Source organism: Pantherophis guttatus, chromosome 12 (assembly GCF_059756535.1).
Source record: "Pantherophis guttatus breed Tessera chromosome 12, ASM5975653v1, whole genome shotgun sequence".
NCBI classification, from domain to species: Eukaryota; Metazoa; Chordata; class Lepidosauria; order Squamata; family Colubridae; genus Pantherophis; species Pantherophis guttatus.
The window spans coordinates 22,835,732-22,905,509 of NC_142074.1; the positions used below are offsets into that span (position 1 = coordinate 22,835,732).

The 69,778-nt window shown below is 44.8% G+C and overlaps 4 protein-coding genes across 6 annotated transcripts in view; 2 read left to right on the forward strand and 2 right to left on the reverse strand.

Annotated features, from left to right (window-relative positions):
* Window positions 1-31,404: 31,404 nt before the first annotated feature.
* On the forward strand, window positions 31,405-35,873 carry LOC117677979 (protein EOLA1). 2 transcript variants are annotated; one of them, XM_087877549.1, is made up of 3 exons: window positions 31,405-31,478; window positions 32,755-33,043; window positions 35,513-35,873. In XM_087877549.1, exons 2-3 carry the CDS (start codon window positions 32,791-32,793, stop codon window positions 35,725-35,727), a joined length of 468 nt encoding a protein of 155 aa, XP_087733675.1. In that variant the 5' UTR covers window positions 31,405-31,478; window positions 32,755-32,790; the 3' UTR covers window positions 35,728-35,873. The 2 variants fall into 2 exon arrangements, with proteins under 2 accessions (XP_087733675.1, XP_060539981.2); XM_060683998.2 differs by having other exon boundaries at window positions 31,406-31,478; window positions 32,752-33,043.
* A 5,102-nt stretch (window positions 35,874-40,975) lies between these two features.
* On the reverse strand, window positions 40,976-45,957 carry LOC117677973 (heat shock transcription factor, Y-linked-like). The gene is made up of 2 exons (XM_034438609.3): window positions 44,244-45,957; window positions 40,976-41,865 (listed from the first exon to the last, which is right to left on the reverse strand). The coding sequence occupies exons 1-2, from the start codon at window positions 44,802-44,804 to the stop codon at window positions 41,086-41,088; spliced, it is 1,341 nt and encodes a 446-aa protein (XP_034294500.2). The 5' UTR covers window positions 44,805-45,957; the 3' UTR covers window positions 40,976-41,085.
* A 257-nt stretch (window positions 45,958-46,214) lies between these two features.
* TMEM185A (transmembrane protein 185A) lies at window positions 46,215-56,956 on the reverse strand. The gene is made up of 7 exons (XM_087877548.1): window positions 56,721-56,956; window positions 52,927-53,103; window positions 52,083-52,290; window positions 51,052-51,135; window positions 49,701-49,877; window positions 48,767-48,890; window positions 46,215-47,508 (listed from the first exon to the last, which is right to left on the reverse strand). The coding sequence occupies exons 1-7, from the start codon at window positions 56,756-56,758 to the stop codon at window positions 47,264-47,266; spliced, it is 1,053 nt and encodes a 350-aa protein (XP_087733674.1). The 5' UTR covers window positions 56,759-56,956; the 3' UTR covers window positions 46,215-47,263.
* Window positions 56,957-59,222: 2,266 nt separating this feature from the next.
* Window positions 59,223-69,778, forward strand: part of IDS (iduronate 2-sulfatase) — an 11,967-nt gene continuing 1,411 nt past the window's right edge. Inside the window, exons 1-7 of one of the 2 annotated variants that reach the window (XM_060683993.2) lie at window positions 59,223-59,390; window positions 62,171-62,352; window positions 63,769-63,946; window positions 64,062-64,150; window positions 65,773-65,973; window positions 66,991-67,161; window positions 68,591-68,717. In XM_060683993.2, coding sequence (XP_060539976.2) covers window positions 59,300-59,390; window positions 62,171-62,352; window positions 63,769-63,946; window positions 64,062-64,150; window positions 65,773-65,973; window positions 66,991-67,161; window positions 68,591-68,717 — 1,039 coding nt within the window. In that variant the 5' untranslated portion in view covers window positions 59,223-59,299. The remainder of the gene's footprint in view (window positions 59,391-62,170; window positions 62,353-63,768; window positions 63,947-64,061; window positions 64,151-65,772; window positions 65,974-66,990; window positions 67,162-68,590; window positions 68,718-69,778) is intronic. The other variant, XM_087877547.1, reaches the window with a different exon arrangement.

Genomic DNA, 69,778 nt, shown 5'->3' on the forward strand with positions numbered 1-69,778 from the left:
CTTCTCTTGGAGGTGTGCAATTTTCATTGCCTATCAGTTTGTCACGAGGTTCTGGATTGTCAGATCTGATTCCTATTTCATTTCAGATTCCAAAACTTTGATAAGCCAATTGGAATTCACACTGACAGACAACAGTATGTAAGTGTCTTTTTTCTTCTTTCTTTTTGTTCTTGCCAAAACATATTTTTGGGATTTCTTTTCTGGACTTGCATCCTGGTGCGTGTTGAGGAAGAAGAGAAGAGAAGAGAAGAGAAGAGAAGAGAAGAGAAGAGAAGAGAAGAGAAGAGAAGAGAAGAGAAGAGCAGAACATAGCATAGCATAGCATAGCATAGCATAGCATAGCATAGCATAGCATAGCATAGCATAGCATAGCATAGCATAGCATAGCATAGCATAGCATAGCATAGCATAGCATAGAATAGAATAGAATAGAATAGAATAGAATAGACATAGTTGGAAGGGACCGTGGAGGTCTTCTAGTCCAACCCCCTGCTTAGGCAGGAAACCCTACAACACTTCAGACAAATGGTTATCCAACATCTTCTTAAAAACTTCCAGTGTTGGAGCATTCACAACTTCTGGAGGCAAGTTATTTCACTGATTAATTGTTCTCACTGTCAGGAAATTTCTCCTTAGTTCTAAGTCTCTTCTCTCCTTGACTAGTTTCCACCCATTGCTTCTTGTCCTGCCCTCAGGTGCTTGACTCCCTCTTCTTTCTGGCAGCCCCTGAGATATTGGAAGACTGCTATCATGTCTCCCCTAGTCCTTCTCTTCATTAAACTAGACATACCCAGTTCCTGCAACCGTTCATTGTATGTTTTAGCCTCCAGTCCCCTAATCCTCTTTGTTGCTCTTCTCTGCACTTTTTCTAGAGTCTCCACATCTTTTTTTACATCGTGGCGACCAAAACTGGATGCAGGATTCCAAATGTGGCCTCACCAAGGCATTATAAAGTGGTATTAACACTTCATGTGATCTTGATTCTATCCCTCTGTTTATGCAGCCCAGAACTGTGTTATATACAATTATATACATATATTATATACAATGCACCAAGCAATTCATTCAAGCTCAATTCTTCTTTTGTTCAACTGTTGTTGTTTTTTTAAAAAAAAGGGGGGGGGACTAATACACAGCATATCCTTAAATCCAACCTGCAGATGTATCCAAACAGCCGAACTTCCCTCGGTTCTCTCAGTCCTTCACTTAAAAGAACAACCGATCACACTTATGGATTTACTAGCGGAACAAAGTTTCTTCAGCTAAGTGAATCCCTTAATAAACAGTTCTTCCACTGGTGACAGCCTTTAAAAGAAATGCTTAATCTTTCCTTCGCAAGTTCTGAAAATACCGCGTAGCAAGGGCAATTTTGCTGTTAGAACTCACTTGACAGAAATACACGCGCTGAAAAGACTTGCGTTTCCCAGTTCTATCCATTTCTAACTTCCTGCTCCTTGAGACGTTCAAAACTGTCTTTGATCAATAAGAAGAATCATCCTGTCTCGGGCACCGATAGGTGGTGAGGGAAAGGAGTTCCTCCCCTCCACTCCAGAAGATCTAAGGATTGATCTTGAAAGTCAGGCTCAGCCTACACCCATGAGGGCATCCAGATGTTGTACGACAGTGGATGCAATAGGTCAGAGGTCACCAACTGGTGGTCCGGGGACCACTGGTGGTCTGTGAGAAAATTTTGGTGGTCCGTAAAAAAACTATTTGCATTTTTTATATTGCACTAAATCAGGGGTCCTCAAACTACGGCCCCTGGGACGGATACGTGCAATGAACGTTTGTGTTGTTGCAGAGAGTCTCCCCCTTCGGGGTCTTTTTGTTCGGGTCGGAGGGGGGCAGAAATTCTGACTTGGGGTCTGCTTCGGCCTCCTGGTGTGGGGCTTTGGGAGAAGGCTGGAGGGAAGTGCCACTGGTGGCGAAGAGCCGGAGAGCCTCGTTCCAGTAGGACAGCATCATGGCCTGGAATTTGCTGACCATCTCAGCCCGCTGAGCCTCCAGGCGCCGGTACCTGGCCTTCCACTCCTGCAAGTCTTCCCTCTGCTTGGAAAGCCTATGCTCCTAGTCCTCAGTGAGGTGCTTCTGCTGAGCCTCCTTCTCAATCAGATCCAATTTGAACTGAGCCAGCTGTTTTGCCAACTCTTTCTCGTGGCGGCTGCTTAGCTCCAACAACAGCTTCCTGTTGGGGCCTTAAGGAGCCCGGGCGGGCAGGCGAGGAGTGACTGGGAGGGGAGGGGTGAGTAGAGGCTGGCGAGGTGCCCCTTGACATGAGTGACATCAAGTTGGCCATGCCCACCCAGTCACATGACTACCTAGCCACGCCCACTCAGCCAGTCATTAGGCAGATCATATTAGTGGTCCGTGGGATTTAAAATCCCTGAGGTCCGAAAGATTGGAGACCCCTGCAACTTCTGATGTCATGCGTGTGATGTTTAAGATGTCCTACTTTTACGCAGACTCCTGGCAGCCCATGCTATATGAACTTTATACAATTTTCGAGATCCAGTTGTACACTTCAGGTTGCGTGGCCCTCTGAGAACATAAACACTGAACCATGTCTCGGGTAGTTACAAGGGAGAAAAAAATTAAAATGCTATACTTAAGGTTAAACCTTGATTAAAATCTATCTGGTAAGGTTCCAAAGCCGTGATCAAACGCAGTCGAGATGTGGACCGGAAAATAAATTCCCCCACACACATTAAAAATGAATAAGAGCAGAGAAACAGGTAGCCATTTTAACCAAGGAGAAGTTCAAATATCCAAAGTGTCTTTTAGATTCTTTTTCTATAGGAGAGAATAATAAACTCCGAATAATGGAAGCATATTGTGCTGACAGATTCTGTTGATGAAACCCAACAAGATTTAATCTGGTGGCTAAATTAAGAAGCCATCCGTGGTTTAGTCAAACTTGGTAAAATAAAAATGCCTTTTCACGAGCGTTCCTTGAGACAAATTCTAAATACATTCATGTACACCACAGTCCATAAATCACAAAATTGCGTGTCCTCTGGAAACCTATGGATTTGGTATCATGCTCAATGTTTTGGGGAGCATCTCACGCTGAGAAAAGAGTAACCCACAAACACGAATAATTAACCTATTCTTTCAGCCCAAGGGGGAAAAAAAACGACGCTCGCAATTTCTTGATTTCTCAGCTAAGCATAAGCGAAATATACACATTATTGAGGATAATTTTACATTCCCTTCTGTTTTCTGGGCACGTTTTTTTTATTTTATTTTTGCTTTTTATTTTATTTTAAAAAAAACGACTTCTCCAAATGGTCCGGAGGACATTATAAACATTAGGAGGGGAAGGGAAAAAAAAATAAATGAAAAAGCTGACAGAGTGCAGCTATTTGCCATCCAACAGATGGCAAAAGCCCAGCAGTCAAGAGACTATTATGGTATGCCCACGGATGGGGGTAGGGTGGTGGTGGCAGAGAGTGAAAATTTCCTAATGTGAATTCACATGGGCATCCATACTGCGTCCGTATTTCAAGAGAAGGTGAGAAGTCCTCGCAAATCCTGGTTGCAGGGAGATGATTTTTGGAAGAATCGAAGCTTCCAATGGAGACGTTCGACGTTGAAATGAGTCAAAGCTTCAAATGGAGTCAAAAGAATTGATGAAGCCAAGCAGGTCTCGATCTCCAGAACTGGCTGATATTTTGAATTTCCTTGATGGAGGTCCTGTCTGCTCTCATGCATAGAAGGAGTACAAAAAAAAATAAAGATTTTTTTTAAAAAAAGGAAAATATTCTGTATAGGTTCTGTCAGAACCTATAAGAGCCTTGGTGGCGCAGCGGACTAAAGTGCTGTTAACTAGCACCAGCTGCCTGCAATTACTGCAAGTTTGAATCTCACCAGGCTCAAGGTTGACTCAGCCTTCCATCCTTCCGAGGTAGGTAAAATGAGGACCCGGATTGTGGGGGCAATAAGCTGACTTTGTATAAAAAAAAAAACACCGCTTAGGGGGGCCCCCGAAAGCCCTACTAAGCAGGTGTATACAAAAGTATGAAGGCTATTGCTTAACGCATTGTAAGCCGCCCTGAGTCTCCGGAGAAGAGCGGCATATAAATCGAACTAATAAAATAAAATAATAAATAAGCTAAAATCAGTAATTCGGAGAGCGAACTCCTCTCCCTCTAACACGGATAATGTTGCCTAGTTGGGCAATGAAAGGCCTGCAAGACGAACCACCAATCACAGAGAGAGTCTCCAAGTTCCCTACAATAAGAAAACCCTTCGTTTTGGAGTCGCCAGACTAATTTGCCTCTGGAATCAAAATGAGCTAATAGCGCTGTTGCCGATTGCGATGTAAAATTCATGAAAATAAGGGCGCTGCCCTTTGCCATTCATAATGAATAATGGGGCTGGCTTATTGTTATTATTATCAGATATTTTTTTCCAGCCACTTCCACTAGAGAGAGCTTTTAAAACGAGGTCAACAGCAATCCCTATATCTTTACATATGATCAGCTTGCAGGAAATACAGAGCAAAAGCATTTGCCGGGGCTCAGTAAACAACAGCCACAACGGATGAAAAATCATGCCGAATGTTAACGGCGACTCAGGCCAGATATGAATTGCCCAGATCAAACCGGTTAGAGAAGGGAGACAAGAACAGGGAGAAAAGATCCATGGTCCTCATTAACCATGCCGAAAAATCAATGTTGGCTAAGCAGAAGGATGACAACCTCCATATGTTTGTTTTTGCCGAGCTCCGAGTATTGGTCGTTGACAGATGCGGGGCAAGAAAAGAGAGCTGGCATCCGATAAACCGACATCACCTTTTAAAGCTGATGGCCCACCTCATTCATTAAATGACACCTACCAGGAACAGACAGAGGATTAAGCTGGAGACTCCCCTGAAAGGGCACTATCTGAGATTAAAAAGCCCTTTCGCTCATGTCTGTAGTAGCTCTGGTGTTTGGATGGACTGGGGAGATTTGATGGTGTATCCTCTGGGAAAGAGAGAGGGAGGGAAACCAGGAAGAAGGGCATACCAAGAGAGATTTTCAACTCTCCAAGAAGGAAGGAAGGAAGGAAGGAAGGAAGGAAGGAAGGAAGGAAGGAAGGAAGGAAGGAAGGGAGGGAGGGAGGGAGGGAGGGAGGGAGGGAAGGGAAGGGAAGGAGGGAGGGAAGGAGAGAAGGAAGAATGGAAGGGAGAGAGGGAGGGAAGAAGGAAGAAAGGAAGGAAGGAAGGAAGGGGAGCAAGGGAGGGAGGGAGGGAAGAATGAAAGGAAGGGATGGATGGAGGGAGGGAGGGAGGGAAGAATGGGAGGAAGGGAGGGAAGGAAGGAAGGAAGAATGGAAGGGAGGGAGGAATAGGAAGGAAAAGAAAAAGAAAGAAGGAAGAAAAGAAAGAAAGAAGGAAAGGAAAGAAGAAAAGAAAGAAAGAAGGGAGGGAGGGAGGGAAGGAGAGAGGGAAGAATGGAAGGGAGGGAGGGAAGAACGAAGGAAGGGGAACAAGGGAGAGAGGGAGGGAGGGAAGAATGAAAGGAAGGGATGGAGGGAGGGAGGGAAGGAAGAATGGAAGGGAGGGAGGGAAGGAGGGAGGGAGGAAAAGGAAGGAAAAGAAAAAGAAGGAAGAAAAGAAAGAAGGAAGGAAGAAGAAAGAAGAAAAGAAAGAAAGAAAGAAAGAAAAGGAAGGAAGGAAGGAAGGAAGGAAGGAAGGAAGGAAAGAAAGGAAGGAAGGAAGGAAGGAAAGAAGGAAGGAAGGAAGGAAGGAAGGAAGGAAGGAAGGAAGGAAGGAAGGAATTCAGATGTAAATGGGATCCTTTCCTCCATTTTAGCCGCTGCTAATATACTTGCTTTTTCCGTGGATATTGATTCTGCTGTTAAGTGCTGTCTGGCATTACCCTGCATTTTAGGGCAGCCAAAGATGTCGGCTTGCGTTTTGCCCTCAAGCGCACAGATATGGCTGAGAACAAATTACTTCCCGTCTTTATTATCCCATGTTTTGGAACAAGCAACACTTCATCCTTGCAGTGGCTCATAAACTCGATGAAAGCCAGAGCGAACGGGTTTGGGATGTTACGCAACCGCCTGTCGCTGAGGTCAAGAGCAGTTTGAACATAGGAATAATAGAATAACAGACTTGGAAGGGATCTTGTAGGACATCTAGTCCAACCCTCTGCCTATGCAGGAGATCCTACACCATTTCTGAGAGATGGAAATCCAATCTCTTCTTGAAAGCTTCCAGTGATGAAGCTCCCACAACTTCTGAAGGCAACTTCTGTTCCATCGGTTGATTGCTCTCACTGTCAGGAAATTTCTCCTTATTTCCAGGTTGAATCTCTCCTTGGTCAGTTTCCATCCATTATTCCTTGTCTGGCCTTGTCTAGCCAGAGATTGAAGTTCACACATCTTACTGTTGTCAAGATTGAGACACACTAAAGATATTTGAAGAGATGGGCAGACTTACCAAAGAAATTCAAGAAAAAGAAGACTCAGATTACTATTGGATTTGGCAAAAATGGTACGATTGGTTAGAGAAAAAGAAGACGAAATAAGGGAATACCACTCAAGGACACAAAAATGAGGAACCAAAATTAATATCATTACATAAATATCGTTATGTAATGAAGGATAGATAGATGGATAGATAGATAGATAAGATAGATAGATAGATAGATAGATAGATAGATAGATAGATAGATATACAAATTACCGATGTAGCTCCATTCACAAAGCTCAAGTTGCATGACTTGATTTTAGTGTACAGTTTGTTTATGTACAGTTTGTTTTTATGTGTGTATGTTTGTATATGTATGTTTGTTTATTGTTAATAATTTTTTTAAAAAAAAAGATATTTGAAGATATTCTATTATCTATTATCTAATTAGGGATTACTCTTGTGATGGTAGGAGAATCAGAATCAGAATAGAGTTGAGAGGGACCTTGGAGGTCTTCTAGTCCACCCCTTCTGCTTAAGCAGGAGACCCTACACCATTTCAGACAAGTGATTGTCCAGTCTCTTCTTTAAAAACCTCCAGTATTGGAGCACCTGCAACTTCTGAAGGCAACTTCTGTTCCACGGGTTAATTGTCTATCAAAGAGGACATGGAGGGAGAAGATCTTCCCTCGGCTTACTTCCAATGGTTGCCTATGTATAAATATACCTATCAAGATCAGAGGTGGGTTTCAGCAGGTTCTGGCCAGTTCTGGAGAACCGATAGCGGAAATTTTGAGTAGTTCGGAGAACCGGTAGTAAAAATTCTGACTGGCCTCACCCCCATCTATTCTCTGCCTCCCGAGTCCCAGCTGATCGGGAGGAAATGGGGATTTTGCAGCATCCTTCCCCCAGGAGTGGGGATGGAATGGAGATTTTACAGTATCCTTCCCCTGCCATGCCCACCAAGCCACGCCCACCAAGCCAAACCCACAGAACCAGTAGTAAAAACTTTTGAAACCCAGCACTGATCCAAGATCCCTAGTTGAAATCAATAGGTAGTCAGTTCCCTGGATTGCTTAAACTTCCAATCCCTTATGTATAAATTCCTACGTTTGACGTATGTTAGATCTTCCCAAAAAGACCTCGTGTCCGCCAAGCCCCTTCGACTGCAGGAAGCTCTCCATGGATCCTTCAATAACAGTCATTTCCCTGCGCTGTAGTTAACCTTTACGGTTCCTTCCGTGGGTTAGAAGGGCTGCCTACTTAACGCTAAAGAGACGGCAATATGTAATCAATTGCCTGAAGAGCGCACGCGGTGCTACTAGGCTTCCTTGCCCCTCGTAGCAGGGAACGTATCTGTCGGCTCTGCATGAGGTCAGGGTAGGCACACTGCGTGGTATCATTACCAGACCCCGGGGGAATTGTGATTTTTTTTTTTAAAAAAAAAGTGTGTTCTTTTCCTTGGTGTGAAAATAATATGCAATTATTTACTCTTCAAACCTGCAAAGCTGGAGTGGGAATACGTCCAGTGGTGAGAAGTAGCGCATCGGCTCGGCTTCCTAGCAGCTCTGTTTTGATCGTGGAGTTTGTGGGTGAACCCACAATGCATGCAATGGCCTGGGTTGGCAGGGAGAGAACATGATGTAGGCTTCCCAAGAGCATGAAGCAGACTCCTTGTCCCAACAAAAAAAACCTTTTTATTAAGTTACTGTGAATTCTTCTCATTTACATCCAGCAAAGTCTTTCAAGTATGAATTTACAGTCACTGACCTTATCTGGCTTGGATAAGCAACTGAACTTTCTTTTTTTTTCCCTTGAAGATGTTTCACTTCTCACCCAAGAAGCTTCTTCACTTCTGAAGTTCGTAAACGCGAGGATTGCTAACCAAGTGATTTTGTCCTAACTCTGAATAATTGCTAAATGAGGGAGACCTGGATAAGAAGCAACGGGTGGAAGCTAATCAAGGAGAGAAGCAACTTAGAACTAAGGATAAATTTTCTGACCGTGAGAACAATGAATCAGTGGAACAACTTGCCTCCAGAAGTTGTGAATGCTCCAACACTGGAAGTTTTTAAGAAGATGTTGGATAACCATTTGTCTGAAGTGGGGTAGGGTTTCCTGCCTAAGCAGGGGGTTGGACTAGAAGACCTCCCTTTAAACTTCCTAACAGTGTGGACAACCAGTGGAACAGCTTGCCTTCAGAAGTTGTGGATACTCCAACACTGGAAGTTTTTAAGAAGGGTTTCCTGCCTAAGCAGGGGGTTGGACTAGAAGACCTCCAAGGACCCTTCCAACTCTGTTATTCTATTCTATTTCTATGGAGTACCCAATGAAAGCATTATGGGCTTATTAAGAGAGCTCACTGTCTGTATAATAATTTGAGCCTGGTCATTCTTTTGTGCCTCAAGTGAGAACTCTGGAAAAACGGGTGAATATCCGGTGAATTAATTTATTTGCAAGGGAGACCTCTCTCCACACAGAAGAAGGGCTCTCTGGTGTTACTAATACGGGCGGCTAATTGCTCTGTACATGGCAGAGTCCGAGAATAATTGACTTCACTTGCTCAGCTATCCTGAGGGACGAAGAAGAATCTGTATGCTAAAACAAAGTGTCAGGGAAGGAAGGAAGGGAGGAAGGGAGGGAGGGAGGAAGGAAGGATGAAGGGAGGAGCAAAGAAGGATGGAAGGAAGGAAGGGAGGAAAGGAAGATGAAGGAAGGGATGAAGGAAGGAGCGAAGAAGGATGGAAGGAAGGTAGGAAAGGAAGATGAAGGAAGGAAGAAGGAAGGAAGGAAGGAGGAAAAGAAGGAAGGAGGGAGGGAAGGAGGGAAGGAAGAATGGAAGGAAGGAAGGAAGGGTGGATGGATGAATGGAAGGAAGGAAAGGAGGGAGGGAGGGAGGGAGAGAGGGAGGGAGGAAGGATGAAGGGAGGAGCAAAGAAGGATGAAAGGAAGGAAGGGAGGAAAGGAAAGGGAGGGAAGGGAGGAAGGAAAGAGGAAGGGAGGAAGGAAGGAGCGAAGAAGAATGGAAGGAAGGAAGGGAGGAAAGGAAGATGGAAGGAAGGAAGAAGGAAGAAAGGAAGAAGGAAGGAAGGAGGTAAGGATAGATGGATGGTTGGATGGATGGATGGAAGGAAGGAGGAAAGGAAGGAGGGAGGGAAGAAGGATGGAAGGAAGCGGGGAAGGAGGGAAGGATAGATGGATGGATGGATGGATGGATGGAAGGAAAGGAGGGAGGGAGGGAGGAAGGAAGGAAGGAAGGAAGGAAGGAAGGAAGGAAGGAAGGAGGGAAAGACGAATGATAAGGAAAAGAGAGAGGAAGAGGGATGGAGGAAGAAGAAGCTGCAGATCATGTTACTTCTAAGAATCTTCCAAAGCGAACAGGTTGCTGGGCTGAAAGTTTAACCCCCCCCTCCAATTTCCGATCTCTTCCCAAGATGCCTATCTACTATACCGACTCCACACCCCAACCCCCCCCTCTTAAACCCCCTCATGATCCCCCAGAAAATATTAACCGAGATGTTGGATGCTAAAAGAAGCTCTTTCCCCTTGCTGAACTTCCCCCCATGAAAATCAGCCCAGCTCGTTTGAGTCGCTCGAAAAGCCTCGGGAAAAAAAGAAAAAGAAAAAAAAAAAAAAGCAGGATTCTTATTAGCAAGTCATATGGAAATCCAGGCGCCCAGAAATGGATCCATTTATTCAACCTAATCAGCCAATTCCTGAGCCGCGTGTCTAGTTTTATAATAAATCTCATTATCTGCCGACGTGAAGAGTCTGGAGTTTATATTATATTGTGTGATGCGGTTCTTGCAGTCGGACGCTTTGAGCACTTACAGGAAATTGGGGGGGGGGGTTGATATTTACTATTCTAAATATGTACGTAACTGCCACACATCTGTATTTAGAAGGAATGCGAAAACTGAAAATGAATATGCTTAGCACCGGCGGCTCCAGCAAGCCACTGTAGGAAGTTAGCACCCACCCCTCTCCTAGAAAAATGAAATATTCTAGGAAATATTAAAAAGGCAGAATATTATACCTCCCTGGATGAGAAACATGTTTTTTTGAGGCAGGAAGCAGACTCATTCTGAATAGCCCCCACCCACCTCAATAGCCCACAGCAGATGTCAGCACTTAAGAGATAAAGAGATAGCTAGGACTATTCATAAGCAAATGCTCTCACCCAAGATCCATCGAAGATAGGATTAGCCCTCTACCCATCTAGCAACAGAACTCACCACATGGCAGAAGAAAGGGGAAAGGAGAGGAAGAAAGGGAAGGGAAACAAGAGTAGGAGAGAAGGTTAGAAAGGGAGGAAGAGGGGAGGAGTGGGGGAAAGGAAAGGGAAGGAGAGGAGGACAGAAGTAAGTGGAAAAAGAAGAGAAGAAGGGAAGGAAGAGAAAGAGGGGAGAAGGAGAGGAAGGGTTGTTGTGAAATAAGGAAGATATGGAATGGTAGAAGAGCAGCCCCGAGTACACTTTAAAATTTTAGGAGGAAGACTGAACAAATATGACAATCAAAAGGTAATATATATATGGTTAATAATGGCTAAGAGATTGTACATTTGTGTATGTTTATGAGAAATGAAAATTTAAAAAAAAAACGTTTTAAAAAAAGAAAACTCACCACATGGCACCTGGGGAGACTGCATCACCCAGCAAGACTCAACCAAGCCTGGGACCAAGACAACCTACCAAGTAACCCCTGCATGGCCCCATGGGAGTCTGACAACCAAACAGAGACCATCCCAACTGCTAAGGATGCTCCCCTGGTTTGCAAGAGACATCCAGATGTGTGACTGATTTCCCTCCATCCCCCCACCCCGAAAGTAAGAAGAAGATCCAGAGAAAGATTGAAGGTAAATGAGGTCCAGGCAGAAGAACATTGTGGCTTCAAAATCAAAGGGACCAGTTTGGACAAAACTCAGCAGCACTTTTTTCGTGTGGCTGTTGATAAAAACAGGATCGCCAAGATGATCGCTGATGTCTGATGATGGATGATGGGGGAGGGGGAGGAGGAGGAAGAGGAAGAAGAAAAAGGAGGAGGAGGAAGAAAAGGAGGAGGGGGAGGAGGAAGAGGAAGAAGAAAAAGGAGGAGGAGGAGGAAGAAAAGGAGGGGGAGGAGGAAGAAGAGGAAGAGGAAGAGGAAGAAGAAAAAGGAGGAGGGGGAAGAGGAGGGGAGGAGGAGGGGAGGAGGGGGAGGAGGGGAGGGGGAGGGAGGCAGAGGAATAGGAGGAGAAAGAGAGGGAGAAGAAGAAGGAGGAGGAGGAGGAGGAGGAGGAGGAGGAGGAGAGAGGAGGAGGAGGAAGAGGAGGAAGAGGAGGAGGAGAAAAGGAAGAGGAGGAAGAGGAAGAGAAGGAGGGGGAGGGAAGGAGGGGGAGGAGGAGGAAGAAGAAGGAGGGGGAGGAGGGGAGGGGGAGGAGGGAAGGGGAGGAGGAGAGGAGGAAGAAGAAGAAAGAAGAGGGGAGGGGGAGGAGGAGGAGGAGAAGAAGAGGAGGAGGAGGAGGAAGAGGAGGAGGAGGAAAGTAAGAAGCCGTATGTTAAAAAGAAAGGTGGGAAAACAGGGGTCAAAATCCCATCGCCTGCAGCCCACTGACTGACGGTGTCGGCCTCGATGCCATTCCAGTCTCATCTTCATCTCTTGGATGTTCTCGGAGCCGAGCAGATGCTAAGCTATCGTGTCACGCAGGCCGAGGCTGAGAAGGAGAGACAGCTGTGTCACCACACAATGTTCCTCACGATAATCGCCGAATACAAACACTCCACTCCTCAGCCCTTTGAGCTGAGCTGACAATGGCAACAATGACAGGATTCTTCTAATGCTTAAGAACCCCCAGCTGGATTCAAGAGTTTACCAACATAGAAGACGGATCGTTATCTGAATCCAAATGATTTGGAAGGGGAAATAGAATGGAATGGAATGGAATGGAATGGAATGGAATGGAATAGAATAGAATAGAATAGAATAGAATAGAATAGAATAGAATAGAATAGAATAGAATAGAATAGAATAGAATAGAATATGAATATGAATATGAATATGAATAAGAATGAGTAGAGTAGAGTGTAGAGTAGTGTAGAGTAGGGTAGGGTAGGGTAGGGTAGGGTAGGGTAGGGTAGGGTAGGATAGGATAGAATAGAATAGAATAGAATAGAATAGAATAGAATATGAATATGAATATGAATATGAATATGAATAAGAATGAGTAGAGTAGAGTGTAGAGTAGTGTAGAGTAGGGTAGGGTAGGGTAGGGTAGGGTAGGGTAGGATAGAATAGAATAGAATAGAATAGAATAGAATAGAGTAGAGTAGAGTAGAATAGAATAGAATAGAATAGAATAGAATAGAATAGAATAGAATAGAATAGAATAGAATAGAATAGAATAGAATAGAATAGAATAACAGAGTTGGAAGGGACCTTGGAGGTCATCTAGTCCAACCCCCTGCTTAGGCAGGAAACACTTCAGACAAATGGCTGTCCAACATCTTCTTAAAAACCTCCAGTGTTGGAGCATTTAGAACTTCTGGAGGCAAGTTGTTCCACTGACTGATTGTTCTCACTGTCAGGAAATTTCTCCTTAGTTCTAAATTGTTTCTCTCCTTGATGAGTTTCCACCCGTTGCTTCTTGTCCTGCCCTCAGATGAAAAGTAAAAGTAAAAAGAGACGCAAACTGAGATTGTTAGACTCAACAACGAGCCATTTGATCAACTATACGAGACTGGCTTTGATCTAACTGTTCTTACTGCCACCACATTCAGAAGAAAACAGACTTGAGGGTCTTCAGAGAAGCGGGAAGAGAAACCGGAGAGGTGATCCCATCAAAAAATAAGAGATCATCCTAGGAGTACAGGCCACTCTCAGTATCCCAGTTCAAATAACCAATGCTAGTTGAGAATTTGGGAGCTAACCACTGTTTTGGGTTCTCCATAGTTCCCTATGATTCTTCATTTTGGTTCTCTCATATAACAAGCGTATTTGCCCCGAATCTGGAAACTAGCAAATTGAATTTCATTATATACAGTACAATGATTAGAGGAACGGTAAGCCAGGATTACAGAGCAAGTAAGGGGACACGGTGGCTCAGTGCCTAAGATGCTGAGCTTGTCGATCGAAAGGTCGGCAGTTCAGCGGTTCGAATCCCTAGTGCCTCCGTGTAACGGGGTGAGCTCCCGTGACTTGTCCCAGCTTCTGCCAACCTAGCAGTTCGAAAGCAGGTAAAAAATGCAAGTAGAAAAATAGGGACCACCTTTGATGGGAAGGGAACAGCGTTCCGTGCGCCTTTGGCGTTGAGTCATGCCGGCCACATGACCACGGAGACGTCTTCGGACAGCGCTGGCTCTTCGGCTTTGAAATGGAGATGAGCACCGCCCCCTAGAGTCAGGAACGACTAGCACATACGTGCGAAGGGAACCTTTACCTTTTAAGTCAGGATGCAAACTAACTTGTAGGTCTTGCAAGCAAGTCCATGGCTGGTATTTTACACTTGTGGTCACTGAAAAGGAAGCTGTGTATTTCACATCCTTAGTTCACTTGTTCCCAGAAATGTGAGGATGGTGCCTAATGAGTAGAGCTGAACAAGCTTCTCGTGAACGTAGGAGAAGAAGCTGATCTGACATGCCAGAAAAGAGACCTTGAGGCTTAAATTCCGGTCAAAAAGATACAGCTAACAGAAGGGCGCCATCTAATGGTTTGAGGCTTTAACTGCAGGACTTGGAACCAAATCGAGTTGCTTTAAGACCCTGGTCCTAATGACCGGCAGACTAGAGATTTTCCTTTTGGCTTCCTGAAATGGGAAAAATCATCTCTAATCTTATTTGTGGTGATGATGATAATGATGATGATGCTATCCGTTCAGTCGTGTCCGACTCCTGGCAATTCTGTGGTCAAGGTCTCTCCACATCTGTCGATCTTCAATAGGATAGGATAGGATAGGATAGGATAGAGATAGATAGAGATAGAGATAGAGATAGAGATAGAGATAGAATTAATAGAAATAGAGTGTGGAGTAGAGTGGAGTGGAGTGGAGTGGAGTGGAATGGAGTGGAGTGGAATGGAATGGAATGGAATAGAATAGAATAGAATAGAATAGAATAGAATAGAATAGAATAGAATAGAATAGAATAGAATAGAATAGAATAGAATAGAGACAGAGACAGAGACAGAGATAAAGATAAAGATAGAGATAGAATTAATAGAATTAATAGAATTAATAGAACTAATAGAATTAATAGAATTAATAGAATTAATAGAAATAGAGGGTGGAGTGGAAGAGAAGAGAAGAGAAGAGAAGAGAAGAGAAGAGAAGAGAAGAGAAGAGAAGAGAAGAGAAGAGAAGAGAAGAGAAGAGAGATAGAAATAGAAATAGAATTAATAGAAATAGAGGGTGGAGTGGAGTGGAGTGGAGTGGAGTGGAGTGGAGTGGAGTGGAATGGAATGGAATGGAATAGAATGGAATAGAATAGAATAGAATAGAATAGAATAGAATAGAATAGAATAGAATAGAATAGAATAGAATAGAATAGAATAGAATTAATAGAAATAGAGGGTGGAGTGGAGTGGAGTGGAATGGAATGGAATGGAATGGAATGGAATAGAATGGAATAGAATAGAATAGAATAGAATAGAATAGAATAGAATAGAATAGAATAGAATTAATAGAAATAGAGGGTGGAGTGGAGTGGAGTGGAGTGGAGTGGAGTGGAGTGGAAGGGAAGGGAAGAGAAGAGAAGAGAAGAGAAGAGAAGAGAAGAGAAGAGAAGAGAAGAGAAGAGAAGAGAAGAGAAGAGAAGAGAAGAGAAGAGAAGAGAGATAGAGATAGAGATAGAAATAGAAATAGAAATAGAATTAATAGAATTAACAGAAATAGAGGGTAGAGTGGAGTGGAGTGGAATGGAATGGAATAGAATAGAATAGAATAGAATAGAATAGAATAGAATAGAATAGAATAGAATAGAATAGAATAGAATAGAATAGAATAGAATAGAATAGAATAGAATAGAATAGAATAGAATAGAACAGAACAGAACAGAATAGAATAGAATAGAATAGAATAGTTGGTCCCACCACTTTAACCATCATCGTCCACCTTATTACTTCCGTCCACCAGCTGCTACTCCGAGTAGCAGCGCAACAGCGAATCAAAACTCAAATATTGAAAGGTTGACCCATCGCTACCTTTCGACCTCTGCCCAATCCTATCTGAAGGCCAATTCATCTTCAGTAGTCAAATCTGGAACCTTAAATCCATCTGTCTCCAAACAAGGTGCCCAGGAGGAAAAAAAAATAATAACTGTTTTAAAACCAAAACAAGAAAACGTACGCACGAGGTGGGAAGATTATTGTTTTGTGCCTTCTTTTGAAGGCTTCAGTGACTAACGCTAACATTAAGTTGTCAATAATCCAGCAGGCCTCCCAAAGAGGCGACATGTTTGTGAGCAAACACGTTTTCCTCTCACGGGATGTGAGGGTTGGCCTGAAGAGATTCAAAAAAAACAACAACAGGCAAATTTCATGTTTATCATGACTGTGGTAGACCTGCGTTTCAAATGTTTCTCTCTTAAATTTGATATTCAGTTCAGCTGGGAAAGGAGAAACAGACTATACCAATTAGAGGAATAAAAAGAAGATGAAGAAAGGGAAAAAAAACTTAGCAGAAATTAGAAGGTCCCTCTGCAAGTCCATTTTAAGTCTTTCTTCCAAGATCTCGCCTTACTTTATGCAATCCTGTTTATTGATGGAGCTAAATTTTAGCTTCCACTTCATCCAGGAGATATAAATTGGCCTTGTTAGTTGCAAAGTCATGTCCGAACCATCGTGACCCCCATGGACAATGTTCCTCCAGGCCTTCCTGTCCTCTATCATCATCTGGAGTCCATTTAAGCTCACGCCAACTGCTTCAGTGACTCCATCCAGCCACCTCGTTCTCTGCCGTCCCCTTCTTCTCCTTTTGCCCTCAATCGTTCCCAGCATGAGGCTCTTCTCCAGTGAGTCCTTCCTTCTCATTAGGTGGCCAAAGTATCTGAGTTTCCTCTTCAGGATCTGGCCTTCTAAAGAGCAGTCAGGGTTGATCTCCTCTAGGACCAACTGGTTGGATCGTCTTGCAGTCCAAGGGACTCAAAGGAGTCTTCTCCAGTACCATAGTTCAAAGACCTCAATTCTTTGATGCTCGGCCTTCCTTATGATCCAACTTTCACAGCCATCCATTGCAACTGGGAAAACCATCGCCTTGACTATACACACTTTTGTTGGCAGGGTGATGTCTCTGCTTTTTAGTACGCTGTCTAGATTTGCCATAGCTTTCCTCCCCAGGAGCAAGCGTCTTTTAATTCCTTGGCTGCAGTTCCCATCTGCGGTGATCTTGGAGCCCAGGAAAATAAAATCTGTCACTACCTCCATTTCTTCCCCATCTATTCACCAGGAATTGAGAAGGGTGTATGCCATGATCTTAGTTTTCTTAATGTTGAGTTTCAAGCCAACTTTTGCACTCTCCTCCTTCACCTGCATCAAGAGGATCTTTAGTTCCTCTTCACTTTTTGCCATTAGAGTGGTGTCATCTGCATATCTGAGGTTGTTGACATTTCTCTGATATAAATTGGCCTAGAGCAGTGGTTCTCAACCTGTGGGTCGGGACCCCTTTGGGGGTCGAAGGACCCTTTCACAGGGGTCACCTAAGACCATCCGAAAACACATATTTTCAATGGTCAATGGAATAATTTTATGGTTGGGGGTCACCACAACATGAGGAATTGTATTAAAGGGTCGCGGCATTAGGAAGGTTGAGACCCACTGGCCTAGAGGTTGGCTTTTTGGTGGTATCTGAGCTTAGTTGTGTTCCTGCCGATACTTCACCATCAAGTTAATATGAATATCATTACCTCTATGGACTTTTGTCTGAATGGGCAGCATTCTCTTGAAACTGGATACCATCATCCATGGTGTTTATCACTTCTGTTTCTTGGATAAATGTGAGTGACATGATCTGGATAAAAATACAAGAAGTCTCAGATTCAAGACTCATCCAAACCCATCGTCTTTCTCCAATGACGGTCAACCAAAGATCGCAGAAAGTCCTCAAAAAGAACATGTGTAACCATCTTCTATTTGGCTTCCTGACGAGTGGTACTGAAAGATTTACTGTCTCTAACGGGAGAAATATTATTTTAGAACTACAACTAATGGTAGCCACATCCTCACCAACGTAACCAATCTTTTGAAGTTATTCAAGTTAGTAACCTTCATTAAATCTTTGTAGATGGAACAGTTGATCCATAAAATGTAGTTTCTTCTCCATCCCGACTTCAGTTCATAATCTCTTGTAGCATTGGATGGACCCCTTCTTAAATTTGAGTGACCTCCTTGAAAATTAGCAAGTTAGTTTTCCAAAATGTATTTTAAGAACATCACTTAAAAGTCAACCTTTAACTGCAACATGTGGAAAGAATGAGCAATTTTTGCCCTGTAAAGTACGTTGGACTTTCATTCGCAAATTAAATTACTATATAAAACAGAACTAACACTTTAAGCTTAACTATTCAGAGGTATACTGCATTGAATTCAATAGGGCTTATTCTCAAGTCAATATGATACGACATATCGCAAGGCAAAACTGCTTTACATTTGTTCATCTATTCATTTAGCTCAGGGGTCAGCAACCTGCAGCTCTGGAGCCGCATGTGGCTCTTTCACCCCTTTGCTGCGGCTCCGTCACTCAAAATATGCGTCACAACCACCAACGTGTGACACCCACCAGCACGCGATTTATTGAGCTTTTCAACTCCCGGTAGGCCAACCATGGATAAATCCAAGAAAAGTAAAGTTTCTGAAGAAAACAGAATGTTTAATTCAACGACGTACAGTATGCTAGTTTTGTGGCTGCTCAAGAAATAGGCACGGGAAGGATTTTGTGGCTCCCGGTGTTTTCTTTTTTGGGGGGAAATGGGTCTAAATGGCTCTTTGAATGTTTAAGGTTGCAGACCCCTGATTTAGCTAAATAATTTCATGATTTGGGAGAGGCCGTATATCATTTCTGAAATAAAAAATTACATATTTTGCACGGAAGGATCAAAGAGGTATTCGGTTCACAAAAACACAAGCCAGATTGAAACGTGGGTTGGACCCAAAATGTGGCTGTTTTTTTTTTTTTTAAAGAAGCAAGTTTTGGATTACATGGCCTTAATAAACCACCTACAATCTCTCTTCTCTTTGCTTGTATCTGAAATGTAAAATCAATTAAAGGCTAGTTGAATAAGCAGAGAGGTTTTCCTCTGGGTTAACAGCCCTCCTCAGTCATAACCTAAGATGAAGAGAAAAAGACATACAATAACCTTTAAAATAGGTTTTGTATGTGGCTCTCTCTATCATAGAGTTATGATTCAATATACATTTCAACCGAAATCCCCAATAAACAAAAAATTATTACAACCTATGCCGCTGTTTTAATATATTCCATCTTGCCCCTGAGGAAGAGTTCCTTTGAGGATACAGTAACACGAAGTGGAGAATCTGGTTACTAGGAGTAGTTATTACAAGTCCTAACCAAACAAAGGAACTGCAGAAAATATCTTGTTTCCTACTTGCATAAGAATACTATTGTACATTCATAATGCTGACAATGTGTTCCAGACTTCTTAGAGACAGAGAAGATCAGTATGGATAAAAATGGTGGGGTTTTGTTTGTTTTTTTGTCTTACCAAGGATGAGGAATTGTAATCTTTGAAATATAGTACTTTATACGATGCTGGTAAGACCAAATTTGGAATAGTTCACAGTCCACCACGATACACAAAAGTTTTTTTTTAAAAAAATATTTTTTTTATTTTTAAACAAACAAACATAAAACCATCTTCAATTGCAAACAGTGTGTCGGTTGGTTACAAGTCTTTTGTGCACCATTCACCAAATTCATAGCTTACAATTTACAATTTACCTAGATTCTCATATCATCGACCTAATATATATCTTTATCTTGTTATCCTCATTGATCATTTATTTGACTATGACTATTTCTTCCCTCATTATCATTCAAAATATTCTAAAATTTGCATTAATTTTTATTGTAACATTCATCTCATCCTCCTGTATCTATCCAATAATAATACATCTATATGTTATATTTCACATAGTTCTGCAATTCTTGTATTGTAAAAGTCTCTATCATATTTCATTTCCATATTTTTTTATCTAACCATTGATAGAATAGGTCCCATATCTTATAGTATTATTTATCTTCTTGTTCTCTAATTTCAAATGTCAACTTGCTCATTTCAGCACATTCCATTATTTTCTTAATGACTTCATCCTGCGTTGGTGTTTTCTCATTTTTCCAATTTTTAGCAAACACAATCCTAGCCGCTGTTAATACATTCACAATCAAATATCTCAATTTGTTATTATATATTTCAGGTATAATCCCCAATAAAGTTGTTAAGGGGCTAGGAAGGGTGCAGAGAAGAGCAACAAAGATGAATAAGGGATCTGGAGGTTAAACCTTGGTAGTAGAGTGGTCTAAAGCACCCTGTTATTAAGACCAGCTGCCTGCAATTACTGCAGGTTCGAATCTCGCCAGGCTCAAGGTTGACTCAGCCTTCCATCCTTTCTAAGGTAGGTAAATTGAGGACCCAGTTTGTGGGGGCAATAAGCTGACTTTGTATAAATATACAAAAAGTATGAAGGCTATTGCTTAGCGCATTGTAAGCCTCCCTGAGTCTCCGGAGAAGGGCGGCATATAAATCAAATTTAAAAAAAAAAAAAAAAACCATTCAATGAACAATTGCAGGAATTAGGTATGTCTGGTCTAACAAATGTGATACAACAGCTGGAATAATACGGCATCCTTCACTTAATCCTCCAGGGAAAGATGGAAGGCAAACGAGGTCCAGGAAGAAGAAGACCATCGTGGCTTCAAAATCTAAGGGACCGGTTTGGACAAAACTCAGCAGCCCCTTTTTGCAGATTTTTATCTGCTGATAAAAATAGGATTGCCAACATGATTGCCGACGTCTGATGACTGATACAGGGGTGAAATCCAGCAGGTTCTGACAGGTTCTGGAGAACCGGTAGCGGAAATTTTGAGTAGAACTGGCAAATACCACTTCTGGCTGGCCGCAGAGTGGGGTTGGGAATGGGGATTTTGCAGTATCCTTCCCCTGGAGTGGGGTGGGAATGGAGATTTTGCAGTATCCTTCCCCTGCCATGCCCACCAAGCCACACCACGCCCACCAAGCCACACCCACAGAACCAGTCGTAAAAAAATTTGGATTTCACCACTGGATGGATAGATAGGGCACAAGAAGAAGAAGAAGGTCTAACAAAGAGACGGACTAGTGCTTCAGGAGTTCAGGGGTTGCCACAAAGAAGAGGGGGTCAACCTATTCACCAAAGCACCTTAGGGCAGGAGAAGAAGTAACGGATGGAAACTTATCAAAGAGAATCCCAAAGGTGCTTTTTCAGGAGGCAACTGGGCTCTCTTGTTTGTCATAAGTTCGCCATCACGGATCTATCATGAAGGAACCCCTTTCTCCAAACGCTTTGATAATATTGGCTTTGATAAAGGAGGAGAGAGAGCCTTGGTAGTACAGGGGTTTAAGGCACCCTGTTATTAAGCTTATTAAGACCAGCTGCCTGCAATTACTGCAGGGTTCGAGTCTCGCCAAGGCTCGAGGTTGACTCAGCCTTCCATCCTTTCTAAGGTAGGTGAAATGAGGACCCAGTTTGTGGGGGCAATAAGCTGACTTTGTATAAATATACAAAAGGATGAAGGCTATTGCTGAGCACATTGTAAGCCGCCCTGAGTCTTCGGAGAAGGGGGGCATATAAATCAAATTAAAAAATATATATATATATCTGCCCCCAGCTCAAAAAACAGGATAAACAAATCATCTACTAAACTGCCAGGATTCTCTTAGGAGATTGCGTATTTGCAACAGAGAAATAAGTTTATTAGGTTTCCTTGGCCCTGAAGTATTTGTCATTAGAATTCAAAAGAATTCCATTGCTTTTAACATTCGTAAAGAAAAGTGTTGGGGAACGATATTGGCATTTGCATCTCCTAATACTGTAGACGCTTACAAGCTGTAGCAGGAAGTATGCAAATGTAATACATGTTTAAACCGGTCCGATTTTAATTATGGATGAATTGCATTTTGTTTGTATCTTGGTTTGCAAAAGACACACTCTCTTTCTTTCAGTGTTCGTGATTTTTTTTTAAAAAGCTTGCCTTGAGATTTGGTACAGATATGGAACAAGACAATCAAGGATGTATTTTTTTAAATCTGGTGACCAGCCAGATTAAACCCCAGGATGAAAGAATTTAATCTTGTCCTATTTTTTGGTCAAAGCATATGGGATCTTCTTAGGTCTGTAAAATGGAAATTGATAGCTCTAATAAGACAAGAAGCAATGGGTGGAAACTAATCAAGGAGAGAAGCAACTTAGAACTAAGGAGAAATTTCCTGACAGTGAAAACAATTAACCGGTGGAACAACTTGCCTTCGTAAGTTGTGAATGCTCCAACACTGGAAGTTTTTAAGAAGATTTTGGATAACCATTTGTCTGAAGTGGTGTAGGGTTTCCTGCCTAAGCAGGAGGTTGGACTAGAAGACCTCCAAGGTCCTTTCCAACTCTGTTCTTCTATTCTAAGGCTTCTCTCTCTCTCTCTTTGGTGTGATTGCAGTCAGTAAGGGGTGATTGTAGTTGAATCTTTGCATTTGCTGAAATGAAATTATGAGCCAACAAGTCTTTGGAACAATTACAACCTAGAGGTCCATTCAAATCTATATCTTTCTCAACGGATTTTGGTTCCTCCAAATCCTGAAGCCAGCTCTGGGGCACAGCCTAAACTTTTTTTTAAAAAATAACTTTTTATTAAGATGCTCATAATATAAAACGCAAATGAAAACAGAAATGGAGAAAAAGGGAAAGAAAGGGGAAAGAAAAATGTGGAATAAAGGAGAAGAGAGAAAAAAGAAGTATCGAGTCCCAACATTTATTTTCAGCGCAGTAAAACACGAAACAAAACAGTAGCCTCAACTTTGAACTTTTACATACTTAATAAGCACGTAAACTTATTAAATTTGTGGCCTAAAACTTTTGGTCCTAGCCAGTGGTGAAATCCAAATTTTTTTACTAGCGGTTCTGTGGGCGTGGCTTGGTGGGCATGGTATGGCTTGGCGGGCGTGGCAGGGAAGGATACTGCAAAATCTCCATTCCCACCCCACTCCTGGGGGAAGGATATTGCAAAGTCTCCATTCCCACCCTACTCTAGGGACAGCCAGAGATGGTATTTGCCGGTTCTCGGAACTACTCAAAATTTCCACTACCAGTTCTCCAGAACCTGTCAGAACCTCCTGGATTTCACCTCTGGTCCTGGCTCTTTCCAAAAATAGGTAGTTCTGAAGACATTTCAAGCTGTCAATCAGTTTCGAGTTCTGGTTAAAATGGACATTTTCAGAGGGGGTCTTTGCTAATCCTCTATCACCCTCAACTCCTATTTGAAAGAATGTCCTAAGTGGCTCAGTGGCTAAGACGCTGATCTTGTCGATCAGAAAAATCGGCAGTTCGGCGGTTCGAATCCCTAGTACAGGTCTCTTCATGAACAGGAGGTTGGACTAGATCAGCGGTCACCAACTGGTGGTCCGTGGACCACCGGTGATCCACGAGAAAATTTTGGTGGTCTGCAGAAAAATCTTTGCATTTTTGCATTTTTTTATATTGCACTAAATCGGGGATCCTCAAACTTCGGCCCCTGGGCCGGATACCGGCCCGCCGAAGCAATTAATCCCGCTCACTGATGGGATGGGGTCCTTCAGGCACTTAGCTTGGCCACCTGTTTAGTAGCTCCAGCCCTTCCCTCCCTCCCTGGGAGTCCAGGCGCTTCAGTGAATGGCGCACAGAACTTTGGCGGGGCTCCTTGAGAGACGGAGTTTGCAGGGGGCTGATTTAGCGCCCAGGCTGGCCACAAGACAAACATGAATTCTTGGCCGTATTTGAGATTCTTAGCTGCAATGGACAGCAAAGCTAGGGTTGACCCCGGGCACTTCTCTCCGCTAACAGGCGGCCAAGCTAAGCGCCTGAAGGACCCCATCCCGTCACTAATTCATATTGGTGGTCCGTGGGATTTAAAATTATGAATTTAGTGGTCCCTGAGGTCCTAAAGGTTGGTGACCCCTGGACTAGATGACCTCCAAGGTCCCTTCCAACTTTGTTCCTGAACCCAAGCCACTCAACCCATAACCGTTTTCCTGCCTCTCTTCTCTGACTGGGTAAACGGATTCCCCATGATTAAAAATCTCGAGCTCTCCATGGTTATTGCACACAAAAGTATGCATTACACACCCTGTCACAGCAGGTTGTCATTATGCAGTCGCAGGCTAGGAAAAATAAATGCCTCATTGAACAAGGTGGAAGGCAGAGATTTTTCACTGGCGGGGTGGAAAAACAAGAGAGACAAGAGAAAAGGTTGGCTTGCCGCAGCCCGATTCCTTTTTAATCCCTGTTTCCAGAATATTTGCAGAGGGAGAAAAATAAATATCTTAGGGGAGGAAAAAGAGGCTCCTTGGGGTGGGGGTCTTACCCTAAGCAGATTTACTCGTTACTCGCTTGCTGATGAGATTTTTTTTTTTTTTAATTTGATTTATATGCCGCCCTTCTCCGGAGACTCAGGGCGGCTTACACTGCGTTAAGCAATAGCCTTCATACTTTTGTATATTTTATACAAAGTCAGCTTATTACCCCCACAAACTGGGTCCTCATTTCACCTACCTTAGAAAGGATGGAAGGCTGAGTCAACCTTGAGCCTTGGCGAGATTCGAACCAGCAGAAATTGCAGGCAGCTGTGTTAATGACAGGGTGCGTAGACCACTGTACTATCAAGGCTTGTGCTTCCTTCCTTTCTGAGTTGTGCTTTCTTTTCTTTTTTTTAAAAAAAGCTGGGACTACACAGTGTGTGACACCCGAGTAAATTGTTAGTTCGGGGCTAAAGGGGAAATATACACCGATCCTTTCATATTTCAATATTTTGAGTAGGAAACATGAAAAAAAAACGGTGCTCCAGATACTCACTAAAAGATGGAGCTAATGTTCTAATGAGGGATGCGGTGGCTCAGTGGTTAAGACGCTGAGCTTGTCGATCGAAATGGTCGGCAGTTCAGCGGTTCGAATCCCTACTGCCGCGTAACGGGGTGAGCTCCCGTGACTTGTCCCGGCTTCTGCCAACCTAGCAGTTCGAAAGCACATAAAAAGTCCAGCATCCAGTCTTAAAAGGCCATTCTGTAAGATAGTTGAAGCCGAGAGAGTTTGACCGGCTTCAGTGATTATGGAATTATTTTGCTCTCCAGAAGGGATTCAGGGATTTTTTTCCCAGTCCATCAACCCCAGAAAAATACAATGATCTCCAGCTTGGTTGTCCAACACCCATCAAAAGAAAACTTTCCCACCTTCCCTGAAGTTGAAGGACATCTTCAAAATCAACGGACATTCTAATTCCTGTACATGTATTGTATTCAGGTCTCATGACACGAGAACAATGCTTCCCTCACCACCCAATACAATATGATAAATAGAATTAATAACGTTGCTAAAATAAGATCCAGCCAACACGGCTAAAAATACGATCTCTCTCCATAAAATGTTCTTGGCTCCTGAACAACGTGGAGCAAACGGAGTACAAATTGAAATGGTTTATTTGTGTCTATTCAGAGACGTTGCTGCCATCCTAAACGGGTTTGTCAAACATCATTAGCCTGGCCCTTTCAAACCAGAAACCAATAAAACTTTTATTTGATTCAGTGGCCGTACATTCTTGGACGCTCACGAAAGCACATTTGTCGAACGGGGTTACGAGTTTTTTCTGAAATTGCCGTTTGGATATCATCGCCTTTCCTTGTGTTTGTCCTTTCTGATGTCAACGTCTACAAACCAGGGGTCTCCATATTTGACAACTTTTAAGACTTGTGGACTTCAACTCCCAGAATTCCTCAGCTGGTTTGGGGAATTCTGGGAGTTGAAGTCCACAAGTCTTAAAGTCGCCAACGTTGGAGATTCCTACTCTATGGTCATCGCTGGTTCCAGCTTCTTCTTGCAGGCAAATTGATGAGCTGGCATTACATCTGCAAACTTAGATCCCAAGATTGAGGCATTTCTTCAGGCTGTGTGAATACAGGCAGTCCTGGATTTACCACCACAATTCGGTCCAAACTTTTTGTTGCTAAGTGAGACAGTTGTTAAGTGAGTTTTGCTCCACTTCACAGTTGTTAAGTGAGTCTCTGAGGTTGTTAAGTTAGTAAGTGGTTAAGTGAAACGTGGCTTCACCCTTTGTCAGAAGGTTGCAAATGGGGATCACGTGACTCCAGGACACTGCAACCGTCATAAATACGAGACAGCGGCCAAGCGGTCTGAAGTCTGATCACGTGACCATGGGGATGCTGCAACGGTCATAAGTGTGAAAAAGGGCCGTAAGTCACTTTTTTCAGTGCTATTGTAACTTCAGATGGTCATTAAACAAACTATTGTAAGTTGAGGACTTACAAGTCAAGATGGTTCCCCCGATGGCATGATCAAACTTTCTTCCGTTTTGTATCTGCACTTTTGATCATTCTTTGGCTTCTGCCAAATCTCAAAAGGGCTTTCTTTTATTATTTTCCAACATACCACAGATAATTTCCCCCCTTTTTCTTTTCAAAGAACAAGTTTATCTCTTTAACACAAACAGATACAACGGGGAGTAAGTTAATCCTATTAGTCCTGAAGATTCCCAGCTACAATTGAAGATTAGGGCTAATCTTGGTGATTGCCACTAATGTTATTGTTTTATTGTATTGGCTTTTATGCCTACCTTTTACTCATGTCTGTCTGTCTGTCTTGTATGTACAGTATCTTCTCTCTCTCTCTCTCTCTCTCTCTCTCTCTATATATATATATATATATATATGTCTTCTATCTATCTTCTATCTATCTATCTATCTATCTATCTATCTATCTATCTACCTACCTACCTACCTACCTACCTACCTACCTACCTACCTACCTACCTTACCTACCTACCCACCCATTTTTTACTACTGTTTCTGAGGTTGTGGCTTGGTGGGCGTAGCATGTCTTGTGGGCGTGGCTTGTGGGCGTGGCATGGCTTGGCGGGTGTGGCTTGGCGGGCGTGGCTTGGCTTGGCGGGCTTGGCAGGGGAAGGATACTGTAAAATCTCCATTCCCACCCCACTCCAGGGGAAGTTTACTGCAAAATCTCCATTCCCTCCCGATCAGCTGAGACTCGAGAGGTAGAGAATAGATGGGGGCGGGGCCAGTCAGAGGTGGTATTTACCGGTTCTCCAAACTACTCAAAATTTCCACTACCGGTTTGCCAGAACTGGTAAGAACCTGCTGAATACCATCATCTATCTATCTATCTATCTATCTATCTATCTATCTATCTATCTATCTATCCTTGTCTTACAATCATTCATTTAGTGTCCATTCAAAGTTACAATGGCACTGAAAAAGGTGATTTAAGGACCAAGGCTTGCCCTAACAACTGTTTCACCATTTGCAACCTTCCCAGCTTCAGGCAATCAAAGTCCATGGAGGGAAGTCAACCACGTAGGTTGGGGAATTCTGGGAGTCGAAGTCCCTGGGTTTCAAAATTGTCCAGGCTGGAAAATCCGGATTTAATCGAAGAAGCGGAGCGCCATTAATTTTTTACTTCCACCCCACCCCCCCAAAAATACTTTAAAGATCTTTACTTTCTTTCAACCCCAGAATTTCAGCATCCGGATCGCATCCGTGGGCTTCACACGGAGGTTTTCCTTGAAACCTGCGTTCTGTTCATGCTCCACAGTTGTTGTTTTGTTTTTTTCAAGGATACATCATGTCAGGGTGGCAATGAATCTCATTCTGCTTTTGGGTAATTGCACCTTGATTAGAGAATGGATCGTGACCTTCCCTTGAAGTATACTTTAAGAAAATAAACCCGAAGATATATTTTCTAAGAAAAACTCATTTATTTGTTATAAAGAAAATAAAACATCTTACTGGCTAATTAGTTACATCTTGGCAAAGCTTCCCGGGCCACCTCTCTTGGCTGGAGAACAAAGAAAGGTTAGAAGAAAGTTGAAGAATGTGGACATGCGCAGTTAGCTTAGAGATAAGAACTTGGCAAGCTACGGTAAGTCTGAAAGTTCAAAAATAAGAGCTCATCTGGTAAATACAAAAACGCAGTGACACATCATGCGTATCCTCTCTCAACAGACAAAAGTCCTGCTGTGGACTCTTTCATGCGCTCACCAATCTCCCGCAGGTCTTTTGCCAGGAGGAAAGGTAAAAAGTTCACCCTGCCAGCTCTGCTTTTTTGCATCGGCAAGCAGCTTTTCAGTTATTGAAGGTGGTGAATCTTTTGGCACATCAGCAACAGAAATCTTCCCAGAGAAAGGGGGATTGGGGGAGGGAGATATGTGTGTGTGTGTAGGATGGAGAATTTAGTCTTCTGCCCAGCGTAAACTTCAACTTCAGCCCAGTTGGTTGTTTTTTCTCCAAGGGTTATGGCTGAGATGATGTCCTTCAAGGGCAACACCAATGTAATCAATGTAAAAAGAAGGAGGAGGAAGAGGAGGGGGGAAGGAGAAGGAGAAGGAGAAGAGGAGGAGGAGGAGGAGAGGGAGGCAGGGGGAGAAGAGGAGGGAGAGGAGGAAGAGAAGGAGGAGGAGGAGTGGGAGGAGGAGGGGAGGGGGAGGGAGGAGGAGGAATCAGGAAGAGAAGGAGAGGGAGAAGGAGAAGAAGAAGAGAGGAGGAGGAGGAGGGAGGGAGAGGAAGATGAGGACGGAGAGGAGGGAGAGGAGGAGAAGGAGAAGGAAGAGGGGAGGGAGGCAGAAGAATAGGAGGAGAAAGAGAGTGAGAAGAAGAAGAAGGAGAAGAAGAGAGGAGGAGGAGGAAGAGGAGGAGAAGAGGAGGAGGAGGAAGAGGAAGAGAAGGAGGAGAAGGGGAGGGAGGGAGAGGAGGGAGAGAAGGAGGAGAAGGAGAGGGAGGGGGAGGAGAGGAGGGGGAGGGAGGCAGAGGAATAGGAGGAGAAGGAGAGGGAGAAGGAGAAGGAGAGGGAGGAGGAGGGGAGGGGGGGAGGCAGAGGAATAGGAGAAGGAGAGGGAGAAGGAGAAGGAGAAGGAGAAGAAGAAGAGGAGGAGAAGGAGAGGAAGAAGAGGAGGAGGAGGAGAAGGAGAGGGAGGAGGAGGAGGAAGAGAAGGAGAAGAAGGAGTGGGAGGAGGAGGAGGAAGAGAAGGAGGAGAAGGAGAAGGAGGAAGAGGACGAGGGAGAGGAGGAAGAGAAGGAGGAGGAGAAGATGGAAGAGGAGGGGGAGGAGGGGAGGGGGAGGGAGTTGGAGGAATAGGAGGAGAAGGAGGAGAAGGAGGCAAGGTGGATGGACTCCATCAGAGTGGTGATGGGGACGCTACTGGAAGGCCTGAAGGACCAAGCTAGTGAAGATTGTCCTGGGGAAAAAAAAATATCTAGACGGCTGACACTGACTTGATGGCACAAAATCAACCATTCTTTCCCCTTTCTGAAAAGCACTTAATCAAAATACAATTATCGCCAGCTTCAAAGCAAGTGCCAACACCGTTGCTTCTGCCCATAGGTGACCGAGAGCAATTCGGCTTTCAAGGTAAGGAGAATCTTCACACTAAATTTGCATAACTGATCCCCTGATAATATCGAAAGGTTTTCTTTCTTTTCTTTTTTTGGGGGGGTCCCTTTTGAAAAGGATGTTGGAAAATAGTTCATTTAATATCTGAGTGCAGAATGACACCCCTGTTGTTTGCAAATAAAATAAAATAAATAAATCTTCCACTGGAAATGCAATCTACCAAAATAAAAAATAAATAAATAAAAAAGGAAAGAAAAGAAGGGTGGGAAAGAGACAGAGAGAGAGCGGGAGGGAGGGAGAAAAACATAAAATCTTTTGCTGTGGCTGCCTGAGGCATATTTTAGTATTTGGTTGGTTGCCAAGCTCAATTTATTTCACTGTTTCACTTTTAATCGCTCACTTAGTTGAACGTAAGTAAAAAACACACACAGTGTTTGTTTTCTGGATACTTTCCTTGCTGCTGTTTCAGTCTAAATATATTGCCAACAGCCTCAAAAGCTGTAATAATCTGCTTTGAATTTTGCAGGAGCGGAAAAAAAAAATTATTCCTTGTTCGTTTTCACAGAACTGGGGTACCACAGAACCATGGCCTGAAGGTAAGACAAGTTTTATTTCTATGAAATGAAAACAACAACAATAATAATCATAATCAACTGAAGCGTACAATTGATTGACATCACTCTATCAGGAGACGCCAGAGTCGAAGAAAAAGAACTGGGGAAAAATATCATGAAATATCGCGACCTGGCCATCGAAACTACACGGCTATGGATGAAACATGTCACAGTGATACCCATTGTCACTGGGGCACTTGGTACCATGTCCAAAAATTTTATAAGATACATCAGCAAATTGCAGCTTCCTGCAATAACACCAGCAGAACTGCAAAAAACTGCGCTACTTGGAACATCGTACATCTCAAGAAGGTACTTGGTTGATCCCTAGGACGCTGGCAGCAACCCCTATCAACCATTAGCATCAGTCCATGGTATTTGTGATGCATTTTTGAATGTTCAGTTGACTGAGTTTCATAGTTAATGAATAAAGATGATGATGATGATGATGATTAGTTAATCTTTAGTGAGATTCACAGCCTTTGAGGCTGGTTAATAGCTCAGCAGCTCAAGTCCTAACCAAGGACCTAGGAACTATTAAGGTATCGTCGGAGGATGTAAGCTGTTCCGAGTAAGGTGGTTTTTTTGGAGAGTCAAAATGTTCAAGTCCGGCAAATTTAGAATTTCTAAATAGCGGGGTAGCCCTTTGGGTATTGCTCCAAGGGCTCCAATTACAATCGGGACAACACACAATTTCTTTTTCCACAGTCGCTCAACTTCAATTTGCAAGTCCCGGTACTTTGTGATTTTTTCTTGCTGCTTATCTTCAATCCGTGCATCACCAGGTATTGCAATGTCAATGAACGATACTTTTTTCTTTTCAACTATTGTTATGTCAGGTGTGTTGTGGACCAAGTGCCTGTCAGCCTGAATCCGAAAGTCCCACAAGATCTTGAATTTCTCATTCTCTAAAACTTTCTCAACCTGATGTTCCCAGTGGTTTTTGCTGTATTCAAATCCAAACTTCTGGCACAATTCTTCTTCTTCTTCTTCTTCTTCTTCTTCTTCTTCTTCTTCTTCTTCTTCTTCTTCTTCTTCTTCTTCTTCTTCTTCCTCTTCTTCCTCTTCTTCCTCTTCTTCCTCTTCTTCCTCCTCCTCCTCCCCCTCCTCCTCCTCCTCCTCCTCCTCCTCCTCCTCCTCCTCCTCCTCCTTCTGGCAAATCTATGCCTAGGCAGCAGGAGGCAAGGAGTTCTAGTTCTGCCTTAGCTATGGAAGATGTCTGGGGGACCTTGAGCTGCTCATTCTCTCTCAGCGCAACTCACCTCACAACGTTATTGTTGCAGGGAAGGGGGAAAAATAGGAGGAGGAAGGTGTATTAGATACGTTCGCTGCCTTTAGCTATTTGCAAAAATAAGAAAGGCAGGATATAAATAAATAGATGTGAATGTCAACTGGAAAAGGCCTTTCTCCTCTTTTTAAAAAAGATGTTTGCAAAACACTTCCAAGCCTTCCCCCCTCCATTCTCTCTCTCTCAACATGGTCTACCTTGCAGGGCTGGCGTTCTGTTTGCCTTCCCTTGACATAGGCAGATTGCTGAAAGGGGGAAGGAAGGAGGGAGGGAGGGGAAGGGCCCCTTCTGCTTCCTCAGCCTGCTTGCATGGCTCCCACCCTGGGACGACAAGTCCCATCCTCCTCCACCTGGCGCAGCATTGATGCTCCGCGAAGGACCAGGCTGGGGAAAAAAAAACTGCTGGTTCGCCCGGCGGAGCTACCGAAACTACAACTCCCGGCATGCCCCCCCTGTCGACGTCCTGCGGCGCAAAGGTTTCTGGGAGTTGTAGTTCGTTTGCAGCTGGAATCCGCCTGCAGGACTGGAAGACGGGAGGATCTTCTTCTGGCTTCTTTTCAAGGTAGACTGCCTCTGGATGGGGAAGTGCAGACCACCCCTTTCTCCTCTCCAAGCCCCCCCCTCCTTTGAATCCAAATCAAACGGGAAGGGTTGCTTCAAATCAGTTTGACTAGGTGGCTCAGTGGCTAAGACACTGAGCTTGTCGGTTCGAATCCCCAGTACAGGTCTTCCCCTGGGAGAGCAGGGGGTTGGACTAGATGACCTCCCAAGGTCCCTTCCAACTCTGCAACTGTTTAAAGCTCCTCTTTGGCACTTCGAGCTTCTTTCATTGCAAACGTCAACAATGCAAATCTCCTTTCTTTCTTTGTCCCCCTCCCACAAAATGGCATTTTTTTTGCCTGTTGCATGGACTGAAAAAGCATTTGATAGGGATTTTTTTTTCCCAGACAGGAAAGGGCCCCCAATCTGTGGGACGTTGCAAACTTTTCTTTCTTTCTTTCTTTCTTTCTCTTTCTTTCTTTCTTTCTTTCTTTCTTTTTTTTGCAGCTGGTAAAGACACGGGATGCTGGATGGCTGAGAGCAAAATAGAGCAAATAAATTGTATATCTCTTTTATCATCTGTGCTTTATTATTATTATTATTTTTGCAAGTATTTGTTTATTTATTTATTTATTCGATTTATATATGCCGCTCTTCTCCGGAGACTCAGGGCGGCTTACAATGCGTTAAGCAATAGCCTTCATACTTTTGTATATACCTGCTTAGTAGGGCTTTTGGCCCACCCTAAGCGGTGTTCTTTTTTATACAAAGTCAGCTTATTGCCCCCACAATCTGGGTCCTCATTTTACCTACCTCGAAAGGATGGAAGGCTGAGTCAACCTTGAGCCTGGTGAGATTCGAACTTGCAATAATTGCAGGCAGTTGGTGCTACTTAACAGCAGTTTAGTCTGCTGCGCCACCAAGGTTCTTATGTATGTGGCCTTGCAGCTTTCCTTTGTAGATTCGGGGTCCCGAGTTGCATTAGGTTGGGTTGTGGTGGGACTGGAATAAGAAGTGGAAAGGGTCAGATTGCTAAAAAAAACAAATAATTGGAAACCGAGCGACGTAATGCAAAAAAATGCAATCTAATAAGGGATGGATTTTATTTGCAAAGGAAACCGCTTATTTGCCTCCATAAAGTGATCAACGTATCAAAAAAATAATCCAAATTGTTGGGGGTGATATGCTGACTCTGTAAACCGCTTAGAGAGGGCTGTGAAGCACTGTAAAGCGGTATATAAGTCGAAGTGCTATTGCTACTTAATTCTGATTTTATTCTCTTTGGGTGTATGGAGCAGATGATAGAATCCAGGAGAGGATAACCCCGCAGGAAAATGAAGTTCGCCTGCCTCTCCTTCCGACAACCGTACGCCGGGCTGGTATTAAACAACGTCAAAACCATCGAGAGCCGTTGGCGGCCGCTGCTGGCCAACCATCAAGGTGGGACTCTTGCTGTCCACATCGCTTTTAGAGACTGGGAAGATGACAGCTGGAGAGACGTTCTCTTGAACAGACTCGGTTGGACTTCGGCTCAGGTTGAAGATCTGTTAGCGGAGGGAGAGAAATTTGGCCGAGGGGTTATTGCTGGTAAGTCCAGATGAGACCTGTTTCTTAAGCCAGCAGCCTCCAAACCTTTGGGCACCAGGAACCGGTTCCATGGGGAGAGGTTTTTTTCCATGGACTGGAGAGTGTTGTTGTGGCTCCGTTACCTGAGCCTGTGTCATCGGCAGGAGAGGACTCCGAGAGTGAAGGAGAGGAGTTGGCAAGGCCTCCCTCTCCAGGACCCTCCTCTCTGGCAATGCCTTCGGTGTCCACCGAAGGGCAAGAGATAGGGCCGGGGCCAAGCACGTCCACACAGCCACAGGTGGACAGTGATGAGGGTAATGAGTCTTGGCTGGATCCTCGCCAGTGTCGCAGAGATAAGTGCGTGCAACAGAAGAAAAGGCGTGCCCGAGATTAGGCTGAGTCACTGGACCACACCCCACAAGGTATAAAAGGGAGCGTGGTGGCCAGTCAAACCTTGTGACGAACAAAGCTGAAAGCTTCCACACCATTCTGCATTGCCGGACTTTTGTTATAGACTTTGCGAGATTATCTCTGGACTTGATTGACACTCTAATTATTGAGCTTTTTCTTTTGATGTACCAGAAGCGGGGAGAAGTTATCTCTCCTCTTTGTAAGTAATAAACTCTTGGCAGGCAGCCACTAGGTTGTTGCCAAGTTCCGTTATCATAAGGAAAAGGATTTTGCCGGCTGGTTTGGTCTTTAACACTTGAACGTCTGTTGGTGTGTGTGCGTGTGGGATGGGGACAGAACAAGTGTGTGGTTGCGTGTGCTGCCTGCATCCCACAGATGGGGCTTCGCATGTTTGCGTGGCCGCGTGTTGTGGCCCGCCAGCTGCCAGACTCAGACAGTGAGGAGGTTGGGGAGGAACATGGGCCCGTCCTGGAGTCTGGGGAGGGCTCTGACGAGGGCACTGCATCGGAGGCAGAGATGGGGTCTCCAGTTATCAGCTGCCTTCAGAGTCGGAGATCAATGGGGCAGAAGAACAGCTGGGGCCTGTTCCCGATGTGCGCATGCGCAGAGCTGCCAGGAGAAGGGAACAGTTAAGGAACAAGGGCCGACTCGGGAGTAAAGGCACAGGTGGACGATGAATGGCCCCTCCCATAGGGAATAAAGAGGAGCAAAAGGGGAGTGGAGTTTGCAGGAGATAATTAGTTCGCTTAATTGGTTCAGGACTCTCAGAGACTCCTTGCCAAGTACTTTTCTTGTCCAGCATTGGATTTTGATGATATAACCCTGGCAGCTCTCCAAGCCCAGATAAGATCTGTGGTTGTAAATTCATCCTGCAAAGACTGTTTGCCGGGACTTTGCTGGATGTGAATGAGGGGAATTCACAGTAACTTAATAAAAAGGGGGTTTGTCGGGACAAGGAGTCTGCTTCGTGGTTTGGGGAAGCCTAGGTCAGAACAGTTGCTGGCGTCCCGTGTGTTGTGTCCCGCCAGTTGCCAGCGGAGCTGGTGGCAGACTCAGATGATGAGGAGGTTGGGGAAGAACTTGGGCCAGTTCTGGAGTTTGGGGAAGGCTCTGACGGATGCTCAGCGTCGGACACAGAGATAGAGCCAGGGCATGCTGACATTTCCCAGCCATCGGAGAGGCAGCTGTCTTTGGAGTCAGAGATGAGTGAGGAGGAGGAGGAACAGCTGGGGCCTGTTCCAGATGTACGTTTGCGCAGAGCAGATAGGAGAGGTGAACAACGGAGGACAATGAAGCCGCCTCGGGAAGCAAAACAAACATGGATGCTGACTGGCCTCTTTCCTGGCTGGGGAATAAATAGGAGGAAAAGGGAATGGTTTGGTTGTCGTAGGAGAGAACCGTTCGTATTTCTGGAAAGTCTGCTTCTTGTGTGTTTTGTGCGACAAAGACTGCCTTGCCAGAACTGAGGTTTGTCTGACTATTTTTCAGAGTATAAGACACACTTTTTCCCCCCTAAAAGAGGGTGAAAATTTGGATGTGTCTTATACACTGAATGTAGCCCCGTCCACGAGGGTTAGGATTAGAGTTAGGGTTAGGGGTTAGCTTTGGTCTATTTTATTTTTGTGCCTTGGCCAAGGATTACCGCTTGCCCCCACAGAACCACAGACCGGCCTAAGATGCTAGTGCAGACCTAGCCATGTTGAACTTATTAGCAAACCACGATGGAACGCAATATATAAACTTGGTCCCAGCTTTGGTACAAATACGTTTTTCTACGTGTTATATGTTTGTCAGAGTCACCTCACAATCAGGAGTGAGTTTGATCCTAGATAGCGGCAGATATTTTTCTTCTCTGGGCGCAAAGAGAAAAAATTTACTGTGAACTCCAGGTAGGCGTCAGGAAGGGCATCCGGCTAGTAAACTCTCATCTCCATTCCATCGCCCTGATTCCACGTCGATGCAAGAAATTGCAGGGTTTTAAAATTTAAAAAAAACAAAATATGATTGTCAAAAGAGAAAAATAAATAATTTTTTTGTGGGGGGAAAAATTAAATCATGGCTTTGGGTTTTCAAATACAGGTCTCATCGACATCGGAGAGACTTTTCAGTGCGCTGACCGTTTGCCACCTGAAGACGTTTTACAGTTGGAAAATAAAGCTGTTCTCCGGGATCTGGAAGGAAAATACCTGACAGTGATTTCCAATCCCAGATGGCTGCAGAGAGCCATTCCTGCAAGGGGACACAAGGACATCTGGGAGGTGGACATCCCAGAAGATCTGATTCCTGTCCGTTGAATCTGGTTGAATCCGAACTCGCTGTCCTGCTTGTGATGGGATTGAACAGAACAAGAGTTTCGAACACAGCAAATTTAACTGTACATTCAGAACTGCTTGTGTGATTCCTTATCATTGGACTTGGAATAAATTCAGTCTCCAGGGAATTCCGAACTATTCCTGTCGTTTTTTTTAATTTATATACAAGTACTTTGAATACAAAAAGGACGCGTTGGCTCAGTCGCTAAGACGCTGAGCTTGTCAGTCGAAAGGTCGGCAGTTCAGCGGTTCGAATCCCTAGTGCCGCGTAACAGGGGGAGCTCCCGTGACTTGTCCCAGCTTCTGCCAACCTAGCAGTTCGAAAGCAGGTAAAAAATGCAAGTAGAAAAATAGGGACCACCTTTGGTGGGAAGGTAACAGCGTTCCGTGCGCCTTTGGCGTTGAGTCATGCCGGCCACATGACCACGGAGACGTCTTCGGACAGCGCTGGCTCTTCAGCTTTGAAATGGAGATGAGCACCGCCCCCTAGAGTCAGGAACGACTAGCACATATGTGCGAGGGGAACCTTTACCTTTATTTTGAATACAGTGTATTGTCCGGGCACACCATTTTACAAAAAAAAAAAAAAAAAAAGATAACACATATACTGATAACAACAATAGTGATATAACAAAATAATTCTAACCATATTCGCTTATTTATGTTCCCGTTAAATATATTAGCATATATTTAACATATATGTGGATATATTTAAGTTTTATCAATGGTTAGAGATAAGAGGTAGAAATTAGATGAAGAAAGAATATTGTTATGTTTAAGTAAAATATGAACGTTGTTTATAATTATATGTATGGAATTCTGAACTATTCCAAAGGTGTTATGATTAGATGACTATAAAACTGAAGTTCATTTAATTAGCAGCAGAGATTTATTTTTTATTTTAAAACATCTTTTCTCTTTGTGCACACATTATACAGTAACTCACATCTCGTAACATAAATGAGGTGATCAGCTTTGAAGCGTTTGTTCCTCACATTTTAGACTTCAAATCATTAGTGCACAATATTACTACAGGATGTCCCAAAGGTGCTTTTTCAAGAGGTAACTGGACTTTCTGGTTTTTCTTTGAAGAGGTTTCGCTTCTCACCCAAGAAGCTTCTTTAGTTCCGAGAGAAGCTGAAAAAGCTTCTGAGAGAAGCAGAAGAAGCTTCTCGGATGAGAAGCGAAACCTCTTCAAAGAAAAACCAGAAAGTCCAGTTGCCTCTTGAAAAAGCACCTTTGGGACAATCGTGACCTGGATGACTGATAATCTCCATACACCTTACTACAGGATTCCCTTTGCCAAATATAATGGTCCTTGACTTAAGACCAATCACTGAGCGAAGTTACGATGGATCCACCCCAAAAGGTTCTTGCCATCCAATTCTGAAGTTCTGATGGATCCCTTGCCAGAGAAGCCTACAAACCAAATCACACCCAAGGACGAATTTGTGGCCTTCCAGAATTGTTGACCTCCCAACTCTTCACATTCGTAAGGTTACATCATCTGGGAAGACCTTTCAGACACGTTTGTAGGACCTCAAGTTGCCCACCACTGGTCCTAAGTAAGCTTAGGACGGAAGAGTCAATTTTTCCCCCATACATTAAGACAAGCAACGGAGTCTCCAAAATTTATGGAATTAATGTTTGGTAGCCTTGGTAGTACAGTGGTCTAAAGCACCCTGTTATTAAGACCAGCTGCCTGCAATTACTGCAGGTTCGAATCTCGCCAGGCTCAAGGTTGACTCAGCCTTCCATCCTTTCTAAGGTAGGTAAATTGAGGACCCAGTTTGTGGGGGCAATAAGCTGACTTTGTATAAATATACAAAAGGATGAAGGATATTGCTTAACGCATTGTAAGCCGCCCTGAGTCTCCGGAGAAGGGTGGCATATAAATCAAATTAAAAAAAAATTAAAAAAAATGTTTGTGTACTATTCCAAAACTTATGGAATTAATGCTGTTTGTGTACTATTTTTTAATCTAATGGAACCCTATTCTTCAAAATGCTAGGCAGTTAAATCTTTCTTTCTCTCTCCATCCCTCCCTCTCTCTGTCTCTCTCTCTCTCTGTGGTCTCATGTCCTATTTTTAATCCGCGCTTCTATAGTGTCTATGTAAACACTTGAGAGCAATGGGAGAATTTGGCAGCGCTGAGGGAATTCTTCAAGTCTGAACAAATTAGTCTGAATCCACACTTTTTAAAATATTCCCCCAGTGCCTTAAATTACTGTGCTCTGCAGCTCTCAAATCGGTGAGCTAGAAAGGAAGTTTCAGCAAGTTAAGCAATTCAAATGTAAATATGATCATTTGACTTTTCCCCCCCCCCTCCTTAGAACTTGCTCTCCTGCTTGTGAAGGATTTAGCAGAACAATGGTTCTCAATTTAGATCAAGATAAATTTAACAGCACATTTAGGCTGTGACTCCTTATCATTGGACGTGGAATAAATACGGTATCCAGGGAATTCTGAAAAAAAAAAGAAAAGCTTTAGATGGCATAAAGCTGAAGTTCATTTTATTAAAAGCACCGGTTTATTTATTTTTTTATTTCAAAACGTATTTTCTCTTCCTCCGTGCATATATTATCCACTAACCTACATTTCTCATAACATTGGTAGGGTCATCTAACTTGGAAGCATTTCATTATTCACATTTTAGATTTCAAATCATCAGCACAATATTGCTACAGGATTCTTTTTTTTTTTTTTTTTGGCCAAATTTAATATTATTAGCACCACGTCAAGTAAAAGCAAATATTTTTTACTGCTGATAAAATGAACTGCTGCTTTGTTAATACGTAGCTGAAAAATTATGAAAGTAAAGTTGACGTAATGTCTCCTTTAAGGCCACCAATGTTAATTGGAGAATGGCCCCATAGTTTAATGTCAGAGGTGACTTCCCATCCAAACTAAATATTTGCTAGGATTACACTCTTGGGCTCCACAGCCTGCAATTCTTGATATTAATTTATGTCTAGCATTTTTATTAAAAAAAAGTACGTTTCATTTTGTAATATCCGTGGATATCGAAAGAAGTGTGTTTTCAGAGAAAGCAAACTAAACTCAAGAATCTTTTAAAGATGTTTTAGCCAATTTAAACACATTTAGAGTTAAAAGTGTGCTTCTGGCACGCTCGAAATATTAATTTGCTGTATTAAAAAAGAAAAAGAAAGAAAGAAACCCTAGTAAACTGAACAGAAGAAACAAGAAGAGCATTATTAAAATCAGTCACTACTTCAGCCAAGAAGTAACTTGTCCTGTTTGACTTCACCAGATCGTCAAACTTCATTAAGCCCAGATCAGGGGTTCGGTGCTGGGGGTTTGGGAGAACCTCTAGCTAAGATTCTGTGCAGTTCGGAGAACCCCCAAATCCCACTCCTGGCTGGCCCCGCCCACCCCACCCCACCTTGCCCCTCCCAGGAGTCCCCACACAGCCTGTTTTGGATGCAGGGCACGCGTGAGGGGTCGTGGAGGGCGAAAAACGGGCCTGCTGGAAGTTCGTTTCCAGCCTCCAGCGGGCTTCCGGAGCCCGGGAAAGCCGTTTTTGCCCTCCCGGAGGTTTGAGGAAAGCTTCTGGAGCCTGGGGAGGGCAAAAATGCCCCCCCACCATGGTGCAAGAGGCCGACTACCATGGCCACGCCCATCCAGCAACTGGGCAGAGAACCACTTGCTAAAATTTTTGAAGCCCAGATCCAAGCGGAGAATTTATAAATTCTGTACAGGAAGGTCACAATAGCAACAAGTTAAAATGTATTGATGAATCCACCGTTGGTGCATGGACTGCCTATCTTCCCACTGTCTTGTACTTCACCAGATTCAATAAACTTTTCCCCCCTCCCCACTTTTTAGAAAATGCGAACAAGATCTAGACACACAGTAAAAATCTCGTCATTCAGTCGATGTTTCATTTAACAAATCACTGTTCCCTTAAGCATCGGATTACACCATTATAATAATAGGTGTATAATAATAACAATAATAATCTTAAGGTCGATATCTGTTCTGGTGATTGTTTTACGTCAACCCATCAGATCTCAGGAGACTGAAAAAGATTCGTAGTAAGAACTTAGGAAGTGGTTAACTTTCAGTGTTTCTCAGCCTTGGGTATTTGAAGATATGTGGACTTCAACATCCAGAATTCCCCAGCCATTACCCAGAATTCCCCAGCCATGGCTAGGGAATTCTGGGAGTTCCACACGTCTTTCAAGTGGTCAAGATTAAGAAATACTGCTTTATTCTCTAGGATACTTACCTTGAGAATCGGAACGACAACATTCCCCCAACAAACACCACCGCCAAAACACAGGTAATTGGGATTCACCCACCATAACACCATGTCACATATTGTTCCCAGAATCAACCTTTGCAAGCATCCTTCAGACTTCTTTCCTTTCCAAGTTCTGATGCCACTGCCAATTCTCTACATTTTATAACCGGTCAAATTCTTAAAATGATCTCATCTGCGGATTTTTAAAACCCTTAGGTGGCTGGGAGCTATTTTACATCAAATGTACCTAAACCACAATCGGCTCCGCTTGAAAATGCTGCCTGCACAGATCAAGAACTCGGAATAGAAATGAATAGAAAGAATAGAAATGAATAGAATAGAATAGAATAGAATAGAATAGAATAGAATAGAATAGAATAGAATAGAATAGAATAGAATAGAATAGAAATAGAGGGTGGAATGGAATGGAGTAGAGTAGAGTAGAGTAGAGTAGAGTAGAGTAGAGTAGAGTAGAGTAGAGTAGAATAGAATAGAATAGAATAGAATAGAATAGAATAGAATAGAATAGAATAGAATAACAGAGTTGGAAGGGACCTTGGAGGTCTTCTAGTCCAACCCCCTGCTTAGAAAGGAAACCCTACACCACTTCAGACAAATGGTTAGCCAACATCTTCTTAAAAACTTCCAACGTTGGAGCCTTCACAACTTCTGGAGGCAAGTTGTTCCACTGATTCATTGTTCTAACTGTCAGGAAATTTCTCCTTAGTTCTAAGTTGCTTCTCTCCTTGATTAGTTTCCACCCAAAAAAAATTACTTTTGTTTAGACTGCAGCTTTTTTTAAAACAAAACAAAACAAAACCCGTGGCAACAACAGAAGTGGGAAGCTATTAATCCAAATCAATGCCATTCCTTCCCTAGATATTTCTCCTCAATCTATATACATTGAAACGAAACATCCCTCCTGCGTTATCCGTGATGAAAGAAATACAAAGAAGTCCACCTAGGTAAACCAGACAGGAAGAACAAAAGTTTATTCTTCAGCCCATGCCGTGGTTAAGATTCCCTTATTTTTAAGTAGATGCAAAATGTCTCCAGAAATGTCTCCTGTCCTTTTTTTATCGATGGTACCCGGCATAATCTGCCGTTTTCGGTCCCGCTCCTTTCGAAGCGGACGGAGGGTTGGACGTACAGTTGCAGTTGGGACAGTGGTGATAGGAAGGAGTTCGGTGATGATGGGAAGACCTGGACATAGAAATCGCCGAAGCGGCCGCTATCATCGGCATGGAGAACCACGGGTTGCAGAAGGGAAGGATGCTGGCCCAATGAGCTTGCATGGCGGATAAGTCTGGATACATGGTTGGGAAGGCGGGCAGCCCCATCATTGGCGCAAAGGGGCTGTTGGGGACGGGAGGTATGACATGGTACAACGAGGTAGCTGAAGTGGTGGTGGTGGAATCGATCTCGTGGGTGTTGACTCGAGCATGGCTGGGGTGCTGGGGCAAGTGGAAAGGCGCCAGCTGGTTGATCTTGTTCTCAGTGTCCTCAGGCGGCCCCTGATCTGAAGACCTCAAAGGGGTTGGAGAAGAGGCGAAACCGCTTTTGAGACGGCCTACTGTTCCAGCAAGGCCTTTGGTCACTCCGGGTGGCTTCCGGAGACTGAGTTTGTGCATCTTATCTTTGGGAGAAGTGGTCAGGAAACTATTTTCCCTGGAAGAAGATCCCAGAGAAGGTGGACCTTCTGGGCTTCCGGATCTGCTCTTCAAACAGATTTCGCTGAAATCTTCCTCTAGCGAGAAAGCAACGGGTGGCATGTTTTTGATTCCGACTCTTCGCTTGCACCTCGCGAGAAGGTGAGGGCATCCTCTCTTAAAATTGGGGTTATGATAGAACTGGAGCTAGAGACGTGAGGGGGGGAAAAAAACAGGAGTTGGTTAATCTTCTGAGGAGGAATCAAAAGCCGAGACAACTAAAAGTTTCTGTCAGCCCCGGAGCCATCTTCTCTTGGCATCTTCAGGGCTGCTACAGCGGTGGCTGGGCAAGCTGTGGGAACGGGAAGAGGGAGGCATTGTTAACGAGGGTATGGCAACCATAATAACGTTCTTTCCCTCTGGGGAGCAAGGACGTCCTTGCCAGGTGCTGGGGAGGCGTGGACGGAAGATGGAGTTGGGACGGTGAGTTGATTGGACCATGTGACCAGAGGTGGAATTCAGTTGGTTCAGACCGGTTTGTGTGAACCGGATGCTAGTTTTACATCTGGTCCACCGAACCGGTAGTTGCAAGGACTGGCTGGCGCCACCCACCCCACCCCTCCCCTCCCAGGCGTCTCCACGCAGCCTGTTTTGGATGCCAGTTAAGTGCAGCGCCCACACAGAGGCCCTGGGAGGGCGAAAAACAGGCCTCCCGGAAGTTCCGAAAGTCCGGAAATGGGGCTATTTCCGCACTCCGGAGGGTCTCTGGAGCCCAAAGGAGGCCGCTTTTGCCTTCCCGGAGGCTCGAAGAAAACCTCTGGAGCATGGGAAGGGCGAAAACGTCCCCCCTCACCATGGTGCAGGAAGCCGAGTATGCTACGCCCACCATGGCCACGGTTTTGCCATCCGGGTTCCAGAAGGAGCCAAGTGGTTTACGTGTAACTTTCCTGATTTATAATGCTCGAATTACAGTCCTTTTCATGAATACAGAAGGGTATTTTAGCCTACAGAATAACATGAGCCTAAAGTTAGTGGGAGGCAGTGGCTCAGTGGCTCAGATGCTGAGCTTGTCAAGCGATAGGTCGGCAGTTCAGCGGTTCGAATCCCTAACGCCGCGTAACGGGGTGAGCTCCCGTGACTTGTCCCAGCTTCTGCCAACCTAGCAGTTCAAAAGCATGTAAAAAATGCAAGTAGAAAAATAGGGACCACCTTTGGTGGGAAGGAAACAGCGTTCCGTGCGCCTTTGGCGTTGAGTCATGCCGGCCACATGACCACGGAGACGTCTTCGGGCAGCGCTGGCTCTTCGGCTTTGAAACGGAGATGAGCACCGCCCCCTAGAGTCGGGAACGACTAGCACATATGTGCGAGGGGAACCTTTACCGTAACTTTTTAAAGTTAGTGGTATTGCCCAAATGTTAGGAGAGCAGCTTTTAATATTGAAAGATAAGGCAAGTGCTCCTTACAGAATGGAGGAGGATTTTCTGGGAGCAGCTAAAAGCCACTGAATTATCTGCTAGATGAAAAATTATGCACTTAGCCGACATAAGCCACTTCAAAAATAAAATATCCAGAACAAGACAAGGAGGCACATGCCCTGATATTGCCTTCGTCCAATGTCCTGTATCAATAATAATAATAATTATGCACCAGGATATTGAACACTGAAGATGGATGATAACACTATCATCGCAGTGCAATATAAAAACAGGAACGTTTTTCTAAATGTTCGCTCTACAAGCTGTAATTGCAACACGAGTGTGCCTGAAGTACATTTGTCCAACCAACTTGAGCAAAACCAGCACCCAACCGTTGTCTTAGCAGAATGGGTTCCTGCTTTACTGAAATAAACCATCTTTATAGTGGTTTAATGGTAATGATTTACAGGGCTGGAGTAATAGGATGCTTACCTTTAGAAAAAAGCTGTATACGTCTGGGTTCACACAATCTACTGACCTACCTTGTGTGAATTTAGCCACAATCAAGACACATCTAGTAGATTGTGACAAACCTATCCTGCATTTAGTTAGCACCTTGCCCATCTTCGATGAAATAAATCTTCCATTTACGGGCATAGGTCTTAGGAGAGGACCGGGAAACATCACGTTCCTTTGTCCATTAATTTCATGCATATACTGGATGTTTTTGAGTAATGACGACCATTCCTTTTGCCAGGAACCGTTGGCATTCTGTACCCGTGGGAAGAAGGAAGGTGATGGTGTGGGCCCAGCGTGGTGGATACAAGAAGTGGAACCAGCATTACTGGTTTGGCAAACGACGGTGTGGAGCCCAACGTGGTGGATACAAGAGGTGGAACCCCCATTACTGGTTTGGCAAAGAACAGCATGAACCCAGCGTGATGGATGCAGAAGGTGGACCCATTGTTACTGGTTTAGCAAAAGAGGACGTGAACACCGGGTGGTGGACACAGTGGAATCACCATTGCTTGTTTAGCAAATGATGGCATGAGCCCAGCGTGGTGGATACAGAAGGTGGAGCCAACATTACTGGTTTGGCAAACGACGTGAGCCCATCCTGGTGGACACAAGAGTTGGAACAACCATTACTGGTTTGGCAAATGGCCTTACCTTGCTGAACGCGTAAGCGGCCTTTTCTTCCGCTAAAAACTCGACCAGGGAGGCCGACCGTTGGAAGTTCTGCCTCATCTTGCTAAAGCCGTAGAGGTTCAGCTGGCGGATGAAGCTTTTCATGCAGTCCGTCTCGAAGATGCGCATGGGCCCTTTGCGCTCCAGCACCTCCTTCTTGAACAGCTCTTCGTCGATCACCACGCAGCTGCCCTCGTCGTCCCACCAGAGAGACTTAAACTGATCGCTCTCCACGATCTTCCACAGCTTCTTCGGGAAAGTGAGCGAGAGGAAATCGTTGTCTTCCAAACCGGCTTCCTCACAGAGCGACAGCCGGGGACGCTTCGCCCAGGGCCCGTCGCTCAAAGCTTGGAAGGCGTTCTCTTCGATCATCGACCGCAGGGCAAAATCGCCGGCGGCGGTTTTGTCGTGCATGGGGGCAGAAGGGAGGGGAATCGCAGGAGGCACCGCCTCATCTTCGTCTGAAACGGGCTGAGTCTGCACGGTGGGAAGAGCGGCGTCCAATTCCCTGTGATCGCCCAGGTAACTTTCAGCGGTTGCCATTATTAAGCTGTTTGTCGAACCATGCCGGAGAAAAAAGTGCCGGCAGGTCTATTAAAAAAAGAGAGAGAGGCTAACCAGCAGGAGCTTCAGGAAAGAGTTCTAGAACACCACAATGCTTTTATCTGGGGACGGGGTGTGACATCACACAATGAACGCTGGTTTCCTAGCAAACGAGATCATAATGACAGGAAGAGAGAGTGACTTATTTGCAGCTGAATGAGAAGAGAGGATCTGGGGGCTGAGAGGAAGAAAGAGAGGAGGCAGATTACCGAGCTAATGCCTCAAAGCAGCCATTAAAAAACAACCACCAACCAGCACCATATAAGTTGTACGAGAGTGGAGACGCAGCAAGATCTCACACCGGGGATTCTTCTACGCACGGTGGATCCTGAAAAGGAAATCCAGAAGAGAATAGAATTCTGCATCTCGCCTCCAAGCCAACTTTACTTAGCATGTGCTAAGAAGGTGCCAGTTTATAAAGAAATAAGATTTGCGGGGAGATCTAAAAACATACTTTTCAATGCTAAAGGACAATTTTCCACCTGGTACGCCGGGGTGTCCAACTGTGGCAACTTTTAAGACTTGTGGATTTCAACTCCCAGAATGCAATTTTAAGAATAGCTGGCTGGCGTTGAAGTCCACAAGTCTTAAATCGCTAAAGGTTGGACATCCCCGATCTAGAAAGTAAGGGTTCCCCCCCAAAGGACACTGCATCAAAATTAAGTGTCTTTTTTCCTTTAAGGATATTGGTGTCTTTTCTCATTGACTCATTCAATGCTCATCACGACTTCTCTTTCTGTCCTATTTCGTGTATTCTCCTGCGCTGTGACGGGACACATTTTCCGAGCAGCTTTTCCAAAGCACCCTAAGGCCAGACAAGGAACCACTGATCAAGGAGAGATTCAACCAAGAAATAAGGAGGAATTTTCTGACCGTGAGAACGATCAACCCATGGAACAGAAGTTGCCTTCGGAGAGTTGTGGGAGCTTCATCCCTGGAGCCTTTCAAGAAGAGACTGGACTGCCCTCTGTCTGAAATGGTGTTAGGGTCTCCTGCTTGAGTGAGGGGTTGGATTAGATGACCCACAAGGTTCCCTCCAACTCTGTTAATTCGTTAATTCAGAATAGTTAAATGTCCTTTCTCGTTCTCCCCAAGTTACGTTCGTGTTGCTGATCCTGAGAAAAAGTTCTACCAAACTCTCACGCCAGTAAAGTCCTCCTTCAATCGATCTTATCTGACCCTTCCACCCCCGGGGTATTTGAGGTGGTTAAGAGTTTGCTCACGCTTGCAAACCCATTCCAGGCCGACATTTTTTCACCGTTTGCAAGAAAACAGGCTTGCCAAAACCCTGCCAGGTGGGTTAAGCTTGACACAAAACCACAGCACTCAAAAAAACAAAACAAAACAAAACAAAAAAAACCAACAACTTGGGGATGCTTTATTGAACAGGCCAAAAAGCAAGTCTGTGAGAAACCAATCTTTGCCCAAATGTGTAGCGTTAACAAAAGTGGGAATTTTCTGAAGAGCTGGCAGCCTCTCCGCCGCAGATGGTACAAAGATTTGAGGCTATTTACAGGAGAAAATTTACATACCTCTTCCAAGCCAATTTAATCCAGAATGAGAAGTGTCAACAGTCCTAGGCGAAAACTGAATAAGTAGCAAGGTTCAGGGTTCGAGTTGGGGGGGGGGGGAAACGGAGACGACAATTCGAAATGTGCAAACAGCTTCGGCTAAGGTACTTCGAACCGAAATAGAAGCCGAGAGGAACACGCGAGGGGGGGGGGCGCACCAGAGATTACGCATTTCATACATCCTTTTAAAAAATCCTTTAACATACATATTTATAATGTACAGACTCGTGTCTTTTTTCCCCCCTCCCAATATATTACATTGCCAAAAGTTCATATAAATACTATGTACAGGAAAACAGGACTTCCACCAAGGAGGAAGGTTCGCACGTCAGAAACCTCCTTTTTTTGGTTTCTCCAAAATACAACACCCATCCACCGTAGGATAGTGTGGGTGCAAAGCCCTTCGTGGGCCTTTGTCCAGGGGGGACCGTGGACGGGAAAAATCGGGAGGGGGGGAGGGAGGGGTTAGGGGACTGTGAAACTGTATTAGCAGTGGCAAACTATGACTTTGATGCTGAGAACCGAACTCGAATCTAAGGCTTGCCGTTCTGTGAACAGAGACTTAACCGTTCCCGCTGCTGAACCTGGACAGAGTTACTGAACTCTTCCTGCTTTTTACTGGGGTGATATTTTGACACCCCAAGATGGACAAATGTTAAGGGAACGTCATAAATGCAAATCCACAGGGGCCCCAATCCCTAGCCATCCACACACTAAAACGAAGGCATGAATTAAAATAATAATAAGAAGAAGAAGGGTCGGATGAGGATACCCGGTGGTGATATCACGGGGAGACATTCGTCCTTTGCAAAAAACAAAATCCATTTTTTAATCCGGCATGTCGATATTCAGTTTGGGCGGCGGGATGACGTACTTTCCGGGGCTCTGTGTAATGACCACCCCGGCTTTCTTGCGAAACATCGGAGCGATTTTGGGCGCTTCCGGAACCGGCGTTTCTTCCGTTTCCTCGTTGTCTTCGTGATGCAGGTCGTAGGAGATGTTGCCGTACTCTCTCAGGAACGGGAAGATCTCGAGGAGGAACTGGCAGAAGTCTTTGCGAATGCCGAACCACCCTGCGCGGAAGGAAGTCGTTGGCATAAGTCACTCGCCCGTCCAACTTGGGGAGTCCTGCCTCTTCTCCCTCTTTGGAAAGGGTCCTTGGTGCTCTCTGAGCTTGGTTTCCTTGCAGACGTTTCATGGCCCAACGAGGTAACATCATAGGCGCTAGTAAGGGGTGGGGTTTTGCTCTCAAGTTTATATTCTAGTGGCTTGCCCTGTTAGTGTTGGTACGGCTGGTCCTGGAGGTTCTTTGGTTGGGCTGTTTATGGACAAGGCACTAGAACTGTGATGGCGCACCTATGGCACACGTGCCACAGGTGGCACGCAGAACGTATCTGTGGGCAAACTCAGCTCCAGCACGGATGTATGTGCCAGGCAGCTGATTTTCGGGCCTTCTGGGCTCACCGGACGTCAGGAAATGGGCCGTTTCCAGTCTCCGGAGGGGTGGGGAAGGCTATTTTTGCCCTCCCCAGGCTCTAAGAAAGCATCTGGAGCCTGGGGAGGGCAAAAAAAACGGGCCTAACGGTAACTTTTTTGCTGTCACGCCAAAAGCGTGGGGAGCGTGTGTGTGTGTGTGTCACACGCACATCCCTGGGGGAGGGGGCGGGGGGGTATTGAATTATGGGTGTGGGCACACACACGCATGACCCCTCGCGCTTCCCCCGCTTTTGGCACGCGACGGCAAAAAGGTTAAGCCATCACTGCAGTAGAATATAAACTGAGAGTAAACCCTACTCCTTACTAGCACTGATGATGTTACTTAGACTAGGTGGGTAATGAAATATCAGCAAGAAAACCACCAAGCTCAGAGAGCACCAAGGACCCCACAGTTGTCCTCCTCTTCCTCCTCTCTGCAAATGCCACTTTCTTTTAGCACTGATGATGCTACCTAGGGGGGTAATGAAACATCTGAAAAAAGCCCACCAAGCTCAGAGAGCACTAAGGGCCCTACAGTCCTCCTCCTCTCTGCAAACCCCACTTCCTACTAGCACTGATGATGTTACCTTGGTGGGTCATGAAATGTCTGCAAGAAAACCAAGCACAAGAGAGCACCAAAGACCCTACAGCAGTCTCCCCTCTTCTCTAAACACCTCTCTCTCTTCTAGTACTGATGGAGCTACCTAGTTGGGTCCTAAAACATCTACGAGAAATCCACAAGGACCCCACAGTTCAACCCCGAGCTACAAATATTCTCCTCTATTCTTCCCCTTTCTCTGCACTTGAATCACTGTTGGCGGAAGGAGACCGGTAGTTCTGCCGTTGCATACTTACAATGGTTGCCCCCTTTCTGGCCAAAGGTGGTTGCCATCAAAGTTATCAGCGAAAGCCACAGTGGAACGAACACGGGGATGTAGGAGAAGGAGTTATGCCCATCCAGCCTGTGCACCAGCAGGATCTAAAGAGACAAAACGGACAGCTTCAGTAATCTGGAGGGAACAGAAGCTGTCATGGCCCCGGGAGAGTGGTTCCGTTGCCTGTGGAGGAAGCTGGGGAAGGGCAAAGTCAGGCTGGGCAGAGCAGGGGAGAGGCAGAGCAAGGGAGAGGGGGTTCAGATGGAGACCAAAGCCCACCCCCTCCTCATCCTAGCAGCTCAGGGAAGAATGGAGAAGAGAGCAATGTGGGTTGCATGGCTTATGAGGGAGGAAAGACCCCAATTCCCTTCATAAGGCACACCTGGGGATGGAGTTTAAAGGAGAGGCAAATGGGAGGGGGCGGTTGTCGAGCTAGTTGTGTTAACTGCTTTATCTGAGTTCCTGGCATCCTCCCAACTGTCTTGATTTACTGCCGTGCTACTTCATTTCTGGAACTCCTTATCTTGCTTGCCCTGCCGGATTAATTACTTTTATCTTGCCAGGATTTATATTTGGAAGTTTTCTGCTAATAACGCTTGGACTGGAGTATTTTCAGCCAAAGGCTGTTACAGATTTGTGGACGAGTTTTTCTCCAGACCGGAGAGAAAATGGGACGTTGGGTATATATATATATATATATATGTAGGTCTTTGGTTATTCGGGTTTTCTCCCGCGTAAAATTGGAAGTGTCTTGGCAACGTTTCGACGTCGAAATGTCACCAAGACACTTCCAATTTTACGCGGGAGAAAACCCGAATAACCAAAGACCTACATACAAACACCCGCGAAAACCTCAGAACACACACACACACACACACACACACACACACACACACACACACGGTTCAACCTACTTCAAAGGTGAGCAACGGAACCACGATGGTCATCCAACTGACGGCCATCGTAATATGCGTTCTTCTCTGTTCGGCAATCACGTCCATCGAGCGTAAGAACAAGACTGACCAGACGATATAATACAGCACAACCAAACAGAGAAAGGACATCAGGATCCATAGAGGGACACAAACAACCTAGAAATTAAAACGGGTGGGGTGAGGTGGTGAGGAGACGAGAGAGAGTCACTTGTCACTCAAAAGGACCACTCATTTCCATTCTACGCATCCAACGTTTGAAAATCTAGGCTCCACCAATGACTATGAATATGTTTTGAAATATTTATGTGGGGTTCTTTCTAGCACTGATGACGTTACATAGTTGGGTCACGAAACGTCTTGCAAGGTAACAACCAAGCTCAGAGAGCACCAAGGACCCCACAGCCATTGTTCTCCTCCACTCTGCAAATCCTACTTCCTTCTAACACTGATGAACAACCAAGCTCAGAGAGCACCAAAAAAAACCCCCACAGTTCAACCTTGAGCTACAAAAAGTCTTTTCTACTGAAATGTTTATCTTGGGTAGCAGGCAAGGATTATTATTTTTTTAACATAATTCCACAAAATGTTTCCTTCCTACCATTGTATTTCCACTCCCACCTACAGGCTGGGATTTCCTAGAGGAATATCCTTCAAGTACTCATTAGATCTTCCCTGGCTTAACTTGTTGGGGTGACGATGCCGATTTAAAGTCAGTAAGTTCCCCACTCCAAAGGATTCCCTCTGCAACTATGTCATAGTGTCAAAATCTATATATGCCTTATTTTGGCGTGCCAGCCGCTACTGACCTAACAACCCTGACATTCTAAAAAGCAGGGTGGATTTGATTTAAATCACGATTTAAATCACTAGTAAAAAAGGCTGTTTCTAGGCTTTTTTTTCTGGCAGCCAGCAAACACTCTGCTGCCCATTAGGAGACTCTATCTTAGTCTCCCAATGGGCAGCAGAGTGTTTGCTGGCTGCCAGAAAAAAAGCCTAGAAACTAGTGGATTGTGATTTCACTGAACTAGGGCTGCATAAAAATCTTGGTTTACGTAGGAAGAACCTGGCTAAAGAGAAATATATTTATATATATGTGTTTTTCTTTCTTTTTCGTAGGTTTTATGTGTATTTCTCTTTAGCCAGGTTCTACCTACGTTAACCAAGATATTATGCAGCCCTAGTTCAGTGAAATCACAAATCACTAGTTTCTGGGCTTTTTTTTTTTTTTAAACCCAATTTAAATTAAAAAAAACCCAATTTTTTAATACAAATCATCGATTTTTATCCACTCTGCTGAAAAGAGAACGAGGTATAATCACTGTTTACGTACAAGCCACGGCCACTTGATGATTTCGTCCAATCGGAGGGCAATAAATATGAACTGGAGTATATTGACAGAGCACAGGATTTCCAGCTAGGAGAGAAGGAAAGCAAACGTGTTAGAGTCAAAACCAGCAACGATGGTAGGCCAACCATGGATAAATCCGAGAAAAGAAAAGTTTCAGAAGAAAACAGAATGTTTAATTCAACTACATTTGCTAGTTTTGTGGCCGCTCAAGAAATAGTCAGGCACGGGAAGGGTTTTGTGGCTCCCGGTGTTTTCTTTTCTGTGGGAAATGGGTCCAAATGGCTCTTTGAGGGTTTAAGGTTGCAGATCCCTGATCTAATCTATCTATTTAATCTATCTAATATCTATCTATCTATCTATCTATCTATCTATCTATCTATCTATCTATCTATCTATCTATCTAATCTATCTGTCTGTCTGTCTGTCTATCTGAAAATCATAAAAAAGAGTCAGTGGCATCTGACTATATATAGTCAGCAAGTACAGGGACACTTCATGCCTGCTCTGGAATATGGAGTGAGTCTTCATCCCATGCCGTCACCCTTACCTTCTCAGGCCAGGTGAGGAGTGACTGGTAAGGGAGGGTGAGGGGCGGGGCCAGCCAGTGGTGGGTTCAGCCGACAGGGAGCCACAGCAGGGACCAAAGAGTCACATGCGGCTCCGGAGCCACGGGTTACTGACATCTGACCTAGAGATAGGCTCTTGCCAGACTAAAGTAACTATTTGCATAACTACTGATATACTCCAAGATGAGATAGGGAGGAGACGTTTTAACCCTCCTTCCCGCTGGCCAAATTTTCCAAGCTCCACTGTCTCTCTATCCTCTGGGAAACGGCCTCTCCTTCCTGGGAATGCAGACTACATTCCATCCCACCTGTAGGCTGATACTTCTAAAGATATCACACTGTCCCAAAGGCACACAGAGCAAAGAACCTTTAAAAACTTCACTAAAATTCGGGACTAGCTTTGAATGACGACCCACTCTTCAATTTTTCTAACGTGGACCTCCTTACCTCCAGAGATCGGTCATGCCGGAAGCCCCACACACAAGCAGCCACCGACACCGGAGACACGAAGAAGAGGGGCATGAAAACCAGCAGCCAGAAACGGGTCCCTCGCTCGATTCCGTCACAAACCAGAACTTCAAACATCAGCAGGAGGAGGTGGATGCCGACGGCAATTAACATGGCTTTGAACTCCACACACGTTTCTCCTTCTGCTCTAAAGAGTAAAAAAAAATCAGTTCTGTTAGTTCACCCCTACTACAAGTTCAACCCAAATGTTTCCCGACATTGGGATGAGCTTCATCCTTGGAAAATTAACCCATTTCCAAGGTGAAGATGCTAAGCAGGCAAAAAGAAACAATTTGGCTTCTCAAACAATGATAAACAACAATGCAACTCTTATGTCTATAGTAGTGGCCAAAATTGTGGAAACCTTTGGGGAAAAGTGTATTTTTGAGGCTTGATGGCTAATAACACCACTTTTTGGGGTTTTTTTTCAAGATAATCCTATTCCACTGCTGGAATGGCCTGGGAATAGCCCAGAGCTGCAATAGCCCAGGGGAAACACAGTACCGGAATCTTCAAAATCTCTTCCCTTTTTAAATATGTAAATTTTAATCTGTTTTTAAATTTTTGGGGTATTTTAATTTGTCTGGGCCAAATAATTTAATTTGATTTTATTGGGTTTTTAAATTTTGTGTATTTATGTATTTTATTGTTGGCTGTTCACCGCCCTGAGTCCTTCGGGAGTAGGGCGGTATACAAATCAAATCAAATCAAATAAAATAAAAGATGATTTGCAAAAAAAGGACTCGTGAAATACATTTGCAAAGCAGGTACGTGTCCCTCTTACCGATATTGTGGGTTCCGGGCCCATACTCCGGTCCCCACGGAGGCACCCACTATAACCATTAACTTCCACAGCCATATCGGAGCAAACACGGCCCAGTAGCTCCATTCGATCTTGTCATCCAGCCGGAGAGACAGCAGAATTGAGAAGAGTAGCAGACAGGCATAAATAAGAAATTTGCTATGGGGGAAAAAAAAAAAAAAGGAAAGAGAAGATCAATTTATGACATCATCTTCAAAATCATTGTGTGCAGCTTGTGTTTCGAAAACAGTGAGTCATTAAGAAGAGGTGAACTAAAAGAGACAACAGGAGTTCCTAATAGCACCCTGAAATTTCTCATTTTAAATCCCTTTTGGCAGCTTCCAGCGCACTTTTAAATCATAATCTTCATTTCCCATTGAAGCGAGACCGAAGATATGTTGTTTTTAGACCATAGTTTCTCATATATCTGGACTTTAACTCCCAGAATTCCCCAGACAGCATAAATAAATAAGACTAGATTCACACTAGGCACCACAGCCTAAATGGTCCTTCGGGAGAGGGGGCGGTATAAAAATTTAATAAATAAATAAATAAATGGAACTGGGGTTGCACAGGTTGGTTATTCAGTCTGTAACAGAAATCCAAGCATTGTCTTAAAACATTGTGTGAACCTGGCTATTGGGTCCATCCACGATTCGTTTTCTATGTTACGACTGCGGTCATTAATCGAAGGCTGCAATGATTTCACGGGACACCAAAATGTAGCCCTCGCCTCCGCAAAGGGACTCTGTGGGATCCTACCAAGATCCCAGGGGTAAAATCTTTCTTTGCCAGAAGTTGTTAAAGCGAATCACCGCAGCTGTTAAGTTAGTAATACTGTTGTTCAGTGAATTTGGATTCCCCACTGACTTTACTTGCCAGGAGGTCGTAAAAAAAGGGATCAGGTGATCCAGGGACACAGCAACGGTCGTAAGTATGAATCAGTTGCCAAGCGGCTGAATTTTGACTGTATGACCACGGGGTCGCAAGTCAAAGATGGCAAAAAATGATGGTTAAATTGGAGGGCAGGTACCGATAAATCTCCTTTTAATACCACCTCTCCATTCGGAAAAATAAATAAAGACAATTTCATTAGCAGAGAACTCAACAGGCTTCCTTCCAATGCCTCCCACCATCAAGCTGACTCACACCACAGCAGCTGTCTTCAAACTGTCATTATTCAGTCAACACAAAAGAAGGGAAGATTACGAGTTAAAAAGCCCAGGCAGACAGCTCCGATTCGGCGGCAATTACAGATGTGCGAAGAACAAGAAGGTTGTGCAAAGGCGACAACGCGACAGCGAAGTGATAGAAAATATTTGCAGCTCGGGTGATGGATTCTTGCAATGCTTTGCTCTGCCGTTTAGGCTCCTTATTAATTTTAAGGGAAGGGATTTTTTCGGGTGATTGCCACCTCTCTTGCAATTATGTATTTGTTGTTCTTTTTGTTCAAGCCAAGAATGGGAGGTTTCTGGATGGTTTAATGTCTGGAGGACAAGGAGTAAACCTGGAGATGTTCTTCGAGGGCAGTAAGGCAGGCTGGTAACTTTTGGGAAGGGCAAGATGTGTCATCGGCTGAAACAACACTGCTGGAGAGTGGAAGGAAGTGTTTGGGCAAGGCCAAATGAGAGACGCCGGTTAATGGAACGTGTCTCGGAGCAAGAATTGCTAAGCTGCCTCTCTGTCCTTCTGTGCCATCGTATAATAAAAATAAGAATAGAATAAGAAATGAAATGAATAGAATAGAATAGGGACTAGAATAAGAAATGAATAGAATAAAATAAGAAATGAATAGAATAGGGAATAGAATAGAATAGGGACTAGAATAAGAAATGAATAGAATAGAATAAGAAATGAATAGAATAGGGAACAGAATAAAAAATGAATAGAACAGAACAGAACAGAATAGGGAATAGAATAGAATAAGAAATGAATAGAATAGAATAAAATAGAATAGGGAATAGAATAAAAAATGAATAGAACAGAACAGAATAGGGAATAGAATAAAATAAGAAATGAATAGAATAGGGAATAGAATAGAATAAGAAATGAATAGAATAGGGAATTTAGAATAGAGTAGAATAGAATAGGTATAGAATAGAAATAGAATAGAATAGAATTCTTTATTAGCCAAGTGTGATTGGACACACGAGGAATTTGTCTTCGGTGCATATGCTCTCATTGTACATAAAAGCTGTAAGTGATAAATCATGATCAGAGTCATCATAAAAATACATTCATCATAAATCATAAGATACAACACTTAGTGACAGTCATAGGGTTAAAGTAAAATTAGGGTTTCAATAAAATTAAATTTAAAAAAGAGAAAATCTTCCCAATGAAAAGTAATAATTTGCATTGACGGACTCCCCTCTGCCTTGTTCGGTTCCCACAGACCTATGGCAGTGACACAACCGGGAAACTTTCCCCATTTAATCAGGCCAAGTCAACTGCGAAGGCTCAATTTGTATTCCGTGACTGAGCCGCTGTGTCAAAAGCCTGTTCTTTTTTTTCTTCAGAAGGCTGCTGAAGCCAGGAATGACTCTTAACGAGAGAAAATGAAGAAGGATGGAAGTTGTGAAGGATGTAAAGAGAAAAAGAAGCAGAGATTTTTACAATATTCCTTGTATGAGAAAAGCACAGGAAGGTTTTTTCTTTCTTCGGGAGGCATAAGCGGAAATGCTATTCCGTGCGAGAAACTAAAAAAAGGGGAAAACCACCAATTCTGAAAGCTTCTTCCTGTTTAATTGTTTTATTTATATTGTTTTTTTTTCTATCCTAAGGACTTGGTGTGAAGCTCCACAATTACTTGTTGAAACTACAGTTTTACTCTGTAAAAAAATCAATCTACGCTCTACTCAGTGTTTGAGATTGAGTATTCTACAAGCATGACCAAAATTCGTGTTACTATTCTGACACCAGAATCGTGCTTTAAAATAAATTTTTAAACGCAGTGTGTTATTTTTAGATGATTTTCTTTGTGCGATCGGCGTACTCTATATTCCAATAGGTAAGGAAAAAAAACTACTGGCTGTGCCTTATGGGGATTATAATCCAGATCTACTCCACAGGGGTGGATCTTTCTACTCCAGTGCTAAATACTGGCTGTGCTTTTATGGGTATTATAATCCAGAACTACCCCAAAGGGATGGATCTCTTTCCCCCACCAGCCCCAAATACTGGCTGTGCCTTATGGGGATTAATTATAATCCAGACCTACCCCAAAGGGATGGATCTGTTCCCCCCCCCCAGCCCTAAATACTGGCTGTGGTTAATGGGTTTTATAATCCAGATCTACCCCAATGGGATGGATTTCTCCCCCCCAGCCCCAAATACTGGCTGTGCCTTATGGGTCTTATAATCCAGATCTACCCCAATGGGATGGATTTCTCCCCCCCCAGCCCCAAATACTGGCTGTGCCTTATGGGTTTTATAATCCAGATCTACCCCAATGGGATGGATTTCTCCCCCCCCAGCCCCAAATACTGGCTGTGCCTTATGGGTTTTATAATCCAGATCTACCCCAATGGGATGGATTTCTCCCCCCCCAGCCCCAAATACTGGCTGTGCCTTATGGGTTTTATAATCCATATCTACCCCAATGGGATGGATTTCTCCCCCCCAGCCCCAAATACTGGCTGTGCCTTATGGGTCTTATAATCCATATCTACCTCAATGGGATGGATTTCTCCCCCCCAGCCCCCCCTTGCAAGGCCTCACCCCTCCCCGGCCCCGCCCCTTCCGCCAGGCCCCGCCCATTTCCGGCCTCCCCTCACCTCGGGTTGAAATCTTGAAACAGGCCCCGCAGGTTCATGGCGCTCCTCCTCCCGCCCTCGCCGGTCCCGCCGCTCGGTCACCACGGCCACATGGCGGCTCCGGCCCGAAGCCTCCCGGCGAAGAAAAAAAAACCGGCTCCCGCCTCAGCTCCGCCGCCTCTCCTAAGTCTCCGCGGCCGGGTCGCACTGCGGCTGCGCCGTGGCCGGACCGCGCACGCGCGGAGGAACCTCCGCAAGAAGCGGGAGGCCCCGCCCACGCCGACCTCTGAAGCATCGAGAGTCTTTCCTTCCGCGCCTTCGCGCTCCGCCCCCTCCCTCGCGCTGGAAGCGTGACGTAAGACGCAGCGAAGCCGTGCCCTCTTATGGGCGTGGCGGGCGGAAGCCTCTGCATGAATTTGTCTGCATTCTGTGCCAGGAATGGATTTAAGGGGCAGATTCTGACAAGTGGCCAAATACGTGTCTGGAGGGATGCTCTTTGATGCGGGGCAGCTGAGGAGGAATGCATTTTGTTCATTGCAGAGGGGAAGCATAGGAATTAAAAGAAAGAGGACTGATAAGCATTGAGTTCCTGGATGAAAAGAAGGATATTAATGCATCAGGGAAATAAAATAATCAGATTGCAGAGGAAGATCCAGACAACGGGGGTGCCACGGAGAAAAGACCCTGATTTCTTCTGGTTCGAGTGAGTTGATTGCATTTTTACACTGAATTTTCTCTGATATCTAAACCTGTACATTTTATCTGCCTTTTAAATTCTCTTTTTTTAAAATTTGCGCATGACATCTATAAGTATCAGGGTTGCTGTACGTGCTTATTTATTTATTTATTTATTTATTTATTTATTTATTCGATTTATATGCCGCCCTTCTCCAGAGACTCAGGGCGGCTTACAGTGCGTTAAGCAATAGCCTTCATGTTTTTGTATATCCCTGCTTAGTAGGGCTTTTGGGGCCTCCTAAGCGGTGTTCTTTTTTATACAAAGTCAGCTTATTGCCCCCACAATCCAGGTCCTCATTTTACCTCCTCGAAAGGATGGAAGGCTGAGTCAACCTTGAGCCTGCTGAGATTCGAACTCACAGTAATTGCAGCACGGATGATGTTGGCTAGTTTGGTCATGAAACGTCTACAAGAAAACAAGCTCAAGGACCCCCTTCATTTTCAACCCTGAGCTACAAATATTCTCCTTGGTTGGCAGCCACAATTGCCACAAACATGCTTGATTGGGGGAGAAGAAGAAGGAGAAGGAGAAGGAGGAGAAGGAGAAGGAGAAGGAGAAGGAGAAGAAGAAGAAGAAGAAGAAGAAGAAGAAGAAGAAGAAGAAGAAGAAGAAGAAGAAGAAGAAGAAGAAGAAGAAGAAGAAGAAGAAGAAGAAGAAGAAGAAGAAGAAGAAGAAGAAGAGAGCTATATAAGCCAAAGAAAACTGGAGCCAAACCTCCCTCTGCGTCTGATACATTGGGAATGGGGAAACAAGAGGGAATTATAATCCAGACCTACCCCACGGGGATGGATCTCTTTCCTTTCCAGCCCCAAATACTGGCTGTGCCTTATGGGGTTTATAATCCAGACCTACCCCACAGTGATGGACCTCTTCCCCCCCTCCCAGTCCCAAATAATGGCTGTGCCTTATGGGAATTATAATCCAGGTCTACCCCACAGGGGTGGATCTCTTTCTCCCATCAGCCCAATACTGGCTTTGCCTTATGGGGATTAATTATAATCCAGACCTACCCCAATGGGATGGATCTCTTTCCCCCATCAGCCCCAAATACTGGCTGTGCCTTATGGGGTTTATAATCCAGACCTACCCCATGGGGATGGATCTCTTTCCTTTCCAGCCCCAAATACTGGCTGTGCCTTATGGGGTTTATAATCCAGACCTACCCCAATGGGATGGATCTCTTTCCCCCATCAGCCCCAAATACTGGCTGTGCCTTATGGGGTTTATAATCCAGACCTACCCCAATGGGATGGATCTCTTTCCCCCATCATCCCCAAATACTGGCTGTGGTTTACGGGGATTATAATCCAGACCTACCCCAATGGGATGGATCTCTTTCCCCCATCAACCCAATACTGGCTTTGCCTTATGGGGATTAATTATAATCCAGACCTACCCCAAAGGGATGGATCTCTTTCCCCCATCAGCCCCAAATACTGGCTGTGCCTTATGGGGTTTATAATCCAGACCTACCCCCAGAGGGGTGGATCTCTTTTTCCCCCACCTCCAAATACTGGCTGTGATACAGATTAACAAAATAGAGATTAAGAAGAGTTGGAAGAACCGGAGGGGCTGGGAACTCTTTTCTAATGCAGGGTCTGAAAGAGGTGGGGGGAAAAGACAAGCCGACACGCGTTTGGCTCGGGGACGCGCGGGGTTCCCACGAAAGATTGCAAGAACCGGCGCTTCTGCAAAGCTTTGGCGCTCCGTTGCGCGCAGCTTTGCAAGTCTCCGCCGCCGCCCCGAGGTCCGGGGTGGCGCTTGGGGAAGCCCTGCCCGCCGCCGCTTCCTCTCCTCCTCCTCCTCCGGAGCCTGGCTGGCTGGCCGAGCGAAGAAGAAGACGACCTTCCCCGGCGAGGCTATGCCACCGGCGGGGATCCCTCGAGCGGCTTCGCTCTGGTTCCTCCTGGGCGCCTTCTGCGTCTGGCTGGGCTCCCCGATGAGCGCAGCAGGTGATGCGCTCCCGGATCCATCCATCCGTTTGGGAAAGCCTGGGCACCCACGGGCGTGGGTGGGTGGGCGAGGCGGTGATACCCTCCCCTCCTTCCAGAGGAGGTTCAGACGACCCTCTCTGCAATCAGGAGTCTGGGTGGGTCGGTGGGTGGGAGATGCAGCCTGGGAGAGGGAGAGAAAGAAAGAGGGAGGGAGGGTGATTGATTGATTGATTGATTGATTGATATTGATTTTTTTTTAAAATTTGCTTTATATGCCGCCCTTCTCCGGAGTCTCAGGGCGGCTTACAATGCGTTAAGCAACAGCCTTCATCCTTTTGTATATTTATACAAAGTCAGCTTATTGCCCCCACAAACTGGGTCCTCATTTCACCTACCTTACAAAGGATGGAAGGCTGAGTCAACCTTGAGCCTGGTGAGATTCGAACTTACAGTTATTGCAGACAGGTTGATGTTAATAACAGTGCTTTAGTCTGCTGTGCCACCAGGCTCTAATTGATTGATTGATTGATTGATTGGTTCGATTTATATGCTGCCCTTTTCCGGAGTCTCAGGGCGGCTTACAATGCGTGAAGCAATAGCCGTCATACTTTTGTATATTTATACAAAGTCAGCTTATTGCCCCCACAAACTGGGTCCTCAATTTACCTACCTTAGAAAGGATGGAAGGCTGAGTCAACCTTGAGGCTGGGGAGATTCGAACTTGCAGTAATTGCAGGCAGCTGAATGTTAATAACAGGCTATTAGTCTGCTGCACCACCAGGCTCTAATTGATTGATTGATTGATTTGGTTCGATTTATATGCCACCCTTTTCCGGAGACTCAGGGCACCTTACAATGCTTTTAAGCAATAGCCTTCATACTTTTGTATATACCTGCTTAGTAGGGCTTTTGGGGCCCCCCAAGCGGTGTTCTTTTTTATACAAAGTCAGCTTATTGCCCCCACAATCCGGGTCCTCATTTTATCTACCTCGGAAGGATGGAAGGCTGAGTCAACCTTGAGCCTGGTGAGATTTGAACTCGCAGTAATTGCAGGCAGCTGGCAGCTAAATACTACTTTAACAGTAGTTTAGTCCACTGCGTCACCAGGCTCTTAAAACCTTCCACTCTTTACCTGGAGCCTCCTGGGCAAAATTAGGGGAGGGGGCGAGGGATGGTGGTGGTAGTGTACCATGAACTGGAAAGAACGGATTTAACAGATTAATAGAGTTGGAAGGGACCTTGGAGGTCATCTAGTCCAACCCCCTGCTCACTAATACTAGGTATTCGAACCGCCGACCTTTCCGATCGACAAGCTCTTAGACTTGCTAGAGAGTAGAAATGAGATGAACTGGAAAGAATGGATTTAACAGTTATTCAGCTATTAAAACCGAATTAATCTTGTTCCATTTCAGCATTCAAAGCCACTGAATGACCTTCAGAATTCTTTTCCCCCCCAGTGGTCTTCCGTTATTGCTACACTTTTAATCAGTGTGTTTGTGAATTTCTCTCTCCTCCCACAAGAGTGCTTAAAAATGTGGGGATGATTCATAATAACATGATAAAACCACTGTTCATTTAAAGCAGGAAATTGTACAAGAGCTGCTAAAAATTTCCCTGTGTTAAATGCTCTTGCAGTGTCTCTAAAGCAGAAGTGAAGATTTTTGGGAATTGTAGCCTCTTTTGTCTTCTGAGTAGTTTCCCTTCCCTTCCCTTCCCTTCCCTTCCCTTCCCTTCCCTTCCCTTCCCTTCCGTTCCCTTCCCTTCCTTTCCTTTCCCTTCCCTTCTCAATATTTTTCCTTTCCTTTCCTTTCCTTTCCGTTCCGTTCCTTTCCTTTCCTTTCCTTTCCTTTCCTTTCCTTTCCTTTCCTGTCCTGTCCTGTCCTGTCCTGTCCTGTCCTGTCCTCCCCTTCCATTTACTTCCCTTCCATTCCTTTCCTTTCCCTTCTCAATATTTTTCCTTTCCTTTCCTTTCCTTTCCTTTCCTTTCCTTTTCTTTCCTTTCCTTTCCTTTCCTTTCCTTTCCTTTCCTTTCCTTTCCTTTCCTTTCCTTTCCTTTCTCTTCCTCCTTCCCATTCTTCCCTTCCCTTCCCTTCCCTTCCCTTCCCTTCCCTTCCCTTCCCTTCCCTTCCCTTCCCTTCCCTTCCTTTCCTTTCCCTTCCCTTCTCAATATTTTTCCTTTCCTTTCCTTTCCTTTCCTTTCCTTTCCTTTCCTTTCCTTTCCTTTCCTTTCCTTTCCTTTCCTTTCCTTTCCTTTCCTTTCCTTTCCGTTCCTTTCCTTTCCTGTCCTGTCCTGTCCTGTCCTGTCCTGTCCTGTCCTGTCCTGTCCTGTCCTCCCCTTCCATTTACTTCCCTTCCATTCCTTTCCTTTCCCTTCTCAATATTTTTCCTTTCCTTTCCTTTCCTTTCCTTTCCTTTCCTTTCCTTTCCTTTCCTTTCCTTTCCTTTCCTTTCCTTTCCTTTCCTTTCCTTTCCTTTCCTTTCTCTTCCTCCTTCCCATTCTTCCCTTCCCTTCCCTTCCCTTCCCTTCCCTTCCCTTCCGTAGGGCCATTAGCTGAGATGATTAAAATATCAAAATCCAATCCGATTAACTCTTGTGCATTATCCCCTTCGAAGTACATTGTTTATTTTTCCCATTCATAAAACCCCGCTAACTGAAGTTTAGTAGGGAATTAATCTTTGAAAGTATTCCGTATTCGGTACTGAACTACGTCTACCTTTAAAAAAGAAAAGAGAGAGAGAGAGAAAAAAGAGCCAACAAGCTTAAAATTATTCCACCCTGTTCCTTCTTCCCCCATTAGCATTGGCTGATGGTGGTCAGAGGCCTGGCCGTGATTTTCCTCACCGAGGCTTAAATATTCTTTTCGTGATTGCGGACGACTTGCGCCCCGCCTTGGGGTCTTACGGGGACTCCCTGGTGAAATCACCCAACATTGATCAGCTGGCCTCCAAGAGCGTGGTGTTCCAGAATGCTTTTGCCCAGGTAATTGACGTCATCTTCATTACTTATTTAATTTTTGGGGGAGAAGGGCGTCTTGGTTAGCCATGCTGTCTGGAACATGGTCATAATTCAGGTTTTCCTTCCTCCAGACCAGAGATCCCCAACCTGTGGGCCACGGCCCACTAGTTTGCAACCCGACCACGGAAATGGCCGGCGAGCAACGATCCCTTGTCCCCTCTCGTCACCGGGCCAGAAATATTGGGGAAATCTCAGGGGTGGGCTTCAAAAATTTTAGCAAGGGGTTCTCTGCCCGGTTGCTGGGTGGGCGTGGCCATTGTGGGCGTGGCCTAGTCGGCCTCTTGCACCGCAGCGGGAGGGGGGGTGTTTTTGCCCTCCCCGGGCTCCGGAGGCTTTCCTCGAGCCTCCGGAGGGCGAAAACAGCCTCCCCAGGCTCCAGAGGCCCTCTGGAGGCCAGAAATGGGCCCATTTCCAGCCTTCCTGAACTTCTGGTAGGCCCGTTTTTCGCCCTCCCCGAGCCTCTATGTGCGCCCTACACTTACCTGCATCCAATATGAGCTGCATGGGGACTCCTGGAAGGGGAGGGGAGGGGTGGGCGGGGCCAGTCAGGAGTGGGATTTGGGGGTTTTCCGAACTGCACAGAATCTTAGCTAGAGGTTCTCCCGAACCCCCAGCACCCGACCCCTGGGAACTCTGCTCTAGACCATGGTTGGCGATCTTAAGATATGTGAACTTCAATTCTATCTCTGTCTGTCTGTCCGTTTCTCTCTCTCTCTGTCTGTCTCTCTCCCTCCCTCCCTCTTTTCCTCTCCCTCCCTCCCTCTTTCTGTCTCTGTCTCTGTCTCTGTCTGTCTGTCTGTCTGTGTCTCTCTGTCTCTCTTGTCTGTCTGTCTTCTTCCCTCCCTCCTTCCCTCTTTCTGTCTCTGTCTCTCTGTCTGTCTGTCTGTCTCCTTCCCTCCCTCCCTCTTTTTCTCTCCCTCCCTCCCTCTTTCTGTCTCTGTCTCTCTCTGTCTCTGTCTGTCTGTGTCTCTCTGTCTCTCTGTCTGTCTGTCTCCTTCCCTCCCTCCATCCCTCTTTCTGTCTCTGTCTGTCTGTCTGTCTGTCTCTGTCTGTCTCTCTCCCTCTCCCTCCCTTCCTCTTTCTCTCTCCCTCCTTCTTTCTCTCTCCCTCCCACTTTCTCTCTGCCTCCCTCCCTCTTTCTCTCTCTCTCTCTCTCTCTGTCTGTCTGTCTGTCTCTCTCTCTCTGTGTGTGTCTGTCTGTCTCCCTCCCTCCCTCCCTTCCTCTTTCTCTCCCCCTCCCTCTTTCTTTCTCCCTCCCTCTTTATCTCTGCCTCCCTCCCTCCCTCCCTCTCTCTTTCTCTCTCTGTGTCTGTCTCCCCCTCCCTCCCTCCCTCTCTCTCTCCCTGCCTGCCTGCCTCTCTCTCTCTTTTTTGCCTCCAGCAAGCAGTCTGCGCCCCAAGCAGGGTCTCCTTCCTCACAGGCCGCAGACCCGATTCCACCAGGCTGTATGACTTTAACTCGTACTGGCGAACCCACGCGGGAAACTACACCACGTTGCCACAGTACTTCAAGGAGAACGGCTACATCACTGTGTCCGTCGGGAAGATTTTCCACCCAGGTGAGCTTTCTCACGGCTTCCCAAGACCTGGCGGGGCCCCCTAAGAAAGCGTTCGAGATCCCGATCCAAGGATCGAGTCCAGAACTTACCTGTATTTCGGCTTTCTGTTTCTCAGGCATCTCCTCGAACCACAGTGACGATTACCCGTACAGTTGGTCTGTTCTGGCTTTCCACCCGTCTTCTGAAAAATACGAAAATACGAAGGTAGATGGGCATTGCAATTGTTGTCAATCAGAGATCACTGACAATACGGTCCTCGACTTATGTCCACCATTGAGCCCAACATTTCTGTATGCTAAGCGAGAGATCGTTGAGTTTTGCCCCATTTTACGACCTTCCTCGTCACGTTTGTTATCGTTGCAATTGTTCTTAAGATGGTTCTTAAGTGGTTGCAATTGTTAACTTAGTGACATGGTTCTTAAGTGGTTTCCCCATTAACTTGCTTGACTCCAGGATCCTGCAACCGTCATAAATAAGAGTCAGTTGCAAAGCGTCCAAATTTTGATCACATGACCCTGAGGATATTTCCATTAAGTATGAAAAACGGTTATACGTCACTTTTTTCAGTCCTGTTGTAACTTCGAATGGTCACTAAACGAACGGTTGCAAGTTGAAGATTACTTGTATATCATCATCTTCTTCTTTTAATGACCCATTAATACCTTGTGGGGTGGAGTCTGGGCAACTGAATGGAATGTTTACTGGCCGGATCCCCTTCCTGTCGCCAGTGCGGAGTTGTTTTTTTTCAGCAGATATACTCTCATGGAGCCCAAAGAGAGAAATATCTGTCTTTACCCAGGATCGAACTCACAGCCTCCTGATTGTGAGGCGAGAGCTCCACCTCTAGGCCACCGCACCGCTCTTGAAGATTACTTGTACATGACTGAATCTAAATACAGATAATCAGTAGAGATGACTGTGAAGTCTTTTTTCTTAACGTGATGCTGGGCCAATCTTGAGCGTTGACTTTTCCTCAACTGATTTGAGGAAGTGGTGAGAATTACTTAACCGCTGGAGTCAGGAGTAGTAGACATAGGGTAGCAAGAGCTCTCTCCTGGTTTGCCGGCAGCCTGCGGAGCTGGCAGCAGAGTCAGACAATGAGGAGACTGGGGAGGACCATAGGCCAGTCCTGGAGTCTGGGGAAGGCTCGGACGAGGGCTCTGCGTCGGAGGCAGAGAGGGGACCAGGGCCATCTGGGAGTTATGTGCTTCCTCCGGAGCCTCCAGAGTCGGACATCAGCGAGGCAGAGGAACAGGGGAGCCTGTTCCCACTGCGCACATGTACAGAGCTGCCAGAAGTCAAGAACAGTTAAGACATAAGGAACGACTCGCGAGTAGGGCTTGGAGATGATCGGCCCCTCCCATAAAACATTAAAGAGGAGCAAAGGCACGTGAGCCTTTGTAGGAAGCAACTTTGTTCATTCTGGTCGGTTTAAATTCTGAAGCTCCGTTTTGACTCTGAATTCCGTATGACCTTGCAAAGCTAATTGCCAATTAGGTCTTTGGCAGCGTGTCAAGGGAGATAAAGGTGGGTGCTTATTAGCCTTATCCCGAAGGACTGTGGCAGATATCCGTCGGACTCTTTACAAACTATTTGTGACTCAGCACGGGCTGTGAATGAACGTAATTCACAGCCGTTGAAATAAAAAGAGGGTTTTTGGGACTAATCGTGTGTTTTTTAATGTCTCAGAAAGCCTAGGTCAGAACAGTGTCTTTCTGGTCAGGCAGTTCTATAAGTTAGATACGGCCAGTTTTTATGATGGGAAACCAATCTTTTGGACTTCCAAGGTGGATTTTGTTTTATGACGGTTGCTGTTTGCCTTCCAGGTTTGCAAAGGGAAAGACGGAAAGCTACACGCCAACTTGATCTGCCCTGTGGACGTTGCCGAGATGCCCGAGGCTACTTTGCCAGATATCCAGAGCACCGAGGAGGCCATCCGTTGGTTGAAGATTCTGAAAAGAATCAAGAGGAATTTTTTTCTGGCTGTCGGCTATCATAAACCCCACATCCCGTTCAGATACCCTCGGGTAAAACGGCTTCTCTGCAGGGGAGAAAAGAGAAGGAGAGGTCTGCTCCTGGAAGAGTCCTCAAAAAGTTCTCTAGAGTAGAGTAGGGTAGGGTAGAGTAGAGTAGAGTAGAGTAGAGTAGATAGAGTAGAGTAGAGTAGAGTAGAGTAGAGTAGAGTAGAATAGAATAGAATAGAATAGAATAGAATAGAATAGAATAGAATAGAATAGAATAGAATAGAATAAATATTGGAATGAAGAATAGAATAGAATAAATATTGGAAGGAAGGCTAGGGTAGCCGAAGAGGTTGTAAAAAAAAAATGCTTTTAAAAGCCTCTGACGATCAGGCAACTGGCCTAACTCTCCCTTTTTAAATTGGCTTTTTAAATTGGCTTTTAAATCGGGTTTAGACCTCTTTTAGATAAATTTGGATGTTTTAATCTTTGAGCCAAATTACTTAATCTGTTTTTTAATAGTTTTTAACTTCTATATGTATTTGTATTTATTATGGCTGTTCACCGCCCTGAGTCCTTCGGGAGTAGGGCGGTATACAAATATGAAAAATAAATAAATAAATAAATAATAAATAAACTGAGCTGGGATCGTCAGAGGCTTTTAAAAGCAGTTTTTTTCTACAACCTCTTTGGCCGAAGAAGTTGTAGAAAAAATGCCTTTAAAAGCCTCTGACGATCCCAGCTGAGCCCCACGATCGTCAGAGGCTTTTAAAAAAACTTTTAAAAGCATTTGTAGAAAAAATGCTTTTAAAAATAATTTTAAAAAAAGCCTCTGATGATCGTGTGGCTCAGCTGGGCATGGGGGGAGGGGCGGGCAGGGATTTTTGCTACCGGTTTTTCGAACTCACCCACCGCCATCGCTACTGCATTGGGCGATTCGCTCCGAACTGGGAGCATTTCACCCCTGGTAGAGTCAGATGCAGGAAAAATACTTTTTGCTTGGAAAATATTAATTTCTGGTCAAAGGAACCGAGGTGATAAAGACTCGTCAGAAAACCAATTTGGATAATCTCTTCTCTCCAGAAATTTCTCAAATTATACCCGTTGGAAAACGTCACCTTGGCTCCCGATCCGGCAGTTCCTAAAAAACTTCCTTCCGTCGCTTACAATCCTTGGATGGACCTGCGGGAAAGAGAGGACGTTGCAGCCTTAAACCTCAGTTTCCCTTACGGGCCCATTCCAAAACACTTCCAGGTAGAGTTTCCCTTATGGGCCCATTCGGTTATATTTCCATTGGATCAGGGTCTGGTTGTGGTCTGAAAAGACGCCGATGGGATAAGGAGTTGGATGGCTAGCCTCCTTTTTTTTTCTCCTACAGGTTGTCCTTGACTTACCACCGTTTCATTCAGCGGCCGTTCAAAGTTACAGCGGCATTGAAAAAAAGTGACTTATGACAGTTTTTCACACTTACGACCCGTGGTGGGATTCAAATCATTTAACAAATGGTTCTTGGCCCTAATGACCGGCAGGGTGGGCGTGGCCATGGTGGGCGTGGCCAGGGATGTGTGACAGGCAGCACTTGATCTCCTGCACCCCCCTGGGAGCAAAAACGGGCTGCAGTGGGGTGGGGGGACATACTGCCCTCCCCGCGCCCCGTTTTGGGCCTAGGAGGCCTCCCTGCACTTACCTGGAAGCCAAAATGGGGTGCTACCCCATTTAGTTATTTAGCTACCGGTTCGCCTCAATCGGCCCGAACCGGTTGAATCCCACCACTGCTTATGACCATTTTTCACACTTACAACCGTTGCAGCATCCCCATGGTCACGCGATAAACATTTGGACACTTGGAAACTGGCATGTACTTGTGACTGTTGCAGTGTCCCGGAGTCATCTCCTCATTTTGTTGGCGATGAACAAAGGCAATGGGAGATGTGCCACATTCACATAACAGCCGTACTACTGTACGGCTGTTACTATGTCAGTAACTATTAACGATGTTAGTAACTACTAACATACTATGTTATGTTAGTAGTTACTAACATAACTACTATCTGAATAACTGCAACGATTCACTTAACAACGGTGGCAAGAAAAAGTTGTAAAACTCACTTCACATGGTCTGGCTTAGCCACAGAAATTGTGGGCTTGTCAGGGTTCCTACGGATGCCCTAATTAAATCATGAGCCTCGAACCAAGCTTCAAAAGAAATCCAGTTATTTATTAGGAACTTCATGTCGGCAGGTTCCAAGTGAAGCCAACTCTGACCCCACGTAATCTGTTTCCCCTCTCCCTCCAGGCTGTGTCATCAGTCACATTAGCCAACGGAGCAATTTCGCGGGTTGTAGAGATCATTCCCCTCCGGCCGCTGTGGGTAACCCTGGGAGATAGCCTTGAGAGATATATATCTGGAATGTGCTTTTGTTTTTGGCTGCCGGGTTGCTTCGCTGGTTTCCCATCCCCCTTGCCTATGGCGACTCGAGAGCAGGCCAGGGATGCTTTGCAAGTTGACAGGGCTCAACTGTGGTCATAAGTCAAGGACTACCTGTATTAATTGGGGAAACAGGTGCATTACAAACAGATTACTTCCTGAAAGTCTTTCCAACCCTCTCGGGGGCCGCTTCGATTGACGGTGTAGCAGCCACAACTCATTTTTTTTGTCCCCTTTTGCAAACTTGTTTTGTAGCGGAAAATTCGCCAGAGTTATTTTGCCTCCGTTTCCTACGTTGATACGCTGGTGGGAAAGTTGCTGAATGCCCTGGATGAGACAGAGCTATCTCACAACACGGTGGTGGTTTTCACCGCAGATCACGGTAAGACGTCCATGAGGCTTGGAGTCAGTTGCAAACTCCACACCTTTGTTTTCTGGAGAAGACAGTTGAATGTTACGAATTTTAGCTCTTGCGTTGGGATCAGCGTGTTGAATAAACCAGCTTCTGCACAATGGCTTATATACAGTAGTGGTCAAAATTGTGGAAACCTTTTGGGAAAAGTGTATTTTTGAGGTTTGATGGCTAATAACACCACTTTTTTTTTTGGAGTTTGAAGATAATCCTATTCCACTGCTGGAATGGCCTGGGAATAGCCTTTTGTATATTTTTACAAAGTCAGCTTATTGCCCCCACAAACTGGGTCCTCAATTTACCTACCTTAGAAAGGATGGAAGGCTGAGTCGACCTTGAGCCTGGTGAGACTTGAACTTACTAATTGCAGACAGCTGGAGTTAAATGACAATGCATTTGTCTGCTGAGCTATCCAGGCTCCTACATATTGATTCCAGACTAAATCTCTCTTTGACTCCTCTCGTCATCTCGGTCAGTCTCTTTCCGACATCATCCCCTACTTTGTTCTAAGACCGGTTGAAGAGTTTTGGAGATTTTAAAAGCTTGGCTGTTCTTTGATATCTTTTTGGTCCATCCTAATCAACCTATTAAAGGGACGCGGTGGCTCAGTGGCTAAGACGCTGAGTTTTGTCGATCAGAAAGGTTGGCAGTTCAGCGGTTCGAATCCCTAGTGCCGCGTAACGGGGTGAGCTCCCGTTACTTGTCCCAGCTTCTGCCAACCTAGCAGTTCGAAAGCAGGTAAAAAATGCAAGTAGAAAAATAAGGACCACCTTTGGTGGGAAGGTAACAGCATTCCGTGCGCCTTTGGCGTTGAGTCATGCCGGCCACGTGACCACGGAGACGTCTACGGACAGCGCTGGCTCTTCGGCTTTGAAACGGAGATGAGCACCGCCCCCTAGAGTTGGGAACGACTAGCACATATGTGCCAGGGGAACCTTTACTTTTACCTTAATCAACGTATTATATCCAACTCTTGATTCTTCCTCTTTTTTCTTTTCCTGGATGGATCCACAGGATTGCTCTCAATGCCA

Bases quoted from the DNA above. Each gene is read 5' to 3' on its own strand.
- LOC117677979 (XM_087877549.1), top strand. From the start codon at position 32,791: ATGAAGTTCGCCTGCCTCTCCTTCCGACAACCGTACGCCGGGCTGGTA. The intron at 33,044-35,512 runs GTAAGTCCAGAT...TTTCAAATACAG, and splicing joins TGGCCGAGGGGTTATTGCTG to GTCTCATCGACATCGGAGAG.
- LOC117677973 (XM_034438609.3), bottom strand. From the start codon at position 44,804: ATGGCAACCGCTGAAAGTTACCTGGGCGATCACAGGGAATTGGACGCC. The intron at 41,866-44,243 runs GTAAGGCCATTT...TCACGTCTCTAG, and splicing joins CCGCTTACGCGTTCAGCAAG to CTCCAGTTCTATCATAACCC.
- TMEM185A (XM_087877548.1), bottom strand. From the start codon at position 56,758: ATGAACCTGCGGGGCCTGTTTCAAGATTTCAACCCGAG. The intron at 49,878-51,051 runs GTACGTAAACAG...TTTAATTTCTAG, and splicing joins TCATCAAGTGGCCGTGGCTT to GTTGTTTGTGTCCCTCTATG. The intron at 47,509-48,766 runs GTAAGTATGCAA...CCTTCCGCGCAG, and splicing joins CCAGAAAGGGGGCAACCATT to GGTGGTTCGGCATTCGCAAA.